This window comes from Musca autumnalis, unplaced genomic scaffold, assembly GCF_047663935.1.
Source record: "Musca autumnalis isolate F117 unplaced genomic scaffold, ASM4766393v1 scaffold_2, whole genome shotgun sequence".
Lineage (NCBI taxonomy): Eukaryota > Metazoa > Arthropoda > Insecta > Diptera > Muscidae > Musca > Musca autumnalis.
The window spans coordinates 223,583,712-223,655,800 of NW_027411755.1; the positions used below are offsets into that span (position 1 = coordinate 223,583,712).

General features: G+C 36.4%; 3 protein-coding genes across 4 annotated transcripts; 1 reads left to right on the top strand and 2 right to left on the bottom strand.

The window, feature by feature from the left end:
• Positions 1–670: 670 nt before the first annotated feature.
• On the bottom strand, positions 671–2,314 carry Cyp303a1 (Probable cytochrome P450 303a1). Its single transcript, XM_073966327.1, has one exon. The coding sequence runs from the start codon at positions 2,240–2,242 to the stop codon at positions 731–733; it is 1,512 nt and encodes a 503-aa protein (XP_073822428.1). The 5' UTR covers positions 2,243–2,314; the 3' UTR covers positions 671–730.
• Positions 2,315–13,074: 10,760 nt separating this feature from the next.
• LOC141392530 (uncharacterized) lies at positions 13,075–13,837 on the top strand. Its single transcript, XM_073965467.1, has 2 exons — positions 13,075–13,214; positions 13,288–13,837. Exons 1-2 carry the CDS (start codon positions 13,204–13,206, stop codon positions 13,835–13,837), a joined length of 561 nt encoding a protein of 186 aa, XP_073821568.1. The 5' UTR covers positions 13,075–13,203.
• Positions 13,838–34,183: 20,346 nt separating this feature from the next.
• Positions 34,184–47,218, bottom strand: heix (UbiA prenyltransferase domain-containing heix). Of its 2 annotated transcripts, XM_073970949.1 has the most exons (4): positions 47,028–47,218; positions 46,312–46,972; positions 45,743–46,249; positions 34,184–35,178 (listed from the first exon to the last, which is right to left on the bottom strand). In XM_073970949.1, exons 3-4 carry the CDS (start codon positions 46,220–46,222, stop codon positions 34,537–34,539), a joined length of 1,122 nt encoding a protein of 373 aa, XP_073827050.1. In that variant the 5' UTR covers positions 46,223–46,249; positions 46,312–46,972; positions 47,028–47,218; the 3' UTR covers positions 34,184–34,536. The 2 variants fall into 2 exon arrangements, with proteins under 2 accessions (XP_073827050.1, XP_073827049.1); XM_073970948.1 differs by having other exon boundaries at positions 46,312–47,218.
• Between the last annotated feature and the right edge of the window lie 24,871 nt (positions 47,219–72,089).

The following is a 72,089-nucleotide window of genomic DNA, read 5'->3' on the forward strand; positions in this document are numbered from 1 at the left end:
TTTCTTTCCTCTCGATACAGTCTTTACCTGTAGGGATTACAACAACAACAACGCCAGGCTGTCATCAAGCAATTACCGAATGGAAAAGCTTCCGGTATTGATGGTATACCCGCAGAATTTTACAAGCCGATATACATAAATCTTAGTGCTGAAGTCCTCCTCACTTTAGAGACCCTTCCGTGCGAATGGAAAGATGGCGTAATTATAAAAATTTCTGATAATGGCAACTTTAAAGAATATGGAAATTGGCGTGGTATTTGTGTTCTACCGACAATAGCGAAAAAATTGCCAAAATTATCCTCAATCGAAGTGGATGCTCATGTGCGGACCATACAAATACCATCCGTTTAATATTTGAGCAAAGGGTTGAATTTAATTTAGATCTACATGGGGGTTCGACTTGGGACGACCAAAGATTACATGGCGAAGATAAGTTAGAAGCAAAGGCCTCACATGACAACAGCTCAGTCACACACATCTGCACAAGGCAGAAAAAGATTCAGTTTGTAAACATTTTTTTTTGTATTCATCTATGACCTTGTTCGTTTCAATTAAGTTCTACACAGGGTCGGTTCCGTGGGCAATAGATTTGTTCTCAGCATCTGAAACTACAGTTTGCGGACAGTAAAACAAAAAAATGTTCACACACTTTCTTTCACCAACCATTTATGTTTATTAGATTTGTTTTATTTATTTTTTTTTTCTTTTCTTTATTCCCTTAAAATTATTTCTAATCTATAAAACCATGTCGTGGCACCATATAGGCCATGTACGGTTTCACCGATGATGTTACACCATCCAGTGGTTCATCGTCGGGCAACGGGCCTGGTAAAGCTTCAAAGCGGAAATTCTGCAACAATGTAGTAATGAACATAAACATTGTTTGTCGCCCCAATATATCACCCATACAACGATGGCGACCATAACCGAAGGGATTATAGGCTTCGGGAACTTTTAAACAACCATCCAGCAAAAATCGTTCTGGTTTGAATTGTTGGGGTTGTGGAAAGTGGACAGGATTCATTAACATGCCACGAAAACACGCTATTACCATTGTATCTTTGGGTATTTCATAACCCGAAAGGCGGGTATCCCGCAAAGCACGATGCGGTATGCCAAAGGTATTCCCCATAAACATGCGTACTCCTTCTAGGACAATGGCTTCACAATAGGGTAATTTAATGCGATCTTTCCATTCCGGTCTTCGTTCAAGACCCACAACATCTTTGATTTCATTATAGGCCCGTTCTTGTATTTCCGGATTGCGGACCATGTGAAGAAAGGCAAAGCCAAGACTTTTATTTGTTGTCTCCGAACCGGCTAAAAACATATCCAAACACACAGCCAACAACTGTTCTTCGGTAAATGATGGCCGGCGCTCGGGATTTTCCAATTCCCTCAAATAGCTATCCATCAGGTCTCGGGGTATGTCGTAATTTTTAAATGTTTCCTTGTGGATTTGTACCTCTTTGCGTAGAAAACAATAAATGCGTTCATGGTTCTCCACAAAAGCATTGTATCCGGAATAATTGGGTGCTATATAACGCATAAATGGGAAGTGGCTAAACATGGCACCCACCATATCCACATGTTGAAACAGTTCAAAGAACATCTGCAGCAAGTCATTGATTTCTGCACTATTGCGATCGTAACGTTTTCCCGCCATCATGGACCATAAATTATTCAACACATAGACGGTAAACAGATTCACCATGGCAACTTGGGCCCGTTTTCCACCCTGCTGTCGTACAATATCCTTTAAATCTTCTAGAAGATATTCTGCTTCCTGTTGTATACCATGGATCATGCCACTGCGAGCAAAGCCAAAATCCTTTAAATGCCTGAGAATAAAACGTCTCTGCTCCACCCACAGCTCTTCATCAGTGACCAGAATCCCCTTTTTAGAATTAAAGGTACGCATGCGATAAAATATGCCATCTGGTTTTCCATCCAAATCTTCATTGGTCATCATTTCCTGTATGGTGTCATTGTAGTAGGCAATTACCACCTTATCCTTGCCAATTTTCAAACCATACAGACCGTAGGGGTTAACATAGATTTTGGCCAGTTCATCAATGACCTTACAGAACATGCCATATTTTGCTCGCAATTGTGAGATTTGTAGAGCACAACCAACTATGGGATACCATTTGGGTCCGGGTGGAAAACGTCGTGGTTTCCGTACATCCCATATGAGAAATAACAATATTAGTATTGTAAAAAAAGTTACGGCATAAAACATGCTGGGTGCGGAAAGGGTCAGGCAGGCCGATTTTTGGTTGTTATGTAACGGGGTTTATTTTATTTTTTGTTTTGGAGATTTATGGTCCACCACTGCAAAGATTTAGTTCACTTCCGTTTCCGCTTTAAGACTTTGACAAATTCATTTTGCAAGTTTTCAGTTTTTGTCGTTTTTCTTTACAATTTGACACACTTCGCGTTGTTTTCTTTTGATTTTTCCCGCCGTTGCACGTACTTTCGTTTTGCTTTTTCTTTCGCTCCGACTAGTTATAGCTTTAAGGTGTTCACTGAACTGAAGCGTTTTCTTTGGTTGCATCATAATTTATACCAGTGGTCAACTGAACCAGTCCTCAATTGCAACATTTGAAAATTGTGTCTTTACCAGCAGCAATTGTTGTGATCGAAGCTACTGGCTCTCCATTTTACACCGGCTAGAAAAAGAGTTAGTCTATCAAGTGAATTTTCTTTGGGTTTTCACTTTCCACCACAACTTGTCTGTTACATAACACCCATAACAACAACTGTTGTGATGTTGATTTGCTCCAGTCATTTAATAGCCATTAAATTTCTTACAGAGTGGTACTCGTATCGGTGTTGATGGCATGGAAATCTGTATTATTCAATGTGATATACAAAGATTAAAGAAGCTACAGATGCATAGAGGCTAAGTTTTATAACAGCCCATTGGGGGTCTGGTGGTCGAAAAGATCAAGCTAATCTCAGGAAGACTAGCAGAAGGCTTTATAACAAAGCCAACGAAACGAAGTTGTCCACAGATTGGGAGAACTACAAAGTGTCTTTCAATAAGTACAACAGCGAAATAAAGAAGGCAGATCATGGGTTTGCTTTAGCGAGTCTATAGAGGGAGTAAATAACGTGGCTATGTTCCGTCGAGTAATCTCGAAGGACCCCAAATCCATCGACAGTATCAAACGGGATGATGGTACATGGATTAACTCCGGTCTAGAAACTCTGGATGTACTAGACAAACCCCACTTTCCCAACTGCATGGATGTCCCAGATCGCTCAGGCGATCCACCCATGTGCAACCAAGCTACGGGTGAGGTGAGAGTCATCGAGGAGATCATAAGTCACACTAAGATAGCTTGGGCGGTAAACACTTTTAAGCCCTTTAAATCACCTGGTCCAGATTAGGCATGGGTAGTGGAAAGCTATAATCGATTTTTCGGTTTTGGTCTAAAACTAAAAACGCGATTTTTCGTTCTGGCAATTATTTCAGTAGTCCTAAACCTCGACTTTCGAGTTTTTCATAACGGCAGCAAATCGACTATAATCGATTATTCAATGATTTTCGAGTTTTCTTTTGAAACTGTAAAGCTGGGTACACATTGCCAGTTTTGAATGACAGCTTTGTTGTTGCTTGCTAGTGTGGCCGTTCATTTTTGTCATGCATCATGCAACCACAAAATATTTTGTGGTTGCTGGACGGTTGGACAGTTATCGATAATTGCAAAAAATCGTCATTCAAAACTGACAATGTGTACTGTACTTAAAGCTGAGTACACATTGCCAGTTTTGAATGACAGCTTTGTTGGTGCTTGCTAGTGTGGCCGTTCATTTTTGTCATTCATCATGCAACCACAAAATGTTTTGTGGTTGCTGGACGGTTGGACAGTTATCGATAACTGCAAAATATCGACATTCAAAACTCACAATGTGTACTGCTCTTAAAACCGCCCAAAAACAAAATCGATTACAAGATAATCGATTATGCGATTTTCCCTCCACACAAAAGTCGACTACGATTTTTAAACTTTTGACTGCAGAAAGCCGATTAATCGAAAGTCGACTTACCAATTCCTAGTCCAAATGGTATCTTCCCTGTAATGCTACAAAATGCACTGGAGGTATTGATTCAACACCTGGATCATATTTTTAGGGCCTGTCTACGTCTATTGCTCACTCCGGCTCTGTGGATGCAGGTCACTGTGACATACATCCCCAAAGCGGGGAAGTCAAGTCACACATTTTCTAAAGACTACAGACCAATCAGCCTATCTTCCTTTCTATTAGAAAGATTGCTTGACCTTGGAATAAGATCCAAGCTTGAAAATAGTGTTAAAAGTCCTGCCTATATCAAAGGCAGATCGGTGGAGACTGAACTAAATGAACTCGTTGGTTTTATCTAGAGGAATATGATGGGCTCGAACTATACGTTATCAGCGTTTCTTGACATAGAAGGCTCCTTTAATAACGTCAAACTCGAATCCATCCACAATTCACTCTTGAACTTAGGTGTTTCCACCACCTGATCAATTGGATCGATGGAATACTTAGCGGCAGGATAATCAATTCAAATATCGGTGAGACCTCCATTCGGAAGTCTGTCACAAGGGGCACACCACAAGGTGGCGTACTATCTCCACTGCTGTGGCTCCTGGTGATTAACGAAATACTTAAGGAATTTGACCAACTACGTATAAAAACAGTAGCTTATGCTTATGACGTTGTCATAATGATCAGCGGGAAGTTCCCACAAACACTATCGGGACTCATGCAAGGAGCTCTAGTCAAACTATCAAGATGGGCACACAACAATGGACTTGGGGTGAATCCATCTAAGACAGAGCTGGTTCTGCTTACGAACAAGAGGAAAGTTAGGCCATTCACCCTACCAATGCTGGAGGGAGTAGCCCTGGAGCTATCTTTAGAGGCCAAGTACCTCGGCATTATCCTGGACCATCAACTAACGTGGAAAAGGAATGTCGAAGAACGTGCCAAGAGAGGTCTTATAGCCCTTTATTAATGCAAGAACTCTATTGGTAAGAGTTGGGGATTGAAACCACAGGTCATCCATTGGATTTTTACGACCATAGTTCGCCCTATTCTTACTTATGGTTCTTTGGTACGATGGAATGCATTGTGCATCACTTTTAATTACCGATGCTATAAAAAGCACTTCACAGGCTGCCCTAAATGTACTACTTGATCTTCTCGTGGTGCAAGAACAAGGAGATAAATTCATGTTGCAACTCCGAATATGGCCACGCTGCTATTTTACAAAACAAAAGTAGTAAACACGAAATCCATAAACACAAACCCCTTTTTATTGGAGACGAACCGATTGAATTCGTGGAGAAATTCTGTTATCTCGGAAGTATAATTGCAATCGAAGGGGAGCGGAAGCCGACATCGCAAGTAGAATTGGCAAAGCTAACGGAGCTTTCAATCAATTACGATGTATCTGGAACTCCTGAGTAATATCCACGAATACCAAAATAACTATATTCAAGTCGAACGTTCTCTCCGTATTGCTTTACGGATGTGAAACCTGGTTGACAACAATAGCATTAAGTTCGAAGCTACAGTCATTTACGATGTCTTCGATACATATTAAAAATTTGGTGGCCAAATGTTATAACCAATTCCGATCTCTACCAAAGGTGCAGTATCGATCCATTAACAACCATCATACAAAGGCCCTTAAATCACTTAGATCCCACTCAGCCAAGTCTGCTACGGTCTTGCACTGCAGCCCCAACATTAATCGTTTCCTTGTGCTGGGTCGCGGGGCATTGCGACATCGAGGGAAATAAAAAAGTGGATGAACTGGCGCGATGCGGATCTGAGTCAACCGACAGTATAATCACGCCACCGTTGTGCCACTTTATGCGGCAGCTAGAACAGAGTTATCAGGACTGGGCCGCGGATCTGAGTCAGCCGACATTGAAATCGACAGCTCAATGAAGCCACCCTTGTGCCGCTTTATGCGGCAGCTAGAACAAAGTTACCAGGACTGGGCTGGTCAAATTTGGCACAACGAAACCGGCTGTAGGGTGTCCAAAGCAATCTGGCCCATCGTCTCTAAGTGAAGGACCAAATCTCTACTCTCCGACCTGAAACTAACTGTAGGCGTAATCACGGGTCACTGCAGAATAAGGGCAATGTCCTGCAAATGGGAAGGAGATGATGATGTTGACTACTGCAGGTTGTGCGAGGATGAGGAGGAGACGACCGAACACCTATTATGCCGATGTTCAATGTTCGTGACCCGAAGAATGAAAATTATGGGGTGACACACGACAACCTTCGGCCAAACAGAGCCAACAAACCTGCTTCTACTCGCCAAAGGTCTGAGATGGCTTCAGCGAGATGGATCTACTGCACCATAACATGACAAACTCTCTCAATCTCTTCTCTAAACATAAATCATATATAATTTTTATATACGCTTCATACACTTCTCTTCTTCCACCTATGACAATTTCCTCTCTACAACTTAATCTTCCAATACTTTAACAGGATGAGCACAATGGACCACAAGGTCTCCGATATGACAGCTGCGCGTCCTTTAAACTAACCTAACCAAGGGAAAGCATACTGGAAACATTCACAAGTTGGGAATGGGGGAAATTAAGAGTGACATCTTAAAGTGTAGCGAGTTAGTTTCGGAAGTAAAAAAAATCGGTGTCATTTTAATGTTTCAAAAGCAAATTAGCTTCGAACTGTTTGTACAAGGCTAAATTTGAGCATTATTCCGCCAAAGCCGGTCCCAAGCCCGGTTGGGAAAGGAGGAGAGATCCCTAGCGTGCCAGCAAGTTCTACTGAAAATCTCGCACTATATATTTGGGATGAGCGACATATGTATATCAGGTAGTGATCTCCTGCCTAAACAAGTGGGGTGTAAAGCGTCCACGTGCCCATCGATGTTTCAGATTCGCAAACCGGGTAATAGAACGAAGCCTCGTTGATACCTGGCCAATCGAAGCTAAGTCCTAATAATGATAGTGGAGGACTATATCATGACCGTCCTCAGTTCCATCTATTCATAGATTCTCTATGGATGAAAATACATTAAGGACTGTAAGGGAGAACTGTACTTCGGGTTGGGATGACATCGGTCCCGCATCCCGGAGTCACAGTGAAGAACGTTGGCAGCACGGTATTTGCGTGGTGCAAATAAACCTGCATCACTGCAAAGCGGCCGCTGCCGAACATCTTCTCTCCCTTGCCAGAACTGAAGAAGACATCGCTTTAGTTCAGGAATCCTATTTGTAGAAAAATAAAGTTTCTGGACTAAACGATGAGCGCTACTCCCTATATTACAAATCCAATGGGGAGAAGATAAGAACTTGTAGTTAAAAAGTCAAAATCTTATTCAATTCTACAATTACATTGACAGCGATACGACAGCAGTGAGACTGGAAGTAGGCTTGAGAAGAGTCTTGGTGATAGCCTCGGTGTACATGCCGCATGAAGTACCAGACCCACCAAGTCAATTGGCGCACAAACTAGTGGTCGAGACATCGGACTGCTGCTGCTTGATAATGGACTGTAATGCAAATTCTTATCACTTTCACTGAGGAACAATGACAAACATGTGAGAGGCAAGTCCATGTACGATTTTATTTTGACTTATAATCTGCAATCTGTACGCAATAGGGGAAATCCGGTCACCTTCCAGAATAACGTATCCTCCACAAATATGGAGTATACCTCTATATCGGACCGGGGCTGTCGGATGAGTTTCCTTTCCGATCCACTGGGCTATAAACTTTCAAGTATCTTATAAATGTGAAGAAGTGAGGACCGCACCAAAAGGGACCTAATTGCAGTTTATTCTTGCAAGAACTCCATAGGTAAAAGCTGAGGCTCCAGACCGCATGTAATACACGGGCTGTATAGAACAGTGGTGTTAACCCATGGCTGCTTCTGTCTGATGGCAGGCCCTAAGTAGTACTTCGAACCTGTCGAAGTCAGCTACTGCCCAACAAGCTGTGTCAGTTCTCATTAGTGGATCAGTAACAGATATTTCGCCTATCTTGGACTTGGACACAGCTGAGGGAGAACTAAGTGGACGCAAGCCATACCACTTTCTGATAACCCATCCATCTTTACTGATGAATCGAGGATGAGGAAGGCACGGGGAGCTGGTGTGTACTGTGAAGAACTGTACATCAGGCGCTCAAACTTAGCGAGAACTGCAGTGTTTTCAGCCAGAAGTTTTTGCTGGGTTGAAAGCCTTAGAACTATTAAAGGGAATCTCAAACTTTGCAGATATGATAGCAATATAGCCGTAAAGTTTTGCTAGGTATCACGGCAGTGTAATGTTGGGGGAAATAAGATATTTGAGATACCGCTTTGTTTCTTAGCAAACTCGGCAAGCTCTACGCAGAGAAAACCATAAGTCCAGGGCCACACAAGAGTAATTTCGCTGAAATGTTGGCATGCAATTATGCGTCTCTAGATCGAGTTCCATAGTAGAGTAAAATCATGACATTGCTGTTGTGAGGAATTCGACCTAAGAACGCCTAATTTCATGAAAATTTTTAATGAAATTCACTCTAGTGTGGACGGAACTAAGGATCTGGTAAGACTTACTTTTAAATTATTGCAGGAGCCTTAAGTGGCTATGGGGCGGGTCATCCTAGACCAATGATGCACAAAATAATATGTGTGACTGAAGTATTTGTGCCATGAATCGACGCTAGAGTACTGCTTTGTTCATAGCTGTCCTAGACACAGAAAGTTCAATTCACTCAATCGTGTACCTACCACTCAAAATTTCAAAAAATTTCGTGAGACCACGCACCAAGGCATAATGGTCCATATGGACCAACCTAATTGGCTGGTTGTTGCTGTAACAGTGATATGTTTGTATGTACGTTTTTCAGCACAATCTGGTTCTGGGTCTATCTCCATTCCTAGGATTGTGGCTGCTTCAATGGGATGTAACCAAAAAGCCACTGTAGTAAGTTGAGTAGGTTTGGCAGGGCAGTGTGTCGTGAGATCTTATGTCGCATGCTAGCAGATGTTTTGCACGGTGTTATCGATGCTTGCCCTACGAGCACGGTCCTTAGCTGCGATAAATGGGAGATGTTCTCCGAGCACCGCATTCACACGATAGTTGTTTATGACATCTGCGACTGCATATGTGTGGATGCTATTGAAATCTGCTTGATAGACTTGCTGAAATAGGGCTTCTCTCCTTCAACGCTGTACCTTCCTTTCTAGATTGTGAAGATCCCTCTTGACATGGTGATTAGGTTGGCTCTCGTAGTACCACCCGAGCAACTTACTTACTTAGCTGGCCTTTTACAGAACATTTGTTCCATAAGCCGAACTAAGAAAAAATCTCCAATCCTCTCTGTTTGCTGCTGTATTTTCCCAATCTGGGATATGTAGCTTTGTGAGCAACTATTGCAACGAAAGCATGCAATTACGTTGCTGTACTGAAAGAGCCTTTGTCTCCTCATGTAGATGATTCACTTTTGCAGTTTTCAGGGCGTCATTCTGACAGGTTTGAACATTTTTCCATTGCGCTGCACAGCGAACCACAGACCGACCTATCGCGTTATATGTGGTCAACAAGGTTTCTTTATTTGCACCCCAAGTGCTGCCGGCTAGGGAATTGAGGACCTTGCTCCTCTCAGCTTGTCGCATGCGTAGGCGACATCAACATGCTGTAGAATTTGACCTCTAGACTTTTGGTTTATTTTGCGGTCGAAATTCTGCTACCATCGACCATAATCAACTTTGTTCTCACCTCTACCGTCCATGTGCTGAACATATGGCCGTAGATAGTGGCGGATATTTGCATATTCCTCGTGTGAAAAGAGATGGTAAGATCAGCCAAATAGGAGTTCAGACTTTCACAAATGACATCAGGGAAGGTGCCTGACGCCAAAATCGTTCAACCATCCGCATACGTTACGATCTCAATGCCGCCTGAAGTTGGCGGAATGCCGGCGGTAGTGAGACCACCGTGACCATTTTCCAGACTTCGGGAACGATTTGGTGGGCTGGCGACATGTTGAGCACTTTAGTGAGATACTCGACGCCCGGCACATCTAGCAGTTTCAGCATTACCATGGAGATTTCATCAGGGCCCAACGCTTTGGATGATTTAGCGTTCCTGATAACATTCGACACATCATCAATTGTAAATTGTGGTGGTTTATACTTGGTAGGAATATACATATCTAATGCGAGGTAGTACTCTTCTCTTCACCCTGTCACTCGCGGCGTGCTCGACAAACTGTCGATTGAAATAACTTGCGCACCTCTTCGCATCAGTTAGTGCAGCGTCGTGAAACGTGTCTGAGGTCCTATCTTCCTTCTTTCCGGGGATCGAGAGTAACTTAACGGTGGCTCACAATTCACTTATTCCGGCTCTAATGTTGTAACTCTTCAGATTATATAACAACCGTTAATTTTGAGGACTTTTTTGTACGTTACAATGGAGCCAAGTTGCCTGGCCCTTCAACAGACATCACTGGTGTTCCCATGGGACTCTGACTGCTCGAAGCCACCGGAACTTGCCTGGATCCGGTGTAGTTATCACAGTCTATAGACTTGTGGCTACCTCCGGGCCAGGGTACTTCTTTTATAGGCGAATCGAAGTTTCAACCTGATCTCCGGGAATTCCGACTGCGGGGCATCACATGGGGACTTATCGACGAACGTATTGTAATATTGCTCCGTTCTCTTATAGGCGTGTTTGTGCTTTCTTCCCTGGGCCTTACTACTTTTAGTGGTTGGGGATGTGTGTGAATGATCCACTTCTTCTTCCAAAGTCTCTTTCACCACCCTTCATTCGAGTTGGGAGGAGGCCTGGTCTGTGCTCCTTTTTTGCTGTGAGAAGCTAACAAACAGAGCAAAAAGGTAAAAATAAGTATCTGTTCTCTTTGCTACGACACAAAGGACAATTCAATTCTTGTTCTATGAAAATTTGAAATGAACACTTTTTTAAAACAAATAAATGTCAAATGAAAAATTTTATAATCTTGCAGCCCCAGGCCCATGATACAATAAGAAGGTAGCATTATCAGCCCAGATGATGGTTACATAATGTGTCAATTGCATTGAATTTATGTCAAATTTTGACATCTTATGTTACCAAAAACGGCAGTTGCTGCTACCTTCTTATTGTATCATGCCCAGGCCTCATATGCAATAACTTTTTGACAACTTTACTTATTGTTTATTTTACAACAATTTCATTTGTTTTGTAGTTTTTAACAACTTTAAGCGTCTAATATCTCTATTCTTCAATAATCCTCCTATCATCAATACAACACTTGTTGTGAAATAGTTTTTAAATTTCAAATCCATACAAATCGAATTGAAAGCATGTCAAATTTGCTTGCATCCGACTGCTAACTTTTATTGCAGAAAACAAAACTTGTCTTCCATCATCATCTTTAGCGGGAAATGTGTACCTCTAAACAAGTGGGGAAGTGTTATAATAAAATTGTTGTTGTTGTTTTACTGTTTTGTTTTTTATTTTGTCTTCCACATAAATTATTCCAAAGTCACATAGCATGTAATTTACCAGACCTCAACATTGAAAAAATAATTGAGTGTTGGAATCTGCGCCAATACCCGCATTCACACAGACTAACACAGAAAAAAAGCAACCCACATCCAGGATTTTCTTGTTTTCCTCATAAACGACAGCTTTGACCGGTTAGCAAGCAACAGCATTGCCACCTATTATGTCACACAGCAAATGAGAGGAAAAACAAATGTCATCAGAACAAACCGGTTACGTTGTAACCGACCCACCGACCACCTCCATACACTGTTAGATGCAAGTGAATTCGTGAAAATATTACCTCAACTACCGGAAAATGAGAAAAAGAAAACGAAATTTTTTTTTGTGGTGTGGTGTCGATAGCATCACCAAAACTAAAATGTATGCACTCGTTTGGTACAGTTCCTGTTTGGTCATGACCAAAGTGCGTTTTGGACAATACCAAGTTGTTATTACTATTGTTGTTAATTTTTTTCCATTTTTTGGCTAAGGAGGTTTGGAAATTTTGAGAAATAATTATGGATCTTCCAATTACCATTGTCGATATAAGTTTGGGAAGATGCTATCTCTAGACTGTTTAGAGATCTATACTGACGGCTCTAAGATGGAAAACGGCACAGGAGCGTCTATAGCAAATCCCTTGGTCTACGACAATCATACAAGCTGAACGAATATTGTAGTGTTTTCCAAGCCGAAGTTGCCTGAAATTGCTCCAACGTGCTGAGAACAGGACAAGCACCACCTCTACACAGTATCATTGTCAATCACGTCCCAGCTATAACTAACCACAATCTTCACAACTACAATCTTCACTACATCTATATCTGTATAACTACCACATCTACACTCTCATCTACAACATCTTTCTACTCTTACAGTTACATCGGAAAACTACATCCAATCTACAGACATCACCTTTACATCATTACATCTCACCCGCCATCACCTTCACAATGGACCCCAAGGTCTCCGAGTGGAGTGGCTGCCATCACAGCAGCTACGCATACTAAAACCTAACCTAACCTTGGGAAGATGCTAAAATCTGTTATCAACCCTGAATAGTATACCCTCAAAATGGTCCATTGGCATATTCGGTGTTATTCTGAACGAAAATTCCTCGTGAGTTTTGTCTTTCCGCCGTTCAACTTAAGGGAGGAAGTGAAAAAAAATCACGGCAAATTTTCGTTCAGAAAAACCCCAATTGCCTCAACTCTTCCCTAGATCTCTAAAGTGTAGCCATGGGTTTTTTGCCCACTTTCACTCTTATCAGCCCAATATGAAGCTAATGCTTGGTTTACATTTACGAAATCCACTCGATTTCAACTGTCACTTCCTTTGCGTATACGTCAAATGAAAACTCATCCGAAATCCATTCGATTTCATTTGACGTTTAAGCAATGGAATTGACAGTTGAAATCAATAATTATGGAATTTTTTCGAATCTCTTTTGAAGTTTAAACTCACCTGAAAATACCACCCTCTTACATGCAAAAGAAATTCCACGGCCATACTTGCGAATTTATGTCGAAGTGGTAATTTTTGGTCAGCACTTTCTTGCCACCAATTTGATTTGGAGTTGTTGATACATTTGAGCAGGAGTTAAGCTTCACTTGTGCTTCAAACGTTTAAGTTTGCGGTTAAAAAATCGGATTACAATTCAAGAGGAAAAACACGAGCATTTAATAATGGGTTTCAGGTAAGGTTAATGTCGAAACATTTCGAATTGAATTTAAAGTTAAATTCAATTAATTTTCTTCTACTCCTTCCAGAGTATTGATTTTAATGGCCATGGGCCTGGGTGCCATGTACATGTTGCATTTATTGGCTCAAGATTGGGATAAGATACGTCAACCAGTACCAGCAGCCGTTGCACGTTTACTAACTGGAGCCAGTCGAAATCTGGATAATTTTATTGTACGTGGTAAACGTGACATCACACATCATCAACAACAACAACAACGTCATATACGTCGAGTTCCAGAAAAAATCATAACAAGAAAATCCAACTCCACTGCAAGTGTTATCGATTGGAAACGTATCCTGTCCCGGGATCCTTTTGAATGTTTACAATCGCTGGTGTGTCAACTATTATCGGGTGCTGAAAAGAACTCCGAGGAGGCAGTGTTGATATGTGATTTTCTAGAGGAAAATATAAGTGTGGCTCCTTCGAAAATTGCCCAAGCTTTTAGTCGGGGTTTGGCTTATCGCGGCCGCACCGAACGTTGTTATGATGATTATCCTTTTTGTTGGTATTCAGCGAAAACAATGCTGAAAATGCTCAAGTGGTTGGCGGAAACTGTGGAAAATGACACATCTTAATGCTATTCGTGGATGAAGTCATTATTTTAATGTGCCTTATATCGAATGTATCGCACTAATGATACAGTGTTTTTATAGTGTAGTACGTAAAAAAGTCATTTAGTATTAACTATCTTATAGCGAACATGTTTGAATAAATTAATATTAGTTTAAATTGTTGTATGTCTTGTCAGGCACATAAACTGAGGTACTCGTAGATTTTTTAAACTTTTTTACGAAAGACTAAAGGCCTGCGTAAATAAGCCGCTCTGCCTGATTGCCTTGCTTTCCTGCTTCATTTTTGGCATAATAAAAATAAAAGAATAAAGAAGGCCGAGCAAATTTCGAACTGGGTTGCCCTTTTCTTTTTATTCTTTTATCAGAAGCAAGCAAGGTAAGCAGGCAAGGCAGCTTATGTACGCATGCCTTAACACAGCTAAAAATTGTGATTTAATAGGGTAGTATGCTTTTTACATTAGAACAAAAATTAGGTTTTAGGGCTGTTTCATCATTTAGGCAACATTTTCCGTCATTTACCATACAAAAATAAATGACGATAGCTGCGTCATTTATTCTAAACAACGCACGAAAACTTTATACTATTATACGCAACCCTGCTTTTTTGTCATAAACTACTGAAAAATGCAACTGTTTTATGTTGTTGTTGTATGATAGAGAAAAACAAAAATACTTAAACAATAAGAAAAGTGAAAATAAATGGTTAAAATAACTTGCAAAAATTATTTTTGTTTGTTTTTTAATTAAGTCAAATCAGTTGACAAACATGTGTGTTGCGAAATTCCTGTTTTTTTCTAATTAAAATTATCGTGTCTGTGTGCGTGTGTATGTGTTTTCGCGTGCGTGTTCAACACATTTCTCCCTAAACGAACGGAAATGGCGCCCAATCGTGGACAGCATTGTTCCACAAACATCCAAGAAGGGACAAGGGAGACTTCTGTCATATCACTGAGTGCACCCAAAATTCATATTATCCGAGTCCGAACGGACTCGAATACTGAAATACTTAGGAAATGTCACGAACATTACTGAGGGGTATTTTTTCGGTGACGTAGGGGATGGAAGATACCACGGAACGGTCCTGACCGGTTTTAACATGACAAAGTCCAGGATTCATCTTGGTCCCACTTTCATCTCATGTAGAAATTGACCTCCCCGTGGTGTCACCTGGGGAACTGCCTTTAACACCCGTTAATGGTAGTGAGCTAACATGTGCCGCGCGTTCACCCATAAGAACGTTAAAAACTTGGGTTTGGGCGTCGGGTTAGTAACCCTCCCCTAGAAAACACAGCATACTATGAAAAAACGAAAGAAAAGAAAAACGAGCCACTCTAAATCTGACGAACCCCGCAAACGTTTGAAGGATCATGATCTGCGAATCTGCACCTGGAATGTTCGCACTCTTTATAGAGAAGGTGCAGTCTTCGCATTGACAGACGTACTTGAAAAGTACAAGGCCGATATTACTGCCATACAGGAAATACGATGGATTGGGAAAGGCGTCACAACAACACCTAAAGGTGACGCACTGTATTATAGCTGCCATGATGTAAAGCATGAGTTTGGTTGCGGATTTGTAGTTAGTTGGAGACTAAAACATCTGGTATGCAGCTTCACCCCAGTGAATAAAAGACTAGCAGCAATTTGAATAAAAGCTAAATTCTTCAACATCAGCTTTATTTGCGCTCATGCTCCCACTGAAGAAAAAGACGAACAGACCAAACATACATTTTACGAGCGCTTAGAAGAAACATATGACCGTTGCCTTGCCCATGACATTAAAATTATACTAGGCGATTTTAATGCCAAAATTGGAACGGAGAATATCTTTGGCCCAACGGTCGGGAATTTCAGTCTCCACAGTGAAACATCTGGCAATTGTATGAGGCTGGTAGACTTTGCAGCTGAAAAAAACATGGTAGTTAGCAGTACCAGATTTAATCATCTCGATATTCATAAGGGCACCTGGCTGTCTCCAGATCAAAGAACAAGTAATCAAATTGATCATGTTGTGATAGATGGAAGACATTCATCGAGCATGTTGGATGTACGATCGCAAACATTGATTCGGACCACTACCTTGTTGCAGCAAAGGTACGTACCCGTCTAAACGTTGCAAATAAAGCACGAACACACACAACGCGGAAGTTGGACATCGATAGGCTGCAAACACAACAGATAGCCACAGCATATTCCACTCAACTAGCCCAATTGCTTAATGAGAGCACTCCTGTCCCGATAACATAACAACACAATGGCAAAATATTGCCCACAAAGGAATTCATGGTATGACCAGGAGTGCCGTGCTGCTACCGAAGAGAGCTACTTTAATCCGTAGCTCACGAGACAGATATCGGGAGAAAAGGAGGGAAGAGAAACGTATTTCCGCAAGGAAAAGCGGGAGTGTGAAAAAATCGAGATGTACAGGAGCCAGAATGAAGTCCGAAAATTCTACCTAAGAGTGATACATCAAACAGATGGCTTTGGTACAGGCACATCCTCCTGTAGAGACCAGCAAGGTAATCTGGTAACATATACAGATAGCGTGCTCAGGATACGGAAGGAACAAAATGAGATAACAACAGCAATCAACCGCCTGAAGTATAATAAAGCAGCAGGAGCCGATGGCTTACCAGCCGAGCTGTTTAAAACCGGAGGCAACGCGCTGATAAGGTGTATGCATCAGCTAGTTAACACCATCTGGCAGGAAGAACGCGTACCCGACGATTGGAACCTGAGCATCCTGTGTCCCGTCCACAAGAAAGGAGATAAGACTGTATGCTCCAACTATAGGGGTATAAGTCTTCTCCCTATTGCCTATAAGATAATGTCAGGGATATTGTGCGAACGACTAAAGTTAATGGTCAACGAAATAATTGGACCATACAAATGTGGCTTTAGACCTGGCAAGTCCACCATTGACCAGATATTTACCCTGCGGAAAATCCTGGAGAAGACCCAAGAGATGCAGATCGACACATATCACCTTTTTGTCGATTATAAAACAGCCTTCGACAGTCCCCTCCGATCAAAGGTATTCCATGTAATGTCTGAATTTGGTATCCCTGCAAAGCTCATCCGGCTTTGTAAGATGACTTTAACTGATACTAGGTCCTCAGTTAAAATTGGAAAGAACCTCTCCGAACAGTTCAGTACCAAAAGAGGTTTCAGACAAGGATACAGCCTTTTGTGTGACCTATTCAACATTTTGCTGGAAAAGGTTATACGAGATGCAAATGTCAAAAGAAATGGCACAATTTACACAAATAGCCACATGTTACTTGCTTATGCTGATGACATAGACATCATGGGACGATCAGTAAAGGAAGTAACTGATACCTTCAGGAAGGTCGAAGCAGAATCTGCGAAAGTGGGTCTGGCGGTAAAAGAGGCGAAAAGACCAAATTGATGGTGCCGACGCGCAAAGCGTCCATAGAGCTCGGACCAACTGTGGAAGTTGGTACCTATAATTTTGAGGTAGTTAAAGACTTCGTCTACCTCGGCACTGCCATAAACACAACAAACAACATCAGTTGTGAAATAAGAAGAAGAATTGTATTGGCCAACAGATGCTACTATGGTTTAAGTAAGCAATTTAAAAAAAAGCCACATCTTGTCAAACTACCCATGCTAATGTATGGCTCCGAAGCATGTGTACTTGCACAAGCAGATAAGGCAGTGCTTGGTGTGTTTGAGAGGAAAATTCTTCGTATGAATCACGAGCTGTATCTGCTATACAACGACATCAATATTGTTAAACGTATCGAGATGCAGCGATTGCGTTGGCTAGGCCATATAATAAGAATGAGCGATGATGAACGAGCCACATGGCGGTGAACGCAGAATTGGCAGGCAAAAGAATAGATAGCGCAAACAAGTGGGTGAAGAGATGACAAGGCGCGGTATTCCAAAAAGCGAAGCACGAAACAGAGAGAATTGGAGATCTTTTCTTTGTTCGGTCTATGCAACAAATGTTCTGTAATGGGCCAGCTAAGAAAGTAAGTTAAATCGGGAGGTACCGCTATATGGGGACTATATCAAAACATGGACCTATGTCGACGAATTTTGGTGGGGAAGTTTCGTGACCACAGAGAACCTCAAAATTACAGGTTCTCTGGAGCTAAAACCCTCAAAATAACGAAAATCGGGAGGTACCATTATATGGGGGCTATACCAAAACATAGACCTATATAGACAATTTTTGGTGGAGAAGTGTTATGACTACTAAGAACTTTAAATATCACATAACAGCTAGTTTGGTTTAAAATTGTACCTAAAATCCTCAAAATATCGACGGTAGAGTGATTACAACAGACGGACATGGCTACATTGACTCAAAATTTTATCATGATCAGAATATATATACTTTATAGGGTCCCAAGTTATTACTTCAATGCGCTACAAACGGAAAACAATCTTAATATACCCTCCATACTATGGTGGAGGGTATAAAAAGAGAATACAGAAATATTTCAGGCTCCCCATGTTGGGCGCCATTTCTGTAGAGTAAAGGTTTTAAAAGCCAGTGGACTTCAAATGTCAATTCCATTGTGTATACTACAAACTATATGCCTGTTCGATAACTTCGCAAGTAAAAAGTATTTGCAAGTTCTTGCAACAACTTCTCATTTCACTTTTAATGTACAAGTTTGTTATCGAACAACATTTTGTAAAAGTTTGAGTTATCGTACAGACCTTATATTCACTGGATTTTATTAACTATAATTGACAGATGAAATCCATTGGATTTCGTAGTTGTAAACATGCTTTTATGAAATGATATAAAATAAACAATTATTTTATTTCTACTTTCTCAGTGAAATAACAGATGTGTCTTTTTATGTGATAATTTTTAATAATTGTTACGAAATGTTACTGAATGTTGTCTTTTTACACATTTTTTGGCAGATGTGTCATTGAAAACTTGCTAAAAGTTACTGAGAGTAATTTACTCAGTAAAATTTAGTAAGTGAAAAGACACACCTAATGTTGTATATTTCTATGTGTATTCGCTATGAGGAGCATTAAGATCAGATTTGGGTTTCACATGACCACATAGCCTTGACCAATAACCGATAGTCGAAGGTCATACTAGAGTGTTTCATTGAAACAATTTCATGAAAACAAGGGTTCCTAGGTCGAGTTTCACAGTAGAGTGATATCATAAAGTTGCTGTAATGGGGAACTTGATCTATAAATACCTAAAAGTTTCAATGAAACCACTCAAGTGTGACCTTCGACAATGTCTTCTATATATCCAAAATTAATAAAATTCTACGTTTAGTTTTTTTTTTACAAAAAATTTTATTTATTTTTATTTGTCTATTTGTTTTGTTTATATAAATTTCAGTTTATGTTTATTGTTTAAATCAAACACTTAAAGCATTGTTGGTACATTGTTAGTTTTTTTCTCTTTTTAAATGATTTATCGATTATTTATTGGTTTTTTCATTATGGAGATTACAAATGGATAGAAAGAGAGAGAGAGTAAGAGCGGTAGAGATTGTTTTTGTGGTAATAAAAAATGGTTAATTCTATTTTGTTGGGAGAAGAGAATGAGCATGCATATTATAAAAAAGAAACAGTAGGCTTTATTTTAAAATATTTGCAATTAAGGATAACAATTAGGGCAGAAGATCAGCTGATCAATTTTCCTTAAAATCAGTTATATTCTCTGTACCTTCTATGTTATCCTTGCTCGTCAAATACGATATGTGTGTTTGGGTGTATTGGGGGATAGTTGTAACAAAAATAATTTAAATATTTCTTTTTAAAATTGTAATTCTTTTCATATTTTCCGGTTTTTATACTTTCAACATTTGCTACGCTTAAACATTTTTATATAATATATGACTAATATTTACTAGTTCTATTGTTTGTTTCATTATTTGTTAATATTATTTAGAATAATTTTTCTTTATTTGGTTTACAAGTCTCACTCTCAAATGCATACAGTAGGTAAATATTTTTGTTTTTATAGTTTAAATTGAATAGAAACAGACGTATGAAACGAAATTTGCTTAAATAAAAGCTCCAATCAATAAGTAGTTCTGCCTATGAAATTGTTTATAAAATATTTATAGTCGGCAAAGCGGGCATCAAATAGATTTCGATTGAGAATACGAGAAAGAACAATTAAATATAAATAGACAGTAAGTTTGGTCGCTCCGAACTTTTAATATCCACCAAACTGAATCCATTTTTTTTAAACAAATAAAAATAATTAGTCGACCAATAACTAAACACCCTCAGCCTATGGTTGTATAAAAAACATACCAACAGTGGTGGACCAGGATGTTCTGAAGGTGCAATTTATCATTGAACTATATTTAAGTGTGAGATTTTAGAGCTTTAATTTTAAAAAGTTAAATTCTTTTAAAATCAATATTTTAAATCGTTGAAATCTACTAGAATCAATTAATTATGTAATATTCTCGCCGAATCGACAAAAATATTCCCTTAATGTGGAAATAAAAAATGGGAAAAGGGAACAAATTTCGCACGGAATTTTTATTCCTGATTGCCCTGATTATCTCTGGAATAATGGACTTGCCCCCATTCCACCGTAGTAAAAGGGCGACAACCTGCTGCAAAAAAATTAAAACGTGATATGTTCTTTTACTGCACTTTTTTAAAAATATTTAAAATTTGTGGGACGAAGATGGTTCATGGGATAACAAACATAGCGTGATGCAAGCAAGGAAAACACCTTATTGGGCCCTTCGCGTTTCGGATTCCTGGGACTGTACTGAGAAAAAGTCTACTAGACCATATATCTACCGTGAAAATCTAGCCTCCCGTCTGCCTGAAAGAGCGTCCCAATGCCTTTACGATGTGCTACAGGGTTCTTAAAGGGCTCAACATTCTTGCTGAAGTCATATCTGATAAAAGACTAAAGACGACCTAATAAAAAGATGTCAGAATCACATTTGATTTAAGTCGAACTTGGTCTTTAGTTATTTACCAGATATGACTTGAGCAAGAATGCCATGTTCCTTATCCGTCGAGGCCTTAAAGCTAGTCTTGGCTACAATTTTGGTCTTAGTGTTGGATCAAAAATGGTTTGGTTGTTGTATGCCAAAATATCCAAAAAAAAAAACGTGGATAAAAACTTCAAAATCGGGAGGCTCGATTTTCACCGTAGACATATGGTCTAGTGGACTTTTTGCTCAGTACAATCCCAGGAATCAGAAACGCAAAGGGACAGCAGTCAGGGTTGTGTTTCTGCCGAGGCCGATGATAGTTTATCCGATTACGAACTTTAGATCAGAGTCATTCCAGTAGTCGTCTGCAAATTGGTCTCGATCTCAGTGGAAAGGAGGACAATACATCGGCCGTTGCCGGTAGAATTAGTATTCCGAGGTAGAATCGTATGTTGGCCAACGATTTCGCAGAGAATATTCCCGCGCCTCAAGAAAGAGAAAGAACAAATCTGTTGGGTAAGTCGATGGTCAGACTAGCAAGGTTTCATGAAACCAATTTCGTTAAAGTTTCTTTTCAAATTTCGTTAATGTCCACACACGTTAACGTGAAATTTAAGATCTTTGCGTGTCCTCTTTATTTTACCATTCGCGCTTGTTGTGTTTCTCATACCAATAAAAACAAAAAAAAGACATAAATAAACCAAAAACAACACAAAATTATTAACATTAATAATTAAATTAATATTAATAGTTAAATTTTCACTATTTCATTAATTAAATGTTTTTATTAAATATATTTATGTTTGTTTTGTTGTTAACGTTTGCTTGAGAAAATAAAAATGAAAGAAAATTGAAGAAAAAATCTTGCAACGAAGAACAAGAAGAGGCAACACAACAAACACAGAAAACCATGTACATGGGTTTCACTACTTCATACCCCTCGCCTATAAACTTGACGTCGCCATGTTGAAATCGTGCTAGTCTGACCATCGACTAAAGAGAAGATGATCTACCATAGGTCGATGTACTACCTGAGGAAGAACATCGGCAGAGAACCCTCTCGATGAGAAAGTGTAGGTTAAAGCAGGATTAATCACAAGGCGGTAAGCAAATTTGAAAAATAAATATTGCCCACGAGAAATCCTGACCTTAACAAGCTTTCTCTCTCATCACTATGTCCTCCGAGGTCATGTTGAGTTCAACGTCTACAGCGAGCCCAATGCCAAACCAGGAGCAATAGTGACTGGACTCAATGTCCCACGAAGGATTCACATCAAAATAATAACCAGCCCTTATTCACCAAAGAACACGACGAAGGGAATTAGGTTAACAGCGGAACCACATACCGTTTACCTCCTCTACTTGCTATGAAAAGAATGAGAGCCGGTAATGTAGTCTCACAAGCTAACCAAATTCTCATGTGTAGCAGCGCTGAAACGAGCATCAATGGTACCAGACGAACTTCGAGAGGCAGTTTCAGATAGATCAGTAGTGGGATTCTGTAACTCATTTTTGCTGTTATCGATAATTGTCGGTAAAATTAAAATGCTTATAATTTCGATAATTAACGAATTTTTTCGGTAAGTTAACGATGAATAAAAATTAGTCGCTAGCCTCTACCGACACAAACAGTGATGCCAACTTTTCTTTATGTTTTTAGTAATAATTTTGCGATTTAACTTTACCGATTTTTGTCGGTAACAGCAAAAAAAAGTTACAGAATCCCACTACTGATCCTAATGGGAAGATCATTGACAAACGGAGGCTGCTTATCAAAGTTCGTCTGCGTGACATTGAGGTCTCGGGCAATGGAGAACCTCCCCACTTTGTTATCGGTTTGGAGCCACCCGATATTGTAATCGACAACTCCATCAAGACACTTCTGTGTCACTTCATTTGGCAAGCTAAACTCTGCCAGAAGGCAATCTGGCCAAACAATCACAAGCGAAGTATCACATCTCTATTTTCCCACAAGTAGTCCAAGCTGAAACTAACGGTAGGAATAATTATGGGGAACTGCAGAATAAGATCAATGTCTTGCCAATGGGAATGGGGATGAAAGTGCAGAGACAATCGATAACTTGTTATGTCTCTGTCCAATGCTCACGACCAGACGACTGCGAATCATGGGTGTTCAGCGCTGAAAAGAGCAGCAATGGTCACAGACGAACTTCGAGAGGCAGTTTCGGATAGATCTGATCCTAATGGGAAGATCATTGACAAAAGGTGGGTGCTTGTCAAAGTTCGTCTGCGTGACATTGAGGTCTCGGGCAATGGAGAACCTCCCCACTTTGTTATCGGTTTGGAGCCACCCGATATTGCAATCAACAACTCCATCAAGACACTTTTGTGTCACTTCATTTGGCAAGCTAATCTCTGCCAGAAGGAAATCTGGTTAATCCTCCAGAAGCGACGTATCACATCTCTATTTTCCCTGAAGTAGTCCGACCTGAAACTAACGGTAGGAATAATTATGGGGAACTGCAGAATAAGACCAATGTGTTGCAAATGGGAAAGGGGATGAAAGTGCAGAGACAATCGATGATTTGTTATGTCTCTGTCCAATGCTCACCAGAGACCAGAAGATTGCGAATCATGGGTGTTCAGCGCTGAAAAGAGCAGCAATGGTACCAGACGAACTTCGAAAGGCAGTTTCAGATAGATCTGATCCTAATGGGAAGATCATTGACAATCGGTGGCTGCTTATCAAAGTTCGTCTGCGTGACATTGAGGTCTCGGGCAATGGAGAACCTCCCCACTTTGTTATCGGTTTGGGGCCACCCAATATTGCAATCAACAACTCCATCAAGACACTTCTGTGTCACTTCATTTGCCAAGCTTAACTCTGCCAGAAGGCAATCTGGCCAAACATTCACAAGCGAAGTACCACATCTCAATTTTCCCTGAAGTAGTCCAACCTGAAACTAACGGTAAGAATGATTACGGGGAACTGAAGAATAAGATCAATGTCAAAAAGTCTGATTGTCATTGCTAGGGGTCTGAGATGGCTACAGCGAAAATGAATTATCGCACCACAGTGCACTATTTAAATAGATCGTAAGGTCTCTTAAACCTAACCTAACATGGATCACATTTATTCATTCCTTCGCTTTCCCATAAAATTCAAAAATTGTCGCTAAAATGGTGCGTACACAATTCTCGAAGAAAGTAACCGATTTGTCCAAACTCTAAACCTGGGAATATGTCTTTCTGCCATAGTTCAGGTTCGAACAAGGGCCTTATTAGCTCACTCCTTCGGATACTTTATACAAAAAAATTCAAAAGTCCTGTTTAAGGACATTTCTCGGATGGTTTTAAAATTTCTACAGCCATTGGTCCTTACGGCCACCATTGCGACTGTATATTTGAGGGGCAAGTACATAAAAAACATTGTTCCACAATATCCCATACGGGGCAAGTACATACTTCTTGAAATAATTGCCGTAAAACTGTGGAAATTTGTGTGCAAGATTATTCTTGAATTGAGTACACGAACTATGCGCATTATAATAGTTCTTCCAAATTCGATAGAGAATATAAAGGCCTCGACACATAAGAAGCATGGCATTCTTGCTGAAGTCATATCTGCTAAAAGACTAAAGACCAAGTTCGACCTAATAAAAAGATTTCAAAATCAGATTTAAATTAGGTCGAACTTGGTCTTTAGTCTTTTAGCAGATATGACTTCAGCAAGAATGTCATGCTTCTTATGTGTCGAGGCCTTAAAGCCGGAAACACATGCAACGTTTGAGTAAAGTTTTGTGTCATTTCTGGTAGAATCAAGCGTTGAATATATTTACGGCTTAAAGCCCTAAACACATCAAACGTTTGAGTAAAGTTTTGTGACATTCCTTGTAGATGAATAAACACAATTTGAAACTTGGCAGCACTTTGTCTTTTATTCATCCACCAGAAATGACACAAAACTTTACTCAAACGTTGGATGTGTTTAGGGCATAAAGCCCTCGGCACATACGGTCCGTTTAGTGACACGTTGGGACACGCGTTGTGTCAAAACAGTTAAATTATATTTAACTTTAATGCGTCAGCCATATTGTTGTTTTTCAAAAAATTTGTCTTCACTTACACTTTTTTCATGTGGTTGTTGTAACGCAACGCTCAACGCACCGTATGTGCCGAGCGCTTTAAGCTGTAAACAGATACAACGTTTGGGTAAAGTTTTGTGTCGTTTTGGACGTTTTTACACTGTTGGACATGATGCCGAAAAATTCAAATTCATTTGAAATATATGCGACAAACAGATAAACGCTGGACTTTGGCATTGTCGTCGCCCTGTTGTTGTTGTTTTTTTCTCGACGCCCAACGCAAAACTTTAATCGAACGTTGTATCTGTTTTCAGCTTAAGAGTTTGTTCTATTCTATGCTCTGCAGCTCCACCGACATCAATATTACAAATCATTATTTCTCAGTTAATTGTTTAGTTGTTAAAAAAATAATTAATTATTTTGTAGAAATAGTTTAAAATATTTATATATGCGTGTTTACATAATATATAGCATATTTAATCTTATTTAAGTTTAACAATTAAAGCCCATTTACTGTTTAATTATTCAGTAGATTTTTTCCAGTATGTTTCTTTTCTTTCAGTTCTAACATTTAACAATTGCATACAGTATTATTATTTTTATACCCTATACCACAATGTGGAAAAGGGTATAATAAGTTTGTTTTCCCAAAAATTCATGTAACGCCGCGAAATATTCGTCGTAGACCCCTCATGTGGTATACCAAACTTCATATCTCGACGAGATAAAGCGATTTAGCGATGTGTGTCCGTCCGTCCGTCCGTCTGTCCGTCCATTAAAAATTGTAATCAAGCTAGAGGCCGCAATTATGGACCGATTGTCACGAAATTTAGTATGGAGGTCGGGTTTGGACCAGAATAGAACTGATTAGTTTTTGGCGATGATCGTGAAATGTTAAAGGGATGAAATGGACCAAAAACAAAATTTTTGCTCGATTTTGTAGCCGCTCTGTAGGTCGCAATAATAGTCCGATCGGCGCGAAATTTTAAACGTAGTTTTGGTTTGAGATGAAGAAGTAGCGTGCAAGTCAACGGTATGATCGGATAATATTTAGCGGGTTAAATTGATCAAAACTTTTGTGTGAAAATTGGTAAAATTTCTAATGCACATCTTATAACAGCTAGCCCGGAAAGCTAGTGCACAGGGATAGTGGTATAGGGTATCACATGGTCGGCCCCGTCCGACTATAGTCTGTTCTTACTTGTTTTATTATTTGTTTGTTCTTTTTTGTCTTTTAAATACCTTTTCATATATCGTTATTTTTTTTTTTTTTTTTTTGTTTTTCTTTACTTCCATTTTTCATATACTTTATGATTATTTATTTCTTTAATAATTCATTGGTCCATTTTTGAAATGAAAATTTCTACCTTTTTTTAAAATGGAAATTATTAGTTAATTTTTGTTTTTGTTGTTACAATGCAGTATTGAATATACAATTGACCTATTGTTGTGCAATATTTAATGTGTAACCTTTACAATATTTCCTTCATCAACATACATATGTAGTTAAATGCTCTTAAATGAAAGCAAGTCAATCCATATGCTCTTCACTAACAAAAATATTCTTCAACCACAGCACATTTATATAAATGGTTAAAAAATCCCAACATGCCCCGGAATGATGCTTGATACGAAACATAAATGGAAAGAACACGTGAATAGTCAACGAAATTAAATTAAAAGTAAAGGAACTAAACTTTATTTTTACTGCAAAATCAAATGTAAATGTAACCAGCAAATTACTCATACATACATACATATGTATATAATCAAGTCATAAAACCAATTTGGACATATGGCTGTCCACTGTGGAGTTGCGCAAATCGTCAAGATATCAACAAAATCCAGAAACTTCAAAACAGAATACTTCGTGGTATAGTAAAAGCACCTTGGTATATATGAAACTCAGATCTGCATAGAGATCTACGTATAAAATTAGTCGAAGACGAAATAAAACAACAAGCCCAGACGCATGTATCAAATTCATCAATTGTGGTGAACACATTAACAGAAACGGAAGCAGACATAGAAGGACATCTCCAATGGACTTGGCCACATAAGACTGGAAATCCGCATATATAGAGCAAACCCGTTCGTGGGTATTGATTTGGTTACGAAGTTTTTCGGCAAATCACACACACGCGACCCGAACGCAAAGTAAGAGAGCAAATGTTTTGATTTTTTTACTTCAGTCTTGTACTGAATTTCATGCAAGCAGGTTGATGCCGCTTTATTTGTTTATTTTTGGTTACACAGAAAAGATTTTGCAGTTGTACAGCACATATGTGGAGGGAAGAATTTGAAAATGATTTTTGTTTTGTATTAATATTTTTAATGACGCAGAATGCCTCGTCTGCAATGCAACAATAAAAAATGTATGTATGCTTAGAAATTCTTAAAAAATCATTTTTATATACAATTTGTTTTTTCTCTCAAAAAAATTAATTTTTTATATTATTTTTAATTTAAGTCATACAAAGCGAACGCGCCAACAATATATTTTTCATTTCACACTCAATATGAAAATCATCACCCTGTTCTGTCAGTGTAATTTTACCCACACATAAACAATTTAAGCGCTCGCTCTTCTTGGTCGGCTATGATATAGAGCACTGCCGACCAAGAAGAGAGCACACAAAATTCTGAATATTGACAACTTTTGACAATGTGTTAGTAATGTTGTACACACTCATGCTGGAAAACAAAAACAAATCCAAACATTTGCCCTCTTTTGTGTGCTCTTTCGTTGCGTTCGGGTCGTGTGTGTGAATTGCCGAAAAACTTCATAACTTCAACAATACCAAAGAACGGCATTGATTTAGTGTGTAATTAAAGAATTATTTACTCACCACAATCTCTCATTGCTACATTTTGTACAAATTAATTATTGTTATATTGCTTGATGAGTTAATACTCAGTTGTAATATACATATCATGATGAAATTATAAGGTGGCGTAAAACGGCCAGCTGATTGGTTTCAATCTGTCAAATATTTTGTTATTGTGAATAAATTGTATGAAAACGTAAACAAACATTTTGACATATCGAAGAATTTTCGGACAAAATAGAGTTGTTGTTGTGCTACTTACGTGACCTGTTAAATAGATCTTTGGCCTGTTCCTTTACTTTTGAAAATGGTAAAACCGGCAAAAGTAGCAAAAGTTGTAAACTGCTACCATATGAATTGTATGGTGTCTGAAGTAAAGGAACGCTTTTCGAGTAAAAAGTGGTATAACTTGAAGATTCTTGCACGTAAAGGAACAGGGCTCTTGTATACATATGTATATTCAAATACAAAAAATTGTGGCGTTTAAACGACCAGTTGCTTTGTATGGGTTAATAAGATCTAGCGAGTAAATAACACACATATGGTCTGTTCTTTTACTTTTGAATATGGTAAAACCGGCAAAAGTATTAAAAGTTGTAAACTGCTCCCATATAAATTGTATGTTGTCTGAAGGAACGCTTTTTGAGAAAAAAGTGGTAAAACTTGAAGATTCTTGCACGTAAAGGAACAGAGCTACAATAGGACTGTTCGATAACTTAACAAGAAAAAGGACTTGGAAGTATTTCTCAGTTCTTTTTTGCTGAACGAGTTTGTTATCGAGCCGTATTTTGTAAAAGTTTGTACAAATTTTTGGGTTATCGAAGAGGCCTGATAACTGATAACAAAATGTGAACTTTTGCAAGTAAAATAGCAAGGAAATATCTGGTCTGTTCCAGAACTACAACAATCTACTAATTTTTAATATTTTAATTTAATTTAATTTTTATTTGACAAACACAGTAACCTAGCCCATAGGGCCATGAGCGGTTCCAAAAACAGCTATACAATAACTACTCTCAGATACTTATATCTAACAATCCGATAACATAAAGGGAAAAATGCTATCGTAATAGTAGCTTCTTGCAGGTTCTGGAACAGAGCAATTGTAAACATGACCGATCCGCCCTTGGTGGTGTTACTAACATAATCAATGCCTGGAAGAAATATTGTGATTTGCAAAGTTTAAACCAAATCAATTACTCAGAGTGTAGATTTTACTGCCTTCGAGAGTTAACGTGCACACCACCTCTATTTAAATGCCACTCAGGGACCCGGCCAAAAGTATGTAAAGTTCGAAAACGCGATATCAACAAATATACTAACAGGATATATGTGTCGATAAAGCGATCAGGTCTACAAGGACTACCAATAGCAAAAGTTGAAAAACGATGGGAATATTGGTGGAGATGTTCCCGTCTTTTAACTTTATGTAAGTTAGAACAAGTAAGAAATGCGTTAATTTCGGCCGAACTTTTTTATATCCTCCACCAAGAGTTGTCATGAAGTAAAATGGAACAATTATGTAGTTTCCTTTCGTTATGAAAGTACTAAGCTCTTAGGCCATGCTAACTGAAGGATATCACTTTCTTTTAACCAAGGTTTATTAACAATGAGATGTCGATATTTTCTACACCCTTCAGGATCCGAAATATCTAGGGCTATTCTGAACGAAAATTCCCCGTGAGTTTTGTCTTTCCGCCGGTCCAACTTGAAGGAGAAAGTGAAAAAACTTACCGGGAATTCAGAATAACCCCAATCATGTTATTGCCATTCCATTTGGAGGCATGTTTAATAAAAATAAATACCAAATCTCGACCGGAGGTACCGTTCTATCAAAACGTGGACCGATACCGACAAATTTCTTGGGAAAAATTTTGTAGTTCCAAAGAAGACAAAATGCCAAATTTCAGCAATTTTGGTGTGATGTTGAGGCGAAAACCTTTAAAATACCTAAAATCGGGAGGCATAGTTCTATGGGGGCTATAACAAAATTTAGACCTATACTGAATACTAACCCCCTGTTTTTGTAAAAAAATTTATGGGCCGATTCCGTACAGCGAGGCGAGTCATGTCGCGTCGTCTATCGTCTCTGTGACAAAATTTAAAAAATGCACTACGTACAGCGATAGAAAACAATCGTCGATAACAAGTTATTTTTATTTTTTTTTTATTTTATTTTTATTCGTTAGTAAAAATGTACGGCGACAGCTAATTCGTTGTCGCCGGAAAATGAACATTTCGGCGACAAAATTTGACGACGTCAGGCGATATTGCCATACGGAATCGAAAAATTGCATTTGGCGACGCGACACGACTCGCCTCGCTGTACGGAATCGGCCCATTATTGTTCTCACACGAATTGTCAAATTTTGTAGATCGATTTACTCGCCTTAGCGCAAATGTGGAACGCTGATTTTTGAATGAGGAATTCTTAACTATATATAGAACGTGTCTACGAATAATTAGGTCTGTATGTCATCAAGGGGCTGAGCTATGGATACCCAAATTATTACGAATATAGACGAACGAACAAAATATAGTTACAAAAACAGGGGGTAAATACCAAATTTCAGCTATTTCGGTGTAATAATAAAACCAAGGCAACTAACAAATTTACAAAAACAACATTGTTTTTATTGAAAATTAATTGTCAAAGAAAAATATTGAATAATAGGGTCGTTCAAAAAATTTGTTCAGGAAAAACATAAATACATCTTGAAAATCATCTAAAATAGAACAAATTTGAATCAAAATGTGAATATAACGCATTTAGAACTCTCGTAAGTAATTTTTAATAACGTTTATGATGATAAAAGTATTTTATGGTAGCAAATTTCGAAGTTTGAAATTTCATGAGTAGACCCTATTACATTTTGAAAACCAAATTTACAAAAAAGTGAAAAACAGCTGATTGTCACTTCTACATTCTATATATGTGCTGAATAAAACCTTCAATATACCGAAAATCGGGAGGCACAATTCTATGGGGTTATACCAAAACGTGGACATATACTAACAAATTTCAGGGGGAAATTTTATAGTCCCACAGAAGACTAAATACCAAATTTCAGCCATTTCGGTGTGATGAGCCTAAAACCTTTAATATACCGAAAATCGGTTGGCACTGTTCTGCGGAGGCTATATCAAAACGTGGACCTATAGTGACAAATTTCCGAGGGAACTATTTGTTGCCCAGAAGAAGACTAAATACCAAATTTCAGTTATTTTGGTAGGATAAAATAACCGTGAAAATTCCGAAAATCGAGGGGTACCGTGCCATAGGGGCTATATCAAAACGTGGACCTACATATATAAAAAATCTTTGGTAAAACTTTTTAGCCCTTGGAAACATAAAATACCAAAGTAAAACCAATTCGGTGGTCAAATGGGACTAATACCTTCAAAATTATTTAAAGTGACGCATACTTTATATGGGCGCTATACCAAAACGTGGACCTATATAAACAATGTTTGGTAGAAATGTTTGTTAGACTCTGAAACACGCAAAATATGAAATTACAAACAATTCGGTTGTCAAATTGGATAAATATCTTCAAAATTCCTTAAAATGTCGACAAGTCACTTTGTATGAGGGCTATACCAAAACGTGGACCTATATATCCCATTTTCAATACCAAAAGTTCTACGTACCTACAAGAGATTTTAGCAAAATTTTATCCACATACCGTTCGGACGCTATAGTGATTCCCACAGTCCGAAAGACGGACGCACATGATGTAGAATTGCACGCTGATCAGGAATATATATACAGGCATGTCACAGATTCCGATCGGAATGGTTTCAATTCCGTAATTTCATTTCGATCGTTTTTGTTTAAGCTTCTTCAGATTCCGATCGATTTTGTAAAATTGGAACACTTCATTATTTAGTTTAAATATGAAATTAAATGTGAATTTGTTAACAAAACAACATTTTTATTATTTCTAACCCCCAGTTTTTGTAACTAATTTTTGTTCGTTCGTCTATATTCGTAATAATTTAGCCATCTATTGCTCTGCCCCCAGATGACAAACATACCCAATTTTTCGTAGACACGTTCCATATTTAGTAAAGAATTCCTCATATAAAAATGAGCGCTCTACATTTGCGCTTAAGCGAGTAAATCGATCTACAAAATTTGACAGTTCGTGTGAGAAGAAAAAAATTGTTTACAAAAACTGGGGGTAAGTGTTTTTAGATTGTTTTAAAGCAGGCCTGCTCAGACACATACAAACACATTTTGTAATTGTGTTGGTTTTGAAATACACAAATTTCAATTTTCCTTTCCCCCCATACCAAGTGCGGATATTATTCGAATGTTCGGCACAACTTTCGAAAACGATATCACATTCGAAGAATTGGCAAATGTTTTTCGGGTGTACACAAGTACGTTGTTCTTTTGTTCGTCAAAAGTTTAAATACGATATCGTTTTCGAACATTTGGCGAATGTTTTTTCTTCACAAGAAAAATTGTTTCGAGAAACATTTTTTACTTTGAAAATTTTTTTGTTTCAAAAAACAATTTATATTGTTTGTAAAAAATTCCGATTTGCTTTTTTCAAATAATTTCGACATAAATGCTACGTATAATATAGGCAATAAGTGTTGATAAAGACAACATATGGGTAGGTTCACAAACACAAGACAACAATGTTTATCAACAGTTACATATCGAGTCGCAAACATAAAGAAAATAAAAACGGAAAAGGTACATAACAGAAACATCAAGAAACTCCACAAAATATGTTTTTCGCCACTATCGTAAAAACTATCATCTTTCATTCACTAATAATATTATTAACGATATTCGAATTCGAAGGTTTTCCTGCCACAAAGTGAGCGACGAATGAATCGTTTTCAATTCGTTCTCGTGTGTCGTTTTCGAACAAAATATCCGCAAAACTATCGAAAAACATTCGAAAACGAATCGTTTGCGATAGCAATGGTATGGGGGGTTGTCTCTCTGTATACTGTGAGAAATATCGTAACAGTTTTTTTTTATTTTATATTTCAAAATATAGAGTAGAATAATTATTTTATTTTGACCAAATGTGACTGTTGATGTTATAATTTGTTGCAAATCAAGTTCGTGACAAACCAAAGTGCGTTGACAAACCAAACACTCTAATTTGCCGTAAACATTTTAGGCAAATAAAAATTCGTATTCAGTATCTTCATTCATTTTTTCAGTGTACGCATATAAATTCATAGACAAATTCGAAAACAGAACCTTCCTCATTGAATGTTCAATAGAGACTGATTTTTAATTTTGAAAATATTCAAAACAAAAACAAAAGCTCTCTTTTTAAATTGTGTGTATGAGAAAATTGACACACACCGACAGCTCAGGTGCGCACCTTGAGCAGGCCTGTTTTAAAGTGACAAATTTAAAAAAAATTAAAAATACAATTCCGTTTGCACAATCAAAAGTGGTTTCATTCCGAAAAATTCTTTGTTTTTCGTTTTCTGAAGAAGCTAAATACGGAATTAATTCCACTTTCGATCGGAATTCGTTTCTGTGACATGCCTGATAGTTTGTGGGGTGTAAAATGATGATGGTAGAGGGTATAAAACATATTACGAAGTAAAAGTCTAGAACATTACCGAACAAGAAGAGTGCAGACAAAAATGTGAATGTATTAAAAACATTGACAATTTATGACAGTGTGTTAGTAAATTGCATGCACGCAAGCTTCAAAACAACAACAAATCAAAACATTTGCTCTCTCTTGTCCGCTCTTTCTTTGCGTTCGGGTCGTGTGTGTGTGTGAATTGCCGAAAAACTTTGTAACCAGCGGGCAATGGATGTTCAGGACTGGTCTAGACTAACCACATATCCCTTCCTGAATTATCAAATTTATCTGATTTTTAGTGTTTAAGGGTAATTTAACTCAGAAATATGGGTTTCCACACGAAAAAAATTATATTATTGTAAACAAAATCACAAGGACTACCGACAACACAACTTTTTAAACGATACACACTTTTGTGTAGAGGATACTAGATGGAGTTGATCGATAAGACTGGTGTTTTGTAGGGCATCAAGGGTAAAATGAAATAAAATAAAACGTATAACGTATATTACAAATAAATTCATTTTCAAAATATATTTTTCGTTCTTTATTGCACACTATAAATGTTCTTGTTGTTATTGTTGGTCAGTTTATCTGTAGTTAAATGATATTTTCCAAAGAAACAATTGTTTAACAACATCAAATATATTTTTTTCTCGGGGGGAGTTTTAATTAAATAAAAGAGCAATAAAATAAAATAATGATGTTAATGGAACACAAAGAGAAAATAATGATAAAATAATATTATTTAAAATTAAAAAAATAATAATTATAATGGAAAACTTATAAAAATATACACCTACATATATTGAATACAATATGTATTTCTTTTGTTTTTCTTCTTCTTTGAAAACATCATCATTTTGTAGGTTTATGTTGTGATAGATGTTTCTTCTCTTTTCCTTCTACTGATACTACAAAAATTTATTTTGATTTTTGTTTTTTTAAAAAAATTCCCTAATATGTTTGTTGTTTTACGTTTTTGTTTTGTTTACTAAATATTATATGTACTTTGTTTTGAATGCATTTAAATAATGATATTTCGTTTAATTTACTTCTGGAGGTTTTTCTATTTTTTTTTTTTTGTAACAAAAAAGTTTATGTATATTAGAGTTACAAAACGGTTGTTATGCTGCTGATGTTTGTTTTTGTTTTATCTTAAAACAGTACAAAAAGTTATTAATTATTATGCAACAATGTTTTTGACATACAAATGTATCTATTTTAGTTTAAGTTTTGATCATATCATTTCTTTTCATTTAAGTAATGTTTTGTTTTTGTATAATGATGTGAGAATTTGTAAAAAAAAGAAAACATATCGCCGTTTACATCTCAATGTTTTGTGTTATAACTTAAGCTGGGTAAATGTGTGGCACAACAACAGGCCACCACATATAAGATGCCAAAGAAGAAATTCAATTTTGCCGTCTGCCGTGGCACATTATGCATTGTCTGTTCATTGCGGAACTGTTTTTCAATGCGAAAAGCCTGTGGTACGGTAATCAAAGGCAGCAGAAACCACACCGAGTATTTCATGGCATACACCACAAAGACACTATATGGTGTAAACAGTAGCAAGGCGTAAAGGACATGGGATGCTGTACGTCCTATAAGAATGGCCAATGTAACAATACCAGCCTTACGATCATTTTCAACATCCCGAGTATTGTTACTGTGCAAGATGGCTTCAGTATTTAAGGCCAACGGTATGGCATAATAGATTGTAGTCCAGTCTACATGACCTGTTTGTGACATGAATGCAAATAGCACAGATATGGGACCAAACAATACCAGAATAACTAAATCACCCAATGCAATATATTTGAAACCAACACCACCGGTATAAAGGAAACTTGATGAGAGACCACCAAAGTATATCAGGGCTAAGTGTTCCATTTTAGCTGGACTCAGTATTGCCAAACAAATGAATCCAACACATCCAGCCATGTAAAGGATAGCACCAAGTGAAACAACCTGAAAAGAAACAAAGAAGTTAAGAATTTTTAAATATTGCACAACAAATCAAAAAAGTATTAGGCGATTTAGTCTATTAAAAAAATGTTTTGGATTGTGGCAGTAGGTTTTTTCGGAATTTTCAGGCGCCGTATCTTGGGAAGTATGAACATCCTCCTATAAAATATTTCGTATTTTTCTGTAACGTCGGACCTCTCTCGAGATAAAGAAGATTCTACATAAAATATAATCCGTCTTTTTTCTGATTTTGGGTAAAAATATTTTAAAAATCCACGTTTTGCGGTCTTTGGGTGTAGGAAAAAAAATTATTTTAAAAATCCAGTTTTGTGGTCTTTGGGTTTAGGAAAAAAAAAATAATTTAAAAAATCCACGTTTTGTTGTTGTTTTGGGTGTAGGAAAAAATTATTAAAAAAATCCACGTTTTGTTGTTGTGGTTTTTGGGTGTAGGAAAAAAATTATTTAAAAAATCCACGTTTTGTGGTCTTTGGGTGTAGGAAAAAAATTATTTAAAAAATCCACGTTTTGTGGTCTTTGGGTGTAGGAAAAAATTATTTAAAAAATCCACGTTTTGTGGTCTTTGGGTGTAGGAAAAAAATTATTTAAAAAATCCACGTTTTGTGGTCTTTGGGTGTAGGAAAAAAATTATTTAAAAAATCCACGTTTTGTGGTGTTTGGGTGTAGGAAAAAAATTATTTAAAAAATCCACGTTTTGTGGTGTTTGGGTGTAGGAAAAAAATTATTTAAAAAAATCCACGTTTTGTGGTCTTTGGGTGTAGGAAAAAAATTATTTAAAAAATCCACGTTTTGTGGTCTTTGGGTGTAGGAAAAAAATTATTTAAAAAATCCACGTTTTGTGGTCTTTGGGTGTAGGAAAAAAATTATTTAAAAAATCCACGTTTTGTGGTGTTTGGGTGTAGGAAAAAAATTATTTAAAAAATCCACGTTTTGTGGTCTTTGGGTGTAGGAAAAAAAATTATTTAAAAATCCACGTTTTGTGGTCTTTGGGTGTAGGAAAAAAAAATTATTTAAAAAATCCAGGTTTTGTGGACTTTGGTGTAGGAAAAAAATTATTTAAAAAATTCACGTTTTGTGGTCTTTGGGTGTAGAAAAAATTATTTAAAAAAAAAACACGTTTTGTGGTCTTTGGGTGTAGGAAAAAAATTATTTAAAAAAAAAACACGTTTTGTGGTCTTTGGGTGTAGGAAAAAAATTATTTAAAAAATCCACCTTTTTGTGGTCTTTGAGTGTAGGAAAAAAAATTATTTAAAAAATCCACGTTTTGTTGTCTTTGGGTGTAGGAAAAAAAATTATTTAAAAAATCCACGTTTTGTGGTCTTTGGGTGTGGGAAAAAATTATTTAAAAAATCCACGTTTTGTGGTGTTTGGGTGTAGGAAAAAAATTATTTAAAAAATCCACGTTTTGTGGTCTTTGGGTGTAGGAAAAAAATTATTTAAAAATCCACGTTTTGTGGTCTTTGGGTGTAGGAAAAATATTATTTTAAAATCCACGTTTTGTGGTCTTTGGGTGTAGGAAAAAAAATTATTTAAAAAATCCAGGTTTTTTGGACTTTGGTGTAGGAAAAAAATTATTTAAAAAATTCACGTTTTGTGGTCTTTGGGTGTAGAAAAAATTATTAAAAAAAAAAAACACGTTTTGTGGTCTTTGGGTGTAGGAAAAAAAATTATTTAAAAAATCCACGTTTTGTGGTGTTTGGGTGTAGGAAAAAAAATTATTTAAAAAATCCACGTTTTGTGGTCTTTGGGTGTAGGAAAAAAAATTATTTAAAAAATCCACGTTTTGTGGTGTTTGGGTGTAGGAAAAAAAATTATTTAAAAAATCCACGTTTTGTGGTGTTTGGGTGTAGGAAAAAAAATTATTTAAAAAATCCACGTTTTGTGGTGTTTGGGTGTAGGAAAAAAAATTATTTAAAAAATCCACGTTTTGTGGTCTTTGGGTGTAGGAAAAAAATTATTTAAAAAATCCACGTTTTGTGGTGTTTGGGTGTACGAAACAAATTATTTAAAAAATCCACGTTTTGTGGTGTTTGGGTGTACGAAAACAATTATTTAAAAAATCCACGTTTTGTGGTCTTTGGGTGTAGGAAAAAAATTATTTAAAAAATCCACGTTTTGTGGTGTTTGGGTGTAGGAAAAAAATTATTTAAAAAATCCACGTTTTGTGGTGTTTGGGTGTAGGAAAAAAATTATTTAAAAAATCCACGTTTTGTGGTGTTTGGGTGTAGGAAAAAAATTATTTAAAAAATCCACGTTTTGTGGTGTTTGGGTGTAGGAAAAAAATTATTTAAAAAATCCACGTTTTGTGGTGTTTGGGTGTAGGAAAAAAATTATTTAAAAAATCCACGTTTTGTGGTGTTTGGGTGTAGGAAAAAAATTATTTAAAAAATCCACGTTTTGTGGTGTTTGGGTGTAGGAAAAAAATTATTTAAAAAATCCACGTTTTGTGGTGTTTGGGTGTAGGAAAAAAATTATTTAAAAAATCCACGTTTTGTGGTGTTTGGGTGTAGGAAAAAAATTATTTAAAAAATCCACGTTTTGTGGTGTTTGGGTGTAGGAAAAAAATTATTTAAAAAATCCACGTTTTGTGGTGTTTGGGTGTAGGAAAAAAATTATTTAAAAAATCCACGTTTTGTGGTCTTTGGGTGTAGGAAAAAAAACTATTTAAAAAACCTACTTTTTGTGGTCTTTGGGTGTAGGAAAAAAAATTATTTTAAAAAAAAATCCACGTTCTGTAGTCTTTGGGTACAAGAAAAAAATTATTTAAAAAAAATCCACGTTTTGTGGTCTTTGGGTACAAGAAAAAAAATTATTTAAAAAATCCACGTTTTGTGGTCTTTGGGTACAAGAAAAAAATTATTTAAAAAAAATCCACGTTTTGTGGTCTTTGGGTACAAGAAAAAAATTATTTAATAAAATCCACGTTTTGTGGTCATTGGGTGCAAGAAAAAAATTATTTAAAAAATCCACGTTTTGTGGTCTTTGGGTGCAAGAAAATAATTATTTAAAAAAATCCACGTTTTGTGGTCTTTGGGTGCATGAAAATAATTGTTTAAAAAATCCACGTTTTGTGGTTTTTTGGGTGCAAGAAAACAATCATTTAAAAAATCCAGGTTTTGTGGTCTTTGGGCGTAGGAAAAAAATTATTTAAAAAATCCAAGTTTTGTGGTGTTTGGGTGTAGGAAAAAATCATTTAAAAAATCCACGTTTTGTGGTCTTTGGGTGTAGGAAAAAAAATATTTAAAAAATCCACGTTTTGTGCTGGGTGAAAAAATATTTCTTAAAAAAATCCACGCTTTGTGGTCTACTGCTGGGTGAAAAAATATTTCTTAAAAAAATCCACGCTTTGTGGTCTACTGCTGGGTGAAAAAATATTTCTTAAAAAAATCCACGCTTTGTGGTCTACTGCTGGGTGAAAAAATATTTCTTAAAAAATCCACGCTTTGTGGTCTACTGCTGGGTGAAAAAATATTTCTTAAAAAATCCACGCTTTGTGGTCTACTGCTGGGTGAAAAAATATTTCTTAAAAAAATCCACGCTTTGTGCTGTGTGAAAAAATATTTCTTAAAAAATCCACGCTTTGTGGTCTACTGCTGGGTGAAAAAATATTTCTTAAAAAAATCCACGCTTTGTGGTCTACTGCAGGGTGAAAAAATATTTCTTAAAAAAATCCACGCTTTGTGGTCTACTGCTGGGTGAAAAAATATTTCTTAAAAAAATCCACGCTTTGTGGTCTACTGCTGGGTGAAAAAATATTTCTTAAAAAAATCCACGCTTTGTGGTCTACTGCTGGGTGAAAAAATATTTCTTAAAAAAATCCACGCTTTGTGGTCTACTGCTGGGTGAAAAAATATTTCTTAAAAAAATCCACGCTTTGTGGTCTACTGCTGGGTGAAAAAATATTTCTTAAAAAAATCCACGCTTTGTGGTCTACTGCTGGGTGAAAAAATATTTCTTAAAAAAATCCACGCTTTGTGGTCTACTGCTGGGTGAAAAAATATTTCTTAAAAAAATCCACGCTTTGTGGTCTACTGCTGGGTGAAAAAATATTTCTTAAAAAAATCCACGCTTTGTGGTCTACTGCTGGGTGAAAAAATATTTCTTAAAAAAATCCACGCTTTGTGGTCTACTGCTGGGTGAAAAAATATTTCTTAAAAAAATCCACGCTTTGTGGTCTACTGCTGGGTGAAAAAATATTTCTTAAAAAAATCCACGCTTTGTGGTCTACTGCTGGGTGAAAAAATATTTCTTAAAAAAATCCACGCTTTGTGGTCTACTGCTGGGTGAAAAAATATTTCTTAAAAAAATCCACGCTTTGTGGTCTACTGCTGGGTGAAAAAATATTTCTTAAAAAAATCCACGCTTTGTGGTCTACTGCTGGGTGAAAAAATATTTCTTAAAAAAATCCACGCTTTGTGGTCTACTGCTGGGTGAAAAAATATTTCTTAAAAAAATCCACGCTTTGTGGTCTACTGCTGGGTGAAAAAATATTTCTTAAAAAAATCCACGCTTTGTGGTCTACTGCTGGGTGAAAAAATATTTCTTAAAAAAATCCACGCTTTGTGGTCTACTGCTGGGTGAAAAAATATTTCTTAAAAAAATCCACGCTTTGTGGTCTACTGCTGGGTGAAAAAATATTTCTTAAAAAAATCCACGCTTTGTGGTCTACTGCTGGGTGAAAAAATATTTCTTAAAAAAATCCACGCTTTGTGGTCTACTGCTGGGTGAAAAAATATTTCTTAAAAAAATCCACGCTTTGTGGTCTACTGCTGGGTGAAAAAATATTTCTTAAAAAAATCCACGCTTTGTGGTCTACTGCTGGGTGAAAAAATATTTCTTAAAAAAATCCACGCTTTGTGGTCTACTGCTGGGTGAAAAAATATTTCTTAAAAAATCCACGCTTTGTGGTCTACTGCTGGGTGAAAAAATATTTCTTAAAAAAATCCACGCTTTGTGGTCTACTGCTGGGTGAAAAAATATTTCTTAAAAAAATCCACGCTTTGTGGTCTACTGCTGGGTGAAAAAATATTTCTTAAAAAAATCCACGCTTTGTGGTCTACTGCTGGGTGAAAAAATATTTCTTAAAAAAATCCACGCTTTGTGGTCTACTGCTGGGTGAAAAAATATTTCTTAAAAAAATCCACGCTTTGTGGTCTACTGCTGGGTGAAAAAATATTTCTTAAAAAAATCCACGCTTTGTGGTCTACTGCTGGGTGAAAAAATATTTCTTAAAAAAATCCACGCTTTGTGGTCTACTGCTGGGTGAAAAAATATTTCTTAAAAAAATCCACGCTTTGTGGTCTACTGCTGGGTGAAAAAATATTTCTTAAAAAAATCCACGCTTTGTGGTCTACTGCTGGGTGAAAAAATATTTCTTAAAAAAATCCACGCTTTGTGGTCTACTGCTGGGTGAAAAAATATTTCTTAAAAAAATCCACGCTTTGTGGTCTACTGCTGGGTGAAAAAATATTTCTTAAAAAAATCCACGCTTTGTGGTCTACTGCTGGGTGAAAAAATATTTCTTAAAAAAATCCACGCTTTGTGGTCTACTGCTGGGTGAAAAAATATTTCTTAAAAAAATCCACGCTTTGTGGTCTACTGCTGGGTGAAAAAATATTTCTTAAAAAAATCCACGCTTTGTGGTCTACTGCTGGGTGAAAAAATATTTCTTAAAAAAATCCACGCTTTGTGGTCTACTGCTGGGTGAAAAAATATTTCTTAAAAAAATCCACGCTTTGTGGTCTACTGCTGGGTGAAAAAATATTTCTTAAAAAAATCCACGCTTTGTGGTCTACTGCTGGGTGAAAAAATATTTCTTAAAAAAAATCCACGCTTTGTGGTCTACTGCTGGGTGAAAAAATATTTCTTAAAAAAATCCACGCTTTGTGGTCTACTGCTGGGTGAAAAAATATTTCTTAAAAAAATCCACGCTTTGTGGTCTACTGCTGGGTGAAAAAATATTTCTTAAAAAAAATCCACGCTTTGTGGTCTACTGCTGGGTGAAAAAATATTTCTTAAAAAAATCCACGCATTGTGGTCTACTGCTGGGTGAAAAAATATTTCTTAAAAAAAATCCACGCTTTGTGCTCTACTGCTGGGTGAAAAAATATTTCTTAAAAAAATCCACGCTTTGTGGTCTACTGCTGGATGAAAAAATATTTCTTAAAAAAAATCCACGCTTTGTGGTCTACTGCTGGGTGAAAAAATATTTCTTAAAAAAATCCACGCTTTGTGGTCTACTGCTGGGTGAAAAAATATTTCTTAAAAAAATCCACGCTTTGTGGTCTACTGCTGGGTGAAAAAATATTTCTTAAAAAAATCCACGCTTTGTGGTCTACTGCTGGGTGAAAAAATATTTCTTAAAAAAATCCACGCTTTGTGGTCTACTGCTGGGTGAAAAAATATTTCTTAAAAAAATCCACGCTTTGTGGTCTACTGCTGGGTGAAAAAATATTTCTTAAAAAAATCCACGCTTTGTGGTCTACTGCTGGGTGAAAAAATATTTCTTAAAAAAATCCACGCTTTGTGGTCTACTGCTGGGTGAAAAAATATTTCTTAAAAAAAAACCACGCTTTGTGGTCTACTGCTGGGTGAAAAAATATTTCTTAAAAAAATCCACGCTTTGTGGTCTACTGCTGGGTGAAAAAATATTTCTTAAAAAAATCCACGCTTTGTGGTCTACTGCTGGGTGAAAAAATATTTCTTAAAAAAATCCACGCTTTGTGGTCTACTGCTGGGTGAAAAAATATTTCTTAAAAAAATCCACGCTTTGTGGTCTACTGCTGGGTGAAAAAATATTTCTTAAAAAAATCCACGCTTTGTGGTCTACTGCTGGGTGAAAAAATATTTCTTAAACAAATCCACGCTTTGTGGTCTACTGCTGGGTGAAAAAATATTTCTTAAAAAAATCCACGCTTTGTGGTCTACTGCTGGGTGAAAAAATATTTCTTAAACAAATCCACGCTTTGTGGTCTACTGCTGGGTGAAAAAATATTTCTTAAAAAAATCCACGCTTTGTGGTCTACTGCTGGGTGAAAAAATATTTCTTGAAAAAATCCACGCTTTGTGGTCTACTGCTGGGTGAAAAAATATTTCTTAAAAAAAATCCACGCTTTGTGGTCTACTGCTGGGTGAAAAAATATTTCTTAAAAAAATCCACGCTTTGTGGTCTACTGCTGGGTGAAAAAATATTTCTTAAAAAAATCCACGCTTTGTGGTCTACTGCTGGGTGAAAAAATATTTCTTAAAAAAATCCACGCTTTGTGGTCTACTGCTGGGTGAAAAAATATTTCTTAAAAAAATCCACGCTTTGTGGTCTACTGCTGGGTGAAAAAATATTTCTTAAAAAAATCCACGCTTTGTGGTCTACTGCTGGGTGAAAAAATATTTCTTAAAAAATCCACGCTTTGTGGTCTACTGCTGGGTGAAAAAATATTTCTTAAAAAATCCACGCTTTGTGGTCTACTGCTGGGTGAAAAAAATATTTCTTAAAAAATCCACGCTTTGTGGTCTACTGCTGGGTGAAAAAATATTTCTTAAAAAAATCCACGCTTTGTGGTCTACTGCTGGGTGAAAAAATATTTCTTAAAAAATCCACGCTTTGTGGTCTACTGCTGGGTGAAAAAATATTTCTTAAAAAAATCCACGCTTTGTGGTCTACTGCTGGGTGAAAAAATATTTCTTAAAAAAATCCACGCTTTGTGGTCTACTGCTGGGTGAAAAAATATTTCTTAAAAAAATCCACGCTTTGTGGTCTACTGCTGGGTGAAAAAATATTTCTTAAAAAAATCCACGCTTTGTGGTCTACTGCTGGGTGAAAAAATATTTCTTAAAAAAATCCACGCTTTGTGGTCTACTGCTGGGTGAAAAAATATTTCTTAAAAAAATCCACGCTTTGTGGTCTACTGCTGGGTGAAAAAATATTTCTTAAAAAAATCCACGCTTTGTGGTCTACTGCTGGGTGAAAAAATATTTCTTAAAAAAATCCACGCTTTGTGGTCTACTGCTGGGTGAAAAAATATTTCTTAAAAAATCCACGCTTTGTGGTCTACTGCTGGGTGAAAAAATATTTCTTAAAAAAATCCACGCTTTGTGGTCTACTGCTGGGTGAAAAAATATTTCTTAAAAAAATCCACGCTTTGTGGTCTACTGCTGGGTGAAAAAATATTTCTTAAAAAAATCCACGCTTTGTGGTCTACTGCTGGGTGAAAAAATATTTCTTAAAAAAATCCACGCTTTGTGGTCTACTGCTGGGTGAAAAAATATTTCTTAAAAAAATCCACGCTTTGTGGTCTACTGCTGGGTGAAAAAATATTTCTTAAAAAAATCCACGCTTTGTGGTCTACTGCTGGGTGAAAAAATATTTCTTAAAAAAATCCACGCTTTGTGGTCTACTGCTGGGTGAAAAAATATTTCTTAAAAAAATCCACGCTTTGTGGTCTACTGCTGGGTGAAAAAATATTTCTTAAAAAAATCCACGCTTTGTGGTCTACTGCTGGGTGAAAAAATATTTCTTAAAAAAATCCACGCTTTGTGGTCTACTGCTGGGTGAAAAAATATTTCTTAAAAAAATCCACGCTTTGTGGTCTACTGCTGGGTGAAAAAATATTTCTTAAAAAAATCCACGCTTTGTGGTCTACTGCTGGGTGAAAAAATATTTCTTAAAAAAATCCACGCTTTGTGGTCTACTGCTGGGTGAAAAAATATTTCTTAAAAAAATCCACGCTTTGTGGTCTACTGCTGGGTGAAAAAATATTTCTTAAAAAAATCCACGCTTTGTGGTCTACTGCTGGGTGAAAAAATATTTCTTAAAAAAATCCACGCTTTGTGGTCTACTGCTGGGTGAAAAAATATTTCTTAAAAAAATCCACGCTTTGTGGTCTACTGCTGGGTGAACAAATATTTCTTAAAAAAAATCCACGCTTTGTTCTGTGTGAAAAAATATTTCTTAAAAAAAATCCACGGTTTGTTCTGTGTGAAAAAATATTTCTTAAAAAAATCCACGCTTTGTTCTGTGTGAAAAAATATTTCTTAAAAAAATCCACGCTTTGTTCTGTGTGAAAAAATATTTTTTAAAAAATCCAGGCTTTGTGCTGTGTGAAAAATTATTTTTTAAAAAATCCACGTTTTGTGTTGTGTGAAAAAATATTTCTTAAAAAAATCCACGCTTCGTGCTGTGTGAAAAAATATTTTTTAAAAAAATTCACGCTTTGTGCTGTGTGAAAAAATATTTCTTAAAAAATCCACGCTTTGTGGTCTACTGCTGGGTGAAAAAATATTTCTTAAAAAAATCCACGCTTTGTGGTCTACTGCTGGGTGAAAAAATATTTCTTAAAAAAATCCACGCTTTGTGGTCTACTGCTGGGTGAAAAAATATTTCTTAAAAAAATCCACGCTTTGTTCTGTGTGAAAAAATATTTCTTAAAAAAATCCACGGTTTGTTCTGTGTGAAAAAATATTTCTTAAAAAAATCCACGCTTTGTTCTGTGTGAAAAAATATTTCTTAAAAAAATCCACGCTTTGTTCTGTGTGAAAAAATATTTTTTAAAAAATCCACGCTTTGTGCTGTGTGAAAAATTATTTTTTAAAAAATCTACGTTTTGTGTTGTGTGAAAAAATATTTCTTAAAAAAATCCACGCTTCGTGCTGTGTGAAAAAATATTTTTTAAAAAAATTCACGCTTTGTGCTGTGTGAAAAAATATTTCTTAAAAAATCCACGCTTTGTGCTGTGTGAAAAAATATTCTTTAAAAAATTGGTTGTTTTGGTTTAAATCTACGAATTTTTTCTTGTAACATTGCACCTCTTTCGAGATCATGAATATCCTTCCCCACACGTCTGGACATAACTCCCAAGTAGGTACTGAAACGAAAACATTATTATAATGCCCTCATTAGAAGGCAATCTTTTGCAGTTCTCAGGAATGAGTTCTGGCAGCTTTGAATACTCTTCAATTGCATTGAACTTGTATTCATGAACCACACTGGTACCGCATAGCGTTGTAACGGACCGCAAGAGCTGCCGGCTAGGAACTTGAGGTTTTTGTTCATCTTGCTTAGAATCTCACAAACGAACCGCTTGAAACCCCCACTGAATGTGACCCAAGTAACCCGGGGCAGTTAGTAGCAGTTTACATGAGAGAAATCTGCCCTTGCCACTTCCCAGATATTCGTGGGAACAATTTTTTTCTTGTAATATTATTTTTTTGGCTACACAATTCTATTTATACAATCTTCTTTAATTTTAGCAGGTTGCAGTGACCTTCCACACGACTGCAATAAATTTAAATTTGTACCTTCTAAAAATATTCCAAAAGTAATTTTCCACTTTTGGATTATTTTTCACTTTCAAGAATGTACGTGAGTTTTGTTGCTCTACGATTATATACATTTCATGGAATAAATCTGTTGTTCCCATTAAAAACAATCCACAATCACACATACATACATACAAGAATAACAATTCCTACTAAATATACCTGTAATACACATTATAAACAATTGGAAAACAAATGAGAAACAGAAAAATTAACACAAAAACAAAATAATTACCTCATCTTTTGTTAAAATGTGATCCACTAATGTACGATCATCAGCCTTCTGTTTATCAATTCCTTTAATAAAATCAAAATATGTATTGACCACATTGCCGGCACAATGTACGGTGACTACGGTGAAAATCGTTAGGAAGAGTGTTATGAAGGAAAATTCAGCAGACCATTGTGAACGAAAGGCTAACGCCGAACCCAATAGGGTAGGTAACAAACTAGCCGACAGAGTCCAGGGTCGTAAAGCCAATAGATAGGTTTTAAATTTCATAAATGTACCGGTGGTTGAGAGATTTGTCGATGCTGCTGTTGAGGATGTTGAAGATGATGCTATATTTGTATTCGGTTTGGCATGATTTTTGTGGTTGGATATTTTTCCATTTGCAGCCGTAGCTGCGGTATCTGTTGGTGAACCATTATTGTGGGTGGTTATAGCTGCCGCACGTTTCTGTAGTAGACTTTCAGTTACTGATTCTTGTTCCATTGAAGTGAATTGTAGGCGAAGTGTTACCTGTTGGTGAAAAAGTAGACTTAAATGAGTTTTCAAATTGTCTTGCTTCAATTGATTCTTACCTGTTGTTGTATAATAGTCCACCACTCAAATCGTACTAATAGCCTTCCGTAATGTTTGTTTATATTCAAATCTATATTCCACAATTACTGGATGCTGTGCTTGCTCTTTTTCTTTTAGATATGTATCTCTTCCACAAATATATTTAAATTATTCGAATTGTGTGTGTTTTTCTTGTAGTATTGTTTACTTTGAAGTGAATGAAATATGCTGATGAATGCCCTCTCCTCACTGCTTGTATTTGTTGTGTGCTTTGTTTTTGTTTTGTATTACCACCTTTAGTTTTGTACCACTCAGTCTGTGTGTCGTTTTTGGTGGCACACACTTGCCCCTTTGAACTTTATTAACAAATTTTCATCTACTTCTAGTAGATTAACAATTGTTTATTTCCGCTGTGTTTTCTTCCTCTTCTCATTAAATTTTCCCATACACCATATTGTTCAACAGTACAGTGCACTTCCAGCCAGTAGTTTCTTCTTGCTTCTTTGATCTGAGATAGATGCCTCCTTTCCTTTTTGTTCTACTTTGACGTGTTGTGTGTCTTGTAAGCTGGATGCAGGAGTCTTCGTGTTGCGGTTTAGACTGCTTCAAATAGTACTTTTGTTTAAATTGAGCCAATTACTCTCTTTCTCACGGTTTCTTTTAATTAATATTCTTTTGTTTCTACATTGGAATTTTATGTTAAGGTTTAATAAATTTCCCTACAAAAAATTTTCACCTATTTCGATGTTGCGGCTCTCTCTTCGGTCCCTCTCATCTGTAACGTCACATCAAATGTCATTTATGCTGCCAACTCTCACAGGAGATGTGTTGAGGGGTTCACATGTTACGGTTTGTTGACAAGTGTGATTGTTTGGTGGTTGCTTTACTAAGAGCGTGTGCCAATTGTCGAATTAAGGCAGTATTGTTCTAAGAAAGAGCAAAATATTAAAAAGGGGGAAGAATACAAAAGAAATTGTAATTATTAGCTCTGTTTCTTTACGTGCAAGAATCTTCAAGTTTTACAACTTTTTACTCGAAAAGCGTTCCTTTACTTCAGACACCATACAATTCATATGGAAGCAGATTACAACTTTTGCTACTTTTGCCGGTTTTACCACTTTCAAAAGTAAAGGAACAGACCAATTATTGGAAATAAAATAAATGAGATGGGTCATATAAAGGAGACTGAAATGCTTCATTTTTTGTTTATTGTTTAACAAATCCCAAAATGTGAACTACCTTTGTAATCAATTAATGCAAATTAGTGACCGACGGAACGTAGCAAATGTACGTAGCCTTACTAGGCGTTTACACCAGACAGTTTGTCTTCAAATACAACTCTGATTTACTAACACATACACACATTTGTCGTTTGTCTCCCAGCTGTCCATCATTTTTTCATAGACTGTAGGGCATGATACAATTAGGAAGGTAGATGCATCGGCGAATTGCTACAACAAAGCAACTTTTTTTGTAATGTAAACTGTCAAAATTTTCGCCGAATGGTATCTTGTTGTCTCTTTTTATCGCTTGTGTTTGTCTTTAAAGTGATGACATGCTATCTCTTACTTACCCAATCATATGGTTATTTGTTTTGATTTTTCATGGCGAATTCCTACCCAGCAAAAAAAAATGGAAGTGGTGCAAGTTGGAGTGAGGATTTCATTACATGCATGGATGCGCTTCCAGTGGACTAATGAAAAAGGCAATCCTTTTCCTCACATTTGGATTACATCCAACAAGCACTTTTATGTATAAACGATAAAAAATTCAATTTTCATTCAACAAATGAAATTAAAGTAATACGGCGTTTATATTATAGTTTTTTGCAGGGTTAACCTTCTTTATGAAGATTTGTTTGAAGTATATACAATGGAAATGACATTTGAAACCCAGACCCACTGGGTTAACCTTGTTATATATAAACGGCTTATAAGATTAAAATTAAAATGTCTTATTAATGGCCTGTTCCCGTACTTTACAAAGTGGTAAAAGTCGTAAACGATTTTCATACAAATTTTGTGTACGGGAACGCAAAACTCGTAAAAGTGGTAAAAATTGTAAAAATGGAGTGCTTCCTAGCTGCGTGCTGCGGAAGCAAAATGGAGTGCTTCCTAACTGCGTGCTGCGGAAGCAAAATGGAGTGCTTCCTTTCTGCGCGCTCCCTTGTAAAATTCACTGAGGAATTCATAGAAAAAGAAGCACTTCGTGACACTTGCACCAGTGATTTAACTGCTTCCGTGGATGCAAACTTTTTGCTGGGTAGTTTTTTGACGTTTTAGATTCGATCAGCTGGGCTGATGCATCTACCTTCCTAATTGTGCCATGCTGTAGGGTTAACAAATTTTTGACATTTTGTGAAAAAAGAAGTGAGATGATAATTTAAATGTGTTTAAAACAAAAGAATAGGTACAAAAACAAAATATGTGAACGGAAAACAAAAAGAAATCTATGATTTTCATTCATAATTTTACAACTGTTTTTGTAGTTGTCTGGACGCCTACGTCACAGAGGCAAGTTGTGGGTTTTTGACAATCAATACATGAAGTCAACTGTCCTGTCTTTTGTAAACGCAGGGTTAAAGGGCATTTACACATAGATTACAGTCGCATTTACATTGGGTTTTATTGAATAACTATCAAAAAAGGTGACGTTGTGTGCATTTGAAGTAAGGGAACATTAAAGAGTGGCAAAAACTGGAGGATTCTTACACGTAAAAGAAACAGAGCTTATATTTACCACGTATCCATGAATGCAAATACAATACTGTTACGGTATTAGATTTAACTAATGTCCGTGTAGACGTTGTTTTATTCCCCGATACGATTTGTACCAAATAAAACAGGGTTCGTTTTAGATTACGTTTCTACAATGCTTTATTTTCTTTATTACACTTCTTCGTAACCGACTTTAATTACTAAGCACGCAGCTTGTCTCTAGTTAGCACGCAGCTATTCTTTTACCGATCTGTTCAGTTCAACGCTTAAAACACAACTACTACTCCATTGCCATTCCCCCGGTAATTTATATCCCAAAGTCTCCCTGTTCGAGAAATGTCTAGAGCATATGGCAACACCTCGAATCTGTGCAGTGAACACACAGACACACATTCGCACTAAGCGAACAACCATACTCACATACATACATGGGGAAATACAATTGGACGACAAGCACAGTAATGACGTAACAACAACAAACAAGTGCAAAGGAATAAAGAGGTGACAAACTAAACAATAATTACATGACTATGGCAAAACAAAATAAAAGCACATTAATGAAAGGTAAAGAACATCTAGAATAATGAAGATAATTCTACATGATAATTGTTGTTGCTTAAATAAAGTAACTGCGTAATAAAAACTTTACGTTACAATTCAAATTTTTAAATTAACGGAAATTAAACTAAACTAACATAAAACTATCAGTTACATCCGTAACATTGCCTCCCGCTTAAGCCTGTTCGTCCCGAATAGGCACAGTTCCCTCTCGGTGGTATGGACATTGGTAACACTGCCTCCCGCTTAAGCCTGTTCCTCTTGACTAGATGCAGTTCTCGTTCTGTAGTGGTGGCAACTGATTTAGATGTACCCTCTACTGCGTCAGCTTTGGACTTCTGCTCTTCTGGACGTTGCTTTCTCTCCAGGAATCTTGACGTTATACCTTCTTTCTTTGTGGTCACCTTCCTAAGTGCCACTTGGTCCTCATCAGACTTGTCCTTCCTTGCTGTACGGCCGCTTTTCGATGGACGTTTCCTCGACGTACATCTTCGCTTTTTCCTCCTCGTTGCGAGATTTTTCCGCTTTCGTACTGGCCAATTGTCAGCGGCTTCCCCCTTCAGCGTACGGACATCTACAGCGATCTCGTCGGATTCTGCACTTTGGCGATGCTTGCTTTTCTCGTTGTAGCCCACATTTATCGGTATTTCCACATTGGACCAAGTCATCACACGGTGCTTTATGTCCAGGTTGATGTCGAAGGCAATCATAAAGTCCACGCCAAGTATAACTTCGTCCACAATATCGGCCACTATAAAATCGAAATTTACCGATTTCCTACCCATACTTAGCCTTTGGTAGGCCTTTCCATGCACCGTTGTAGTCTCGCTTGTGGCCGTCCGCAATTTGACTCCATTTAACGGCAATACCTTCCCTTTTACCAAATCCGGTCTAATAATGGACTTTGTTGCACCGGTGTCCAATGTCAAGGTACGCAATACACCATTGACGAAGCCTTTAACCGTTAAGTTGTGGGACCATCGTTTTCATCCTCTGCCCGCGGCGCTTCGTGATTGACGGAATTTACTTTTTTTGATTCACCTGATGTCTCATTTTTCGGATTCTTAGCCACAAGTTGGTCTTCGCTTTTCAAAGGCGGTGAGGCGGATCTGGTCCTTGGTCGTTGCAATCTGCATTCTCGTGCAATGTGTCCAGCTTTCCGACAGTTGTAGCAAGTCCTTTTCGTTTTGCCAGCCCTTCGTTTCACTTTATCTATTACCTGCATTAGTGCATCTTTCATTAGTTCGACAACGGTCTGAGGATTGTTGTCCTCAACTTCCAGCTTCCGCACATTGCAAGCCTGAGGTTTCACCATTGTCTCTTGCTTATGTCCGCCACCGTACTTTAGTTCGAGAGCTGCAATTATATCTCCATAGTTGTTTCTAGAAGCGGCGGGAATATTCTGTAATACGTCAGCAGCATCGCTCTTCAATGCCATAAGTAGTCGTACCGCCTTGTCGGCGTCGTTCCACGAATTCCTCGAAGACACCGCCTCGAATTGTAATTTGAAGACATCAAACGATGTAGATCCGTCGAATTCAGGAGGCTTGATTTCCAGAGTGTTATCAATAACTCGCACTTGACCTCCTTTGATTTCCAGTTCCGACATTTTCTTTTCCAGATTCACAATCTTCTCGTCGTGGGCCAGAAATTGCCTATCCAATTTCTTTAAATGGTTTTCCATAACCTCGAATCGCTTTCCAATAACTTGCGTAATATTATCGAGTCTTTCGCTGATTCTCGCCTCTAATTCTTCCAATTTTTCGTCGAATTCCTCCGTCAGACATTTGAAGCTTTCATTTAATGCAATAGATTCCTCTTCCATTCTCTTATTAAATTCCTTCGCCAACGTTACTGCAATAACTTTTGCAACCTCCGTATAACTCGGAACCGCGTCTGAAGTTTCATCTCTAATATCAAACTCATATTCGTCGATGTTCATTCCACGGCGCTCGAACTCTTCCAACAAGCGTTTTTGTAGTTCGGCCTTGTTGCCAGTAGAACACAACTCCAACTTACTTAGCTCCTTCTTCAAATCTTCCTTTCGTAGATCCTTGAACCTCATCTTCATTGTAGGATTATCGTAATCTCGCTTCCTGACACCAATTGTTACGGTATTAGATTTAACTAATGTCCGTGTAGACGTTGTTTTATTCCCCGATACGATTTGTACCAAATAAAACAGGGTTCGTTTTAGATTACGTTTCTACAATGCTTTATTTTCTTTATTACACTTCTTCGTAACCGACTTTAATTACTAAGCACGCAGCTTGTCTCTAGTTAGCACGCAGCTATTCTTTTACCGATCTGTTCAGTTCAACGCTTAAAACACAACTACTACTCCATTGCCATTCCCCCGGTAATTTATATCCCAAAGTCTCCCTGTTCGAGAAATGTCTAGAGCATATGGCAACACCTCGAATCTGTGCAGTGAACACACAGACACACATTCGCACTAAGCGAACAACCATACTCACATACATACATGGGGAAATACAATTGGACGACAAGCACAGTAATGACGTAACAACAACAAACAAGTGCAAAGGAATAAAGAGGTGACAAACTAAACAATAATTACATGACTATGGCAAAACAAAATAAAAGCACATTAATGAAAGGTAAAGAACATCTAGAATAATGAAGATAATTCTACATGATAATTGTTGTTGCTTAAATAAAGTAACTGCGTAATAAAAACTTTACGTTACAATTCAAATTTTTAAATTAACGGAAATTAAACTAAACTAACATAAAACTATCAGTTACATCCGTAACAATACCTTATAGATTATATTTTGGAATTATAGCAAATTTCATACATTTGGTCGCATGTCGAGAAATTGTAAAGGGTTGTTTACACCATCTATCAATGTCGTATGAGATGTCAAATTTTCTACCTGCGAATTTTGTACACATATGGTCTGTTCCTTTACTTCTGAAAATGGTAAAACCGGCAAAAGTAGTAAAAGTTGAAAACTGCTCCCATATGAATTGTATTGTGTCTGAAGTAAAGGAACGCTTTTCGAGTAAAAAGTTGTAAAACTTGAAGATTCTTGAACGTAAAGGAACAGGGCTATAGTGTGACCACTATGAAAATTTTCATCTATCAAAATGATTTGGCAACTCATATGTAAATTTTTCATTTAAGGGCTGTTTACACCATATATCAATGTCATATGAGCTGTCATTTCTTTCACCCATTCGACATTCTCTATGTTTGTCAAAATTGACGTCATCCATACAACTTTCAATTTGTGCGTTCATACCTACAAGTGTTATTTTCGTATGACATAACCTATAAATATAAAAACAGCTGTTTTTGTCATTGTTTACATTTATTATTGAGTTCCAAATTTGCGCAAATTTTAATTTTGGTTGAAGGAAAATGAATATCTGAATATCTAGCATGTTTGTTGTGGTAGAATAGGTTTTTGGGGTTATAGAGGCATTTATGTTTTCGCCACAAAGCAATCATTTCCAAGACTGCTTCTTTCGACCAATCGATCTGAAAATTACATTATAAACACCTTTGTTTACTTTTCTAAATATTTAAATATACATAACTTTCCATTTTCTTTTTTTAAAGATTTTGTTTTTCATTTTCTTTTTTTGAGAATGCCAGAAAACAGCTGATAAATTTATGTTTACATACAAGAATGCCGTATCAAATAGAGCGCTCCCTAAATGAAAAATTTACATATGAGTTGCCAAATCATTTTGATAGATGAAAATTTTCATAGTGGTCACACTATGTGTACAACATTCGCAGGTAGAAAATTTGACATCTCATACGACATTGATAGATGGTGTAAACAACCCTTTAGGGAGCGCTCTATTTGATACGGCATTCTCGTATGTAAACATAAATTTATCAGCTGTTTTCTGGCATTCTAAAAAAAAAAAAAAAATTGAAAAACAAAATCTTTTAAAAAAGAAAATGGAAAGTTATGTATATTTAAGTATTTAGAAAAGTAAATAAAGGGTGTTTATAATGTTATTTGTAGATCGATTGGTCGAAAGGAGCAGTGTTGGAAATTATTGCTTTGTGGCAAGACATGAATGCCTCTATAACCCCAAAAACCTATTCTACCACATCAAACATGCTAGATATTCATTTTCCTTCAACCAAAATTAAAAATTTGCGCAAATTTTTAACTCAGCAATAAATGTAAACAATGACAAAAACAGCTGTTTTTATATTTATAGGTTATGTCATACGAAAATAACACTTGTAGGTATGAACGCACAAATTGAAAGTTGTATGGATGACGTCAATTTTGACAAACATAGAGAATGTCGAATGGGTGAAAGAAATGACAGCTCATATGACATTGATAGATGGTGTAAACAGTCCTTAACGAAGCTTTATTGTTTAGACATTCGAAGGAGATGAAAAGAAGTTGCTCAAAGTATATAAAATAAAACCGCTGCTAGAACAAGTATTACGTCATGTTTACATTAGAGGTTTTTCCGGGTTGACCTCCTTTACGACAATTTATTTATTTGACGTATAGGCAAACATAATGCACTCTAAAGTGTTCGGAATGAGTTAACCAAAGGGAGAACACCAATCACAATGCAACAATTTAACCCAACGCAGATGGAACAGATTCGTCGAATAGCAACAAGAAAAAACCTCTTGTTGTACACTTTAAACGTCAACATTTATTATGGTTTTATATGAAGAATTCCGTTAACAACAACTTTTTTGACATTTCATTTTCCAATAAGCTGGCGTGAATAGCCTACCTTATTCAATATGCCTTGATTTAAACACTGTCTACAGTTTGTTTGGGAAATTGTAACAATTGAGATAAACTTTTTTGGCTTCGTCATCCTTGAAATTTCAAATAATGCTGTTTTTATTTGTTTAATTTAATCAATGCAATGCTTTCCTCTCCGTTTACTGATTAACCGCATTAATTACACATCGAATCCATCCTCCTGCCATCTTGCTTCATAACCCCAAGCGGCGGTTAAATAACACTATGCAACACGTAAAATGCAAACAACTTCTAGTATGCATTTTTTGAAAGTACATATTGAGACTACAAAAGCCCTAGTAGGGTTTGTCCTGTCAGATCCAGTTGGGCTAAAGTTTTTTGCATTTAGCGGGTCTTTATCTCAGAAAAGAATAGGAATTTGACCTACCTGTCTTTGGCAATATTGTAGCCCTAAACTAGTAGAACAGATCTCATAAGAAAAACTTCATCTGGGGCATTAAAATCGATAAAATATAGAAAAAATTGCTGAAACGCTGGTCAGTATCAGCTAAACTATTGGGAGTTGAGCCAAGTAACCTTATAAAGTTCTCAGCAATTCTTCAGAACATTTGAAACTCTAAAATGCTTACTTCATGTTGTTTCAGCGGTATTTTGCATCATATATAGTTCAAACACAGTTTACACCAACAGTTTATTCTCGCATTTCGGATTTCACCACATTATTGACATATTTATTAAATCGTAGTTTAAAAATATACTGAAAACAACGTGATAGAGGCATTTTACAACAATGACATGTTCTGAAGGGTTGTGTATTACATTCCCGCGAATGTTTTTCCGAAAGAACATTAAGAAAAAATTAATGGTATTATTATGGAAATTTTAGATATTTTATAAAATATGAGGCAATAGTTTTTCGAGTTCATTATTTCTACAAATATTTTATTTTTGCTCTTATCTACAAATTTGCTTCAGGTGTGAGATGAAGATTCACATAGGTTTCAGAGATATAGTCCAGAATTGCATTAAAAAGCCAATATTTAACCATGTTTAGATAAATCCAAGCTGGATATGACACAACAAACTTTAAAAAATCCTCAGCTCAAATTGTTTGCACAAGATTACCTTAAAAAATGTTACACAGTGTAATTAAAGAATTAATTTCATTTAAAAATAAACTCGGAATAAATATTTAACGGCATTTCTTTGTAATCAATTTGTAGGAAACATCCCCATCAAGGCACATTAAAGAAGGTAGCCGACTCGTAACAGCTGATTGAACATGAAGTGTCAAATAAAATTGTTGTAATTGTGAAATGTAAACAAACATCTTGTTCTGATTGGCCGAAGCTAAATCGCTGCAAATTTAAGCGCCAAGGCGAATTGATTCTCTTTACAAATTTTGACGTATTATGTTACGGCAAAAGTTGCTTTGTTGTAGCAATTCGCCGAATCGGCTACCTTCTATATTTGCCTTGATCCCCATTAACATTTTTACTACCTCCCTGCGTTCCTCCCATCATTTTACCTCTTTGCAAAAAAGGGGAAAAATTTGCAAACTAACGATAAAAATCACTGAAAATTCTGTAGTTTTTTAGCTTCATTAGAAGGTCAGCAAACCATTTAGTCATTCAGCAGCAGTTAGCCAGCAAGCCAGGCCGGCAAGTGTAAATGGTTTCCACGATGTTTGCAAAAATTTGCCAAAAAGTATAGGAATTGGATGTCACACCGAGTGCCAAGTATAAAGGGAAAAAATACACGGAAATCGATTGCAAATGAACCTATTTGTATTCTCAGGTGCAAATTACATATTAAAGAGGGGACAAAAAATTTCTAGATGAGATTCACGGGAGTTTTTATTCAAATCGCCTTGACTTTTTATAATTGTCATGTTGGTGTTCCAAAATGTAACTAGGTTAGTTGATTTATGACCAAACCATCCTAATACACCTTGTTTGGCCTCCGTGACGTTCATTATCCCATAATGAATATCAAGTAATTTGTTTAACATTTTGACCCCGTACTAATCGCAATTTGACCTTGTCTTCTCCTAAAAGAGATAAGCACATTGGTCAGTTCACTAGGGTTAGCGGCACTAATTGTAAAGATTTGCGAACATTATCATGGTGGTTAAAAGGATGCAATTGAATCTTTGTATACATGAAAATGGGTTTCTTTGATATAAAAACAAGGAAATAAAAACCAGATGTAAAATACTAGATATGAAATATAAAATAAAAAATACAACATATAAAATTAAAATATAAAATGCAAGATTGAAACCAATCAGCTGGCCGTTTTACGCCACCTTATAATTTCATCATGATAAAATGTAAAACATAAATTACAAAATATAAAATATAAACTTTAAATTTAAAATAAAAAATATAAATTGTAGAATATAAAAAAGTCATTTATAAAGAACAAGTAAAAAAGCATCAAGATTTGGACCAAATTGGTTGAACGGTTCGGGAGTTATCGTGCTCTCCAGCCACTACATATGGTGCCATAGGGCTTTTTGTACCTTTCAGGCTATTTTCTCAGGAAATATGGGCTTGCCCCTTATGAAACTTGTACCATCGTATAGGGGCAGTTAATAGTAGTTGTTACAGCTGCTCATAAACTGAACTTTTCCGAAATTTTGTGTGGGTGGTACCCGAAGGAATTGACCGATTGAGCCGATATTGGATTTTTTTAAGCCTGGTAGAAATTTCACGATGTGCAAAGTATGGACCAAATCGGTTACTCCCTTCAAGAGTTTTCCGAACATTTTCGAACTTTTGTGGGGGAGGTACCGGAAGGAGTGGACCGATATAACCCATCTTCGAACTTAAACTAATTTTCCACAAAATATTGCGAAAGCCAAATTTTGGACTGAATCGGTTGATCCGTTCGAGAGTTATAGTGCGCTCCAGCCAGACAGACAGACGGTCGGACATGGCTAAATCAACTCCAAATTGTCTGAATACGGATTTCGTCCAAACACACTTGGGGTCTAAAACCATTATTTCGATGAGCCACATTTTGCCGGTATGAAAGTGTATATAACCTCGTTACCATAAATGCGGAGGGTATAAAAATCAAATATCGTTCGTTGGTAATGGCATCAGTTGAGAACGCTTGGAGCGATTTAAATAATTCTATTTGTGAAATGTTCGCAATAAGCCGACTTAGGTTCATGCAAAGAAAATTTTACCACGCCCACTTTTACGCCCACTTTTTCAATTTGTATCTTTTCTACAAAAACAACTGAACCGATTTTCCTAAAATTGTCAGGGAATGCACAGTGATGGCCCCCGGTAAAAATAGGCTACACGGTAGCGGGTTCTTTCGTATCGGATTGACCCGAAACCATAGTGTTTCGGCCAGCGGCTGCCAACCCATCATCAAACCTATGCTCCTACGTAGGTTTCAAAATACTATATTTTTAATAATTACGAATGTATTGGTTTGAAAATTAATTTGCTAGACAATTGTGTTTGTGTCTCCGACCTTAAGTACTTATTTGGGACCCAAAGACCTGACGACGCCCACTTTTTAAAATATGTTACGTCTACAAAACTAATGACCCGATTTTACTGAATGTACAGGAATGGTGAAAATAGGCTGCATATTTTCTTTGATATTAAAAAAGCTACATTTGCAATAATAACGAATGTATCGGTTACAAAATTTACGAATTTATTTAGAATCTAGGTACTTTTTTGGGCCTAAATATCCGACCACGCTTACTTTTTTATACCCTCCACCATAGTATGGAGGGTATATTAAGTTTGTCATTCCGTTTGTAACACATAGAACTAATCATTTGCGACCCTATAAAGTATATATATTCTTGATCAGGATAAAATTCTAAGACGATCTAGCCATGTCCGTCTGTCCGTCTGTTGTAATCACTGTAGCGTCCGCAATAATTGAGATAGGGTGCTGGGTCTTTTTTCCAGAGGCAGGTCAAGTTCGAAGATATATCGGTCCACTCTTTGGTATAGCCCCCATATAACTGTACCTCCGGATTTGAGGCATTTTGATGTTATTCGCCACATTTGCAGACCGAACTAGCTATAATTTGACACTTAGGGTTCCTAGTGATCAACAAACTTATATCCCAAAGGGTATGGGCATAGGTCCATGTTTTGGTATAGTCCCCATATAACGGTACCTCCCGATTTTCGGTATTTTAAGAATTTTAGCCACAATTTGTAACCGAACTATCTGCAAGTTGACATTTGAGGTTCTCAGTGGTCATGAAATATCTCTACCAAACATCGTCAACATAGGTCCATGTTTTGGTATGGCCCCCATATATCGGTACCTTCCGATTTTCGGTATTTTGAGAATTTTAGCTACAATTTTTAACCGAGCTAGCTTTAATTGGCCATTTGAGGTTCTCAGTGGTCAAGAAATATCTCCACCAAACATCGTCAACATAGGTCCATGTTTTGGTATAACCCCCATATATCGGTACCTTCCGATTTTCGGTATTTTGAGAATTTTAGCTACAATTTTTAACCGAGCTAGCTGTAATTTGCCATTTGAGGTTCTCAATGGTCATGAAATATCTCCACCAAACATCGTCAACATAGGTCCATGTTTTGGTGTAGCCCCCATATAACGGTACCTCCCGATTTTCGGTATTTTTAGAATTATAGCCACAATTTGTAACCGAACTATCTGCAAGTTAACATTTGAGGTTCTAAGTGGTCATGAAATATCTCTACCAAACATCATCAACATAGGTATATGTTTTGGTATGGCCCCCTTATAACCGTACCTCCCGATTTTGGGTATTTTGAGCATTTTAGTTACAATTTGTAACCGAACTAGCTGCAATTTGACATTTGAGGTTCTCAGTGGTCATGAAACATCTCTACGAAACATCGTCAACATAGGTCCATGTTTTGGTATAGCCCCCATGTAGCGGTACCTCCCGATTTTCGGTATTTTGATAATTTTAGCTACAGTTTTTAACCGAAATAGCTGTAATTTGACTTTTGAAGTTCTCAGTGGTCATAAAACATCTCCAACGAAACATCGTCAATATAGGTCCATGTTTTGGTATAGCCCCCATATAACGGTATCTCCCAATTGTCGGTATTTTGAGAATTTTAGCTGCAATTTTTAACCGAACTAGCTGTAATGATCGGTATTTTGAGAATTTTCGCTACAATTTTGTCTATCCGAAAATAATCGTCCCGCCATATAACTGTACCTCCCGATTTTCGGAAATTTTCAGTGGTCACGAAATTTCTTCACTAAAATTCGTAAACATGGGTCCGTTTTTGAGGGTCTACATTGTTTTGATGAAACTACCCTCAATTTGACTCTTGAAGTTCTCTGCAGCTATAAAACTTTTCCGCCAAAAAATTTAAAGATCGGTGGACTCTTTGATATTGCCCCGTAGGTGGTGCCTTTCACCTAGCTGAACCCATTTTTTAGATTAGATTAGATAACACTGTGCAACAAAATTGAGGTGAAAGTCTGGGGCACGGAAAATTCCTCTTGGGGAAGAAAGGCCTTGTTGAGTATATTATAAACCCCGAAGGACAGATGCGCCGTGAGTCAAACTTCCGCGTTATGGCGTGATGAAATTTTTGTTAGAGACCCTGTGGGCCATCAGGAATTAGCGTTATATCTTTTTTCACTGTTGCTTAAGTGTTCTACAAAAACAACAAACAAAGATATAATGCTAATTCATGATGGCTTACAGGGTCTCTTGCAAAAACTTCATCACGCCATAACGCGGAAGTTCGACTCACGGCGCATCTGTCCTTCGGGGTTTTTATCTCTGTCCCAACATTTGTGTTCACAGTGTAATTTAAGCAATATTGGGAGGCGTAGGAGTCTATCCATTGTCGAAAAGTTGTTCCACCTTAAATTGTAAAATGACCCTAATTATTCCATTTTAATTAAGACTATTTTTTGGTGGAGGGTGTAAAAAGTTCGGCCCGGCCGAACTTAACGACTTTTTACTTGTTAAATATGTTATATCTCGAAAACTAACAGATCGATTTTTATGAAACTTTGTGGAATGTGCCGTGGTACATGTAGGCATGAAATTCGAAGGTGGCACGGTATCTCTCCTATTAAGAAAAACTATATATTTACAAATCTCCTAAAATGGTGAAGTTCAAGGCTCCATCAGCCATGAAAAACTAAAATCATATAATTCTCAATAAGTGGGAGAATTCAACTTTACCATTTTTTCAACTTTTATAATTAGACCGTTTTAGGATAAAGATAGGGGGCTTGAGCGATAATAAATCCTATCCAGCATAAATGGACGAACAAATCCGACAAAGTCCGTAAGAGAATAGAAAGGTTACAGACAAAATCTGTTTATAAATTTAATATCCTCAATGAATAACTTGGTTTGACAATGGACCCGAATAAATGAGATAGAAAATACCTATTTTTTAATTGTAAAGCATAAAGTTCATAAAAAGTTGCCATTAAAACTCAATACGACGGGTCAGCATCGCGGACTCGAGTCTGCTAGTATAAAATATAAAATATAAAGAAAAAATAAAATATATAACAAAATAAATAATATAGCACCATTCAAAGATCTAGCCTATTAATAACATGCATGATATCCTTCAAAAACCTCCTAAAATTATTTACAAATTTATTAGCTTACCAAAAAATGTTTACTGCGTACTCAAGTTAATGTTATTGTATTTGTTGTTGTTGTAGCAGCATACAAACCTATGTACATAAAAGCTTAGGTTTGATGCTAGGATGCTGTATTTGTTGTTCAGATTGGTACTTCCTCCGAAATGGATTATAGGAATAATTTATTTGTCTGTATTAATTCAATCATCTGTTTGTTTTATTATCGTTCATACTGTTTTTACTTCGTTTTATTCCTTGCTTTATTCCGACGTGTGATTGTTGTTGCCAATGTGCCAGCAGCGCATTTCTGGTATATCAATCAAGTTGTTCCGCTCAAACGTGTTTACAAGTTTAAGCAAATAGATTCAAATGTGCTTTCAACAGCAGTGAACATATATAAAAATAATCTAAAAGGAAGTCGTCAGTATAGGAAACTGGCATACACTCGAAGGAAAAAGTGGGGCATTATTTATGTGCTTCATGACGTAGGAAATACCCTTCTTCACTTTGTGTAATATGGAAGTATAGGAAGATCCTTACCATCGTCATTACTAACTTTTGTTTCTTTTTTGTTTTAATTTTATTTCACTCATATTTTTCTTTGGCCCTAATAGATTCTTTTCCAAAAGTGTTTGCAGCAAAAATAGAAAAAATAGATTGAATGATGATGATCAAAATTCCAGCCAAATGGAAATGTGTTACATTGTAACGATTTATTTATTGCATTATACGGGTAGAGTCCTATTCTCCATCAAATCATAGGAAGAACAATATTGAATTGTAGAACTCGAAATACATGTACATACATAAGCATTTTTGCAGGAGGATATCATAAAACACCAAGCTACGCACCTACCAACTGAATCAACAACTTCCATTGAAACACCGAGAGACTGAATGAATGAATGACTGAATGAATGAATGGTGTCATCTACAAAGGCACAACTTAAACAATGCTCCCTCTTTCCGATGGAGTGTAATGTATACACAATCACGTATACACTTAAACATATTCATTCGCATACATAGACAAAGCACTGTCGACAATTGCAACAACGTGAAAAAATACACACAAAAAAAAAAAAAAACAAAGACAAATAAAACAAAACAATGAAAAGCGTTTTTGTAGATTGACGGTAATGGTAGTAACTCCGCCAACGCCACCACCACCAAACATTTCCGCATAACAACTTCCGTTACAATTTTTACAATTGTTTCCGCTTTTAGCTGAGGAGGATTATTTATAGAGTTCAGAGTGTTTTTGTGTGTTTGGGTTTAGGTTGTAGGTGTGTGAGAGTGTGCACTGTGGCAAACAAATGTATCTGCTGTAGGCACATAAATCTGTGACTACGAAAATGTGAGAGTGTGTGTGTAATTTCGCTGTAATTGTAAATATATTGACTTTGTAAAGCGGTGTAAATTTGTTTGAACAGTGTCATAGAAAGAACAATTAAAGGGTTGTTTAAAGAATATTTTTTATACACGAATAATTTAAAACAAGTAGGGAAAAGCGTTAAGTTCGGTCGGGCCGAACTTTTTATACCCTCCACCACAAATTTCAACCATTTCGGTGGATTTATGTGGCCACAACCTTCAAAATACCGAAAATCGGAAGGTACTGTTCTATGGGGGCTACATGATGGCGTGGACCTATATCTACAAATTTCTGGGGGAAAGTTTTATACCCCCAACGAAGACTAAATACCAAATTTCAGCCATCTCGGTGTGATAATGAGGCCAAAACCTTCAAAAGACCGAAAATCGGGAAATATCTCCTATGGAGGCTATATCAAAGCGTGAACCTATATAAACATTTTATGGTGGAAATGTTTCTTAGCCTCTGGAAAAACAAAATACAAAGTTACAACCGATTCTGTTGTCAAATGGGACTAATACATTCAAAATATATTAAAATGACGCGTACTTTATATGGGGACTATACCAAAACGTGGACCTATATAAACCAACTTTGGTAGCAATGTTTTTTGGCCTCTGGAGGCACAAAATACCAAATTACAACCAATTCGTTGGTAAAATGGGACAAATATCTTAAAAATTCCTTAAAACGACGACGCGTCACGCGTCATTTTGTATGGGGGCTATACGAAAGCGTGGACCTACATAATAGATTTTCCCAAAATGAGACAAAAATTTATTATTTTTATTGAGTAGCAAAACCAAACAATTTGTATATTGAGATTATGGGGAATGCCCAACTACATAACACAAAATTATAAATTCCAATAAAAGTCATTTGAAATATGAAAAAAATAAAAATTTGCACTGTATTTATTTTAGTGGTCAAGTGTTGTAGTCTGTTTATTTTATATACATACTAGCTGACCCGGTTCCGCGTTGCTGGCCCATTTTTTTGGGTTTCCATGTAAGCCTTAGTAATCTATCTACAATTTATGTATCTAATATTGATACCTCTAGGTTTTCGAATCAAATAGGCTATAAATCAGGTCCTCAACCAATGGAATCTTCAGATGTAAAATAAGATGAAAGTATAATTAACTTTATGATTCTGTTTGTAACACTTCGGATTATTCGTCGGGGAACCTATGAAGTACATATATGTACATTCGTGATCAACATAAAAAATAAGTTGATATAAAGATATCCGTCTACCTGTTGAAGTGAAGATAAGGCTCGCGATATTTTAAATTGAGCTTTTCAATGTGGTACAGTAGTTTCTATTTATTACTTTGTTATTGAAAATTAGTTATATCAGTCCACATTTTGATATAGCACCATAGAACTGACTGACGCTGGAATATCCAAGCGAAATTACAATAATTTAGTATTTAGTTATCTTAGAGGTACAAAGCACTTTAGCAAAGAATTATTGGATGTGAACTTACGTTTTCATAGAGCTACAATAGAACAGTACCTCCCGCGATTCGATATTTTGGAGGTTTCAGATGCATTATCCCACCGAAAACATAGTATTTCACGTTTATAGCCACATTATTCATACGAAATGGCTATAATTGGTACTTAGTCTTCCTTGGGGATATAAAACATTACTGCAGAGAATTATCGGCATAGGGCCACGTTTTAACACAGCTACCATGGGGCGGTAAATCCCGAGTTTCGATATTTTCGAGGTTTTAGTCTTATCATCCCAACGAAATAGCTACAATTTGGTATTTTGTCTTCATTGTGGATATAAAATATTTCCGCATAGAATATGCGATAGAAGTTTTATATGCAGCTCCATTGAACGATACCTTCCGATTTTCTGTATTTTCAAGGTTTTAGCGGCGTTATTCAATTTAAATGGCTATATTTGGTATTTAGTCTACCTTGGAGATATCAAATATTTTAGCAGATAATTGTAGGCATAAATCCACGCGTTCATGTAGACCCCATAAAACGATACCTACGATTTTTGGGGATGATGTCCTACATGATTCTCGCCTTGACGGCTATAAGCATGGTCCACCATTGTACCGGGGGTTGCGATACAATGCGTCGGCCATCGCCCCTTTGGAATTACCCAGAGTACTCTTCGAGAGTGGTAACTCTCCACAGAGTCCCCAAGTCTATCCCGCAGGTACCGATTCGAAGATCCACAATTGTGAGCTTCACTTCCCTCTTGGTAAGGATTTGAGGACTATCTTACACCTCCACCTTGATAATGCACCTCCACATGGAGCCAAAGCTCTACCTGCTATTTGGGTCAAAGCCACAACCACCAATGGGTGTCTCTCCATAGTCAGGCTAGCTCAACAGGTTTAAGGGCTCCTGACTACAGCGGTTGCAGAGGATTTTTTGTGGATTTTGAATGTTTTAGCCCATTATTAAACCGAAATATCTGAATAGCTGATTTCAGGCCGGTCGAAGTTAACGTCGTTTTAACTTGTTGTTAACAAAGTGCTGTTTCATTGAACACGTTATTATTTTGTTAAATAAAGTGGTCTTAATCGAGTTATTCCAAGCACTGAAGTCAATGTTTTTGGCGTGTTTGCTGTCCCACCTACTAAATTTGTAAATTCAGTAAGAATAAAGTTTTCAAAAATTGGACATAATCGCCGTATTTTGCTTCCAAAACACCCATTAATGACGGAAGCCACAATTGCTAATAATCTAATCCAATAATCTCTGAGATTTCGCGATTTGTTAAAAAGCGTTGTGGCGGAGGTCCACAACCCACTCCATTTTCGGTATTCTCCCACCTTATTAATCTACACACAAAATTTCAAATCCTATTATTAAAGGCAATGTTTAAGTGTTTTTGTAGTCACGCTTATTAAAATTAAAGACATTATCTAAACTTATATATTCCTGAAAAATTGGGCTGACCGCGATATTCCACATTCGAGATGACCATTTAGGATCAAGACATTTATTACCATAGTATGGCAAGCATTACAAATTGCTTGCCATACTGTGGTAATACTATACAATAATTTCAAAAATATCACTGATTTCACGTTTTCTTAAAAAAATGCGGGGAGGTACCGTGGTCACTCCATTGACCATTTTATAAAATAGCTACAAACCTATTCATAGACCTAAAAACTCCACATACCAAATTTCGATCGATTTTTGGAATTTTGGTGAACCGACATTATCGAGGTTGTACTGTATTCCAAAATGTGGGGTTTATAGCGCTTTCCCACTTATTGAAGCCAGTGTTTATAGCGTTTTTGTACTCAAGCTTACTAAAATTAAGGATATTATCTATAATAATACATTTTTGAAAAATTGGGCTGACCGCGATATTCCACTTCCGAGATGACCATTCAGGATCTAGGCAGTATTTACCATAGTATTGCAAGAAAATTTTAAACAATACATTCAAAAATATCCTTAATTTAACGTTTTTTTTTTTTTATTTTTGTGCGGGAGGTACCCTGGTCACTCCACTGACCAGTATAAAAAATAGCTAAAAACCTATTCTCAGACCTAAAAACTCCACATACAAAATTTCATCGAATTCGGTCCAGCCGTTTCGGAGGAGTTTAATTTCGAACATCATGGCAGACTCGAAGAATTTTATATATATGGCGAAAAACAAAAATTTTTTACAATCGATGAATCCGAGTTTCACCCTTTCAGAATTCGCGAACTGTTAACATATTCTATATAGTATGATATACATTCTTTAAACTGAAGTGTTTTAGGAGGAATCCCATAAGGTCGACCATTAAAATTAATTTACGTGGAAGCTGTGTTGGCATCAATGTAGAAAAATAGGTAAAAATGGGTTGAAGCCAACAAGTTTTTTATGCTCCCTTCCGATTTTAGGCTTAACCTTACATTTTATAGACATATGCCCAAAGAAAGACTCAAAGAATACTTTATGGGCAATATGATACTAGTGTATCATTTTTCGATATATCCACTGCAGCCACCTAAAATTGATGCTGACATTTTGAAGCCGGAATTTCGGGGTTTTTTGAATTGTTTTAATAATTCGGACGCGCAACAAGATAATATTCAAAACTCACATTAGGATTATAAAACTCTTGATTCTACGTCGTTTAATGCATATCTCATGAGTGTGCTCCTTACAGCATCCTAGTAATTGGAGTCTAAAGGCCAATATTTGATGTGTGATTTTTTTAAAAAAATACTTATTTTTTGCGTTTAAAATTTACAAGTGCCATTCAATTTCCTTTGTACCCCGCGTGAATTTAGTTTTTTTACGCGACGGATCTAATGAGACCTTCCGCGATCGAATCCATCCACTAAAACCGCGGATATAGATACCCTGAAAATAGGAAAAGCAGCAAAAAATTATTTCGACAAATCCGCGTACTAAACCGCGATTTTCTTGAATATTTTTTACGTAAATGGAATCCTTTATACGCGATTATAATATTTGCGAAAACGCGTGTCATAAATTACAGAGATTCGCGTGTAATATGGGTTTTTCACCAAAAATAGAATGTGGAGGCACATCCGCGATTCTTGAAGAATCTAATTAAAATTGGTATATTTGGACGTATTTTTGATAGGCGCTGACGAAACCGGATGCGCATCAAAATCGTATGCACATTGCGCGACTTTTACCAACTTTAAGGTTTTTTGCAGTGTATGATGCAACTGGTGGCACACAATGGCCCCTGAGTGAAACATCGAAATATGCATAAATTTTGACAGAGATTGATTCGCTGTATCCAAAAACGGATGCGCATCAACCGACTTTAACTAATTCGCGAATAACAGGCTTTTTAATTATAATATTAATTGAATGATTGTAATTTCAATATTACTCTTAATTTCCTACCCTTATAATTTATCACAGTAATCAGTTAAACTCTCGCGATGGTAAACCATATGTTTTGATGAAGTTTTAACTGTATACATTCATTATTCTATGGGATTTCAGCAAAATAGTTGGAGAACTCCCAAATATTTTTTTCTAATTTTTAGAATCAAACCAATGACAAAGAGGAATGTGGAATGGTATACGTTGGCACAACAAAACGAAAGCTAAGTATACGAATGAGCGAACATCAAACTGACATTAGGAATGGTTCAGAAAAAACAGCACTCTCTCAACACATTAAAGATAGTGGACACACAGCGGACTTAAAAAATGTCAAAATACTGGATAAGGAAAGAAAAGAGAACAGAAGATACACACTACAAAGTTTAAGGATACAGCAACGAATTGACAGATCAGTAAACACAAAAGAAGATAAAGACAAGACAAAACATCAGTATTCCATTGCAATCAAGTAGTAACAGTTCTGTGATATTAGCTTAGTTTTAACTTTAATTATTTTTGCAATTATTTTTCTATTATTTATATTAATTTATGTGTGTGCAGTCCCGTTTTTTAATATAAGGAAAAAAGTTTAAAATAATGTGAAATATCTAATGTAAGTTAAAACAAGTGTAATATCTAACAGAAAAAAGTCTAATAAGAATCCCCTTTTTATTTTTTTATTTTGTTACTAGAATTTCGCCAATAAAATAACACTCTTGAGAAAGTTGGAATAAAACCAACGAAACGTCGAGTGGAAATGAAATAAAACTTAGTTTTTTATTCTCATTAAAAATACCTGACCAAAAAGCCCAACAACAACACATTTCAGTACAAAAAAATATTTGCAACAATATTTTCCAACAATAAGTTTTTCTCTTTTGTTGTTGCTATAATATGCAATTTATGTACCCAATCTCTATAAATTTGGTATCATATTTTTCTACGCATTGTCTAGATTCCGCATATATGCTTTAATTTATTTTTTGAGGGTTTGTAAGGATTCTGGGACAGGATAATTTGGATTTACTTCAAAATTTTTTATTATTTGTTAACTTTCCGCGAAAATAATAATAAATTTAATAACTATTTAAACATCTACGAATAGATATGGACTGCTGTTAACGATTTATGCATACATTTTCTCATAACAACAAAAAAGATATTTTTAAATATTTTTTCTTTATATGAGAATAAAAACCGCTATAACTTTTGCGCGCATTGGCCAATTTCGTGAACGCGAGCAGATTTGAAACCGGATTTTTTTCCTTTACCTCTGTACCAAAAATCGTAGATGTGCTCGTAAAAAAAAATTTAATTTTTTTCAAATGGAATTGTAAAGGAATTTTGTTATTCGCCATATATAGATATAGATATCAGGAAAAATGTCTAAAATTGTCTTTTCAATTTCAAAAAAATCAAAAAAAAAAATCAATGATTTTTGGTACATAGATTAAGAAAAAACTGCATTCCAAATCTGTTTTCGTTACTAACTTTGATCGTTGCGCGCAAAAGATATGACCGTTTTAATTATGATAATTAGAAAAAATTCTAAAAAAATCGCGGCTTAATATAGTTAGCTGTTATATCCTAATATCGTTAACTGAATTCGTAACCTTTGCGATGACGCAAAAAATAATCGCAAAGTCTCAATGGATTCGCGAAAAATCTAATTTGTTAAATAATTTCACGTATTTACAAACATATTTTTGAAACAATAGCGCCCATACTTACGAAAAATATATAAAAAAATTATAACAGCATCCAAACATTTTGAGGAATAAAATGAAACCTAAGTTGTGAAGGTTGGAGCTATAGTATTTATGTTATTTGCAAAAATACGAAGAAAATATTAGGAAAAAATTAAAATCATATTATTCTAATTTTATTTTTTATGGTTTTATAGGAAAGGTTGGAGAAAAAATGTTTGAGTTCTTCGGCATTTTCGTGAGAATTTCACGCAATAATGATGATATTCCGTTGTAACAAATTTTTCGCATATAGTTTTCCTATTGGATAATATTATTAGAACCTTATATTAAATCACAAGGAATTCCAATTGTGGCATAACGTTAAAATAATGTTATATTGAATATTATAACATTTGAGACGCATATAAACCGCGTAATTATGAAAATGACATGATGCGCATCCGATTTTCCAACACAGCGAATCAATCCCTCTTATTTGATGTACAGTTTGTCAAATTCTATTTGGCGGCCACGATGTAGCATCTGCTGCATATTAGGGTGCAAAATACTGTAAAATGGTCATAATTTCCGCGAAGTTCATTTACATTTTATGCGCATCCGATTTCAATGATCACCATTAAAAAATACATCATTCTATGCCGTTTTTGAGAAAAATGTACGCACAACAATTTCGTGTTTGGGCGCAGATTACTGTGATCCTGTGAGGGCTACACCCTCATGTTATACATTAAAAAATGCGAAATTGCGAGTACTACAATCAAATAATAAGCTTCTAGGGAAATTCAGCTGCGCATCCTGATTAGAGCAAAAATTCAAAAAACCCCATTTTTCAGGTTTCAAAATGTCAGCATCCGTTTGAGGTAGATACAGTGGATATATTAAAAAATCATACATTAGAAACTTCAACACTGAAGTGTACTCTTTAACTTCTCCTTTGAGCATTAAGCTCTTCATTGTGTTGTAAAACCACTAATTGGAAAATAACATAATGAAACTCGTTTAATTCAACGATTTTTTCCGATTTTTTTACATTAGTACGACCACAGCTTCCGCTCAAATTATTATTTTAAGAAACCCCTCGGTGAATCGGGCTAAAACAGTTTATTTTACCGAAATGCGGTCAAAAGTTATGGTATATTAAAACTGATCGCGAGTTACAATACCCCATACCTCAGTTTCAACATAAGTTAATTTTCTACAAAAAGCTTGATATGTACTATCCGCACAAAAGTGAAAATCTCAATTACAAACGCTTCAATTCAAAATATTAAAATAAAAAAAAAATTGCTCCACAAACATCCCAGAAGGGATAAGGGACACTTCTCTCAATGGGAAATATTTAATAGCGGAAAACACTGTTCATATTAAAATATTTGTGAATATATGTATGTATGTACTGTATGCTAAAATATATGTTCATATAGTTGAAAGGAAATATATGAGCTGATGGTGGTAATTGTTTCTGTGTAACAACTCATAAACAAAAGTTGTCTGTTTTGATTGTTAAGACAATAAATTAAATTTGTTCTAATGAGGTATTTACATACATATGCACATACATATTTAAATTTTGAGGTTGTTAGTACAACTACACCCTACATTACTTACATTACTATACTTTGCATTCATATTATGACCGACAATCGGCTCAAGTTCGCAACTATAGGTATCGCCATATTTTTATACCCTCCACCATAGGATGAGGGTATATTAAGTTTGTCACTACGTTTGTAACTACTCGAAATAATCATTGTAGACCCCACAAAGTATATATATTCTTGATCAGCGTGCAATTCTACATCGAAATAGCCATGTTCGTCCGTCTGTCCGTCTGTGGAAATCACTCTAGCGTCCGAACGGATTGACGTAGGTTGATGAAATTTTGGGAAAATCTATTATATGTACATAGGACTTTTGGTATTGAAAGCGGGCTATGTAGGTCCACGCTTTCGTATAGCCCCCATACAAAATGACGCGTGACGCGTCGTCGTTTTAAGGCCCCTTATAAAGTACGCGTCATTATACCCTACACCACTATGTGGGGAGGGTATTATAAGTTGGTTTTGGCCAAAAAGTTTGTAACGCATCGAAATAATGGTCGTAGACCCATACTTATATATACCAAAATGAATGTCTCGACGAGCTGAGTCGATCTGGCTATGTGTGTCCGTCCGTCCGTCCGTCTGTCCATCTAAACCTTGTATTCACGCTACAGGTCGCAATTTTGATCGGATCGTCATTTTGGATGTTGATGAGGGTCCCGGAGGGGAAGAAGCCTATTGATTTCGGTGATGGTCGGATAATATTTAGGGGTAGGAATGGGCAAAAAACTTATGTGAATAAAAAGACAACGTTTTTTTTAAAGCGAATATCTCAGCTTCAATATGGGGTATATAAAAAGCAGAACCTGGCCATGAAAGTAGAAAATATCGCCTTTCTAATGATGTAAAGTAGGTTCACGTAGGTGATCAAACGACGAAGATATCACAATAGTCGCAAATAAAACCCAAATTTTCATTTTTGCGGTTTTAATTATAATGACGAATATCACAGCTTCGGTTGGGGATCTTCCAAAAACAAAGCCTGACTATGAAAGTAGAAGATCCCTTCTTTACAATGATGCAAACTAGGTCGGCGTGTGTAACCAAATAACGGAGATATCGCAATAGTCGGTAATACATCCCATTTTTCGATTTTTTTGTAATCACGCTACAGGTCGCAATTTTGATCGGATCGTCACGAAATTTTGGGCGTTAATGGGGGTCCCAAAGGGAAAGAAGCCTATTGATTTTGATGATAGTCGGATAATATTCAGGGGTCGGAATAGGCAAACACTTATTTGGAGAAAGGTCAACGTTTTATTTCAAAGCCAATATCTCTGTTTCTTTAAGAGGTGTATCAAAAGCAAAACCAAGGAAAGTAGAAAATATCACCTTTCCAGCGATGTAAATTAGGTTGTCGTAGGTGGTCAAATAGCAGAGATATGGCAATAGTCGATAATGCATCTAATTTTCCGATTATTTTGTAATCACGCCACAGGTTGCAATTTTGATCGGATCGTCAGGAAATTTTAGAGGTTAATGTGGGTCCCACAGAGGAAGAAGCCTACTGATTTTAATGATGGTCGGATAATACTTAGGGGTCGGAATGGGCAAAAACTCATTTGGAGACAAATTCAAAGTTTTATTCTTCGTGAATATATTGACTTTTAGTAGGGGTATTCCAACGGCAAAACCTGTCAATGGAAGA

Bases quoted from the DNA above. Each gene is read 5' to 3' on its own strand.
- Cyp303a1 (XM_073966327.1), bottom strand. From the start codon at position 2,242: ATGTTTTATGCCGTAACTTTTTTTACAATACTAATATTGTTATTTCTC.
- heix (XM_073970949.1), bottom strand. From the start codon at position 46,222: ATGGAACAAGAATCAGTAACTGAAAGTCTACTACAGAAACGTGCGGCA. The intron at 35,179-45,742 runs GTAATTATTTTG...GTTTCTTTTCAG, and splicing joins ACATTTTAACAAAAGATGAG to GTTGTTTCACTTGGTGCTAT.